The sequence below is a fragment of the Diceros bicornis genome, chromosome 6 (genome assembly GCF_020826845.1).
Source record: "Diceros bicornis minor isolate mBicDic1 chromosome 6, mDicBic1.mat.cur, whole genome shotgun sequence".
Taxonomy (NCBI): Eukaryota; Metazoa; Chordata; class Mammalia; order Perissodactyla; family Rhinocerotidae; genus Diceros; species Diceros bicornis.
Window position 1 is genome coordinate 85,339,309 of NC_080745.1, and position 71,651 is coordinate 85,410,959.

The 71,651-nt window shown below is 45.8% G+C and overlaps 1 protein-coding gene and 1 pseudogene across 1 annotated transcript; both read left to right on the forward strand.

The window, feature by feature from the left end:
* The first annotated feature begins 11,033 nt into the window (after window positions 1-11,033).
* LOC131407633 (serine protease HTRA1-like) lies at window positions 11,034-30,539 on the forward strand (annotated as a pseudogene).
* A 4,101-nt stretch (window positions 30,540-34,640) lies between these two features.
* On the forward strand, window positions 34,641-42,266 carry LOC131407634 (serine protease HTRA1-like). The gene is made up of 2 exons (XM_058544391.1): window positions 34,641-34,768; window positions 42,098-42,266. The coding sequence occupies exons 1-2, from the start codon at window positions 34,641-34,643 to the stop codon at window positions 42,264-42,266; spliced, it is 297 nt and encodes a 98-aa protein (XP_058400374.1).
* The last annotated feature ends 29,385 nt before the right edge of the window (window positions 42,267-71,651 follow it).

Sequence of the window (71,651 nt, forward strand, 5' to 3'; positions counted from 1 at the left end):
CTGCACTGTCCCTCAGCACTCAGGCTCCTCTTCACAGTGTGAGCATTTTCCATCTTCATGCCTCCACCCATCAGTAAATTCCAGCTTTTCATTTGTTTTTCTGTTCTGTTGTCTTTTCAGATATAATTGAAGCACTAACAAAAGTAAGAGGTAAATATGTTCACCTTCTCCTTTTTCTCCCGTAGAGCCTATGGGTCTTGTGGATGGAGTCCAAATGACTCGCCTGGAATCTTAAGTTTCAGGGACATGTTCTTGGCCAAAAGAATTTGGAATTACTGAACCTGACAGTCTGCTTCAAACTTAACCATCCCTAAGCTCCTCTCTCTCCTGACCTCTCGAACTCCATTCCTCTTCTTCCTCCCCACCCCACTACAACTCCTCCACAGCCCAGGGAGCCTCCTTGGCCCTCCTGTCTTCACAGATTCATTGGGCAGGAAAAGGAGCCGTCTCTCCACAGAGCCCAGGTCACAGGAAGGACTGGAGCCTCCTCCAAGTAGCTGGAATCTGGAGAGCTGAGGCCGGCACTGTCTTCAGAGTTAGAAATGAGAGCTTTGAAGGGAGCGGGGCAGACTGCAGCATGAGGGATGTGGCATAGAGGGAAGAAAGGTTTCCTCACTATGCAGTCCACCTGCTGATTGATTTATTTACCTAGCGAATACGAAATGCTAGGTGCAGACTGAGCAGTTTAAACAGAACTCATTGGATCCTAGAACACCCTGAGGAAGGTGCTATGTTGGTCCTCATTTACAGATTCAGAGCCTGAGGCATCACAGAGCAGGCCCCTGGAGTCTCTTCCCACAGGTTTTACAAAGAGATGGATCCTTATTTGTCTGCAGGGTTAGGCCTCTCTGGTGCCAGAGAATTGCATATTATCTATTTCTCAGGCCTGCACCTGGAAAAGATCTTCAGGGAGGCAGAAATGAGGTGTTGTCAACTTTTTGATCTTCAATGTGGCAACACTGTTGACAATAAAGAATGTTTTGGTGAAGAGGTGTGAAATTTCTTCTATTTTACACTTGTCAAAAACAAACTGTACAAATAGATTGTGCCCTTTAAAAATCTCTGAAAAGAGTAAAACAAAAAAAATCCACATTGTTTGTGAGGTCATCAAACTCGGTCATCTGTACTGGATTGTGTCCTTAAGAACCAAGAAGTTAGGACTATTGACAAGGCTGCAGACCCCTGGGATGGCACAGACCCTCAAAACCGTGTGCTAGCCAGGACCCCTCAGCATCCTCTTCTGTTTGCAGGGCCTGGCGACTGTGGGGACCACCTCACAGTACTTCAGACAGGCTTCTCAACTCTTTCGGGCCCAAAGTTGTCTGTGTCTGCAGTGTCCATCTGAAGCCGTCAGAGAAAGTCCTTCAGGCACATCCTGTTCACAAGTGAGTGTGCAGGATTGAAGTTTGTTTTGCTGATGTTGTCATTTTCCAGGAAAGAATCCATGTTTGCCTCTTCCAGGTTACCCTCCACCCAACTCCCAGAGGCATCTAAAACAAAATCTGACTCTTTTTTTTAATTGCATTGAAATATACATAACACATAATTAACAATTTTGAAGTGTGCAATTCACTGGCATTTATGACGCTGACACTGCTCTGCAACCACGTCCACTCTCTAGTTTCAAAATTTTTTCATCACCCCAAAAGAATACCTTGTAACCATTAAGTAATCACTCTTCATCCTCTCTTCTCCTCATTCCCTGGCAACATCAATTCTGCTTTTTCTCTCTATGAATTTTCTATACTGGGTATTTCATAAAAATGGAATCAAAGCATATATGGCCTTTCGTTTCTTATTTCTCTCTCTTAACAATGTTTGCAAGGTTCATCCATGTTATATCATGTGTCAGTACTTCATTCCTTTTATGTCTGAGTGATATTCCATTATGTGTATATGTAATAAAGGATTCCCTTTAGGAATTTTTGTAAGGCAAGTCCGTTAGCAGAAAACTCCTTGGCCTTTTGTTTAACTGGGAATATCATAATTTCTCCTTCATTTTTGTTGGAAAGTTTTGTGAGAGATAGACTTCTTGGTTTACAGTTATACTTTTGACACAATAAATATATCATCCCACTGCCTTCTGGTCTCCATGGTTTATGATGAGAAATCCTCTTTTAATCTTGAAGATATTTTGTCAGGACACATTGCTTCTCTCATGCTGCTTTCAAAATCCTTTCTGCGTTTTGGGTTTATAACAGATTGATTATAATGTGTTTTGGTGGGAATCTCTTTAGGTTAATCCGTTTGGAGTCCATTGAGCTTCTTGGATATGTAGATACATGTCTTTCATCAAATTGAGATGTTTTCCCATGAGGTCTTTGAATATTTGCTCTCTCTTTTCTTCTTCAGAGACTCATAGTGCATATGTTGTTTTCCTCAAAGGAGATTCACAGGTCCCTTGAACTCTGTACACTTTTCTTCATTCTTTTTTCTTCTGTTCCTTATACTGTGTACTTTCAATTGTGTCATCTTCAAGTTTTCTCATTCTTTTTACTACCTGTTCATATTTGTTTTTGATTGTCTCTAGTGACATTTTCATCTGCTATTGTTTTTTCACGTCCAAAATTTCTCTTTCATTTCTTTTATAATTTCTATATAGGTCTTTATTGATATTTCCCACATGTTTATTACATTGTTCTTATGATTTCCTTTAATTCTCTGTACATGGTTTCCTTTAGCTCTTTCAACATTTTTAAGAGTATTATTTTTAAGTGTTTGCTAAGTAACCCCATTGATTGGGCTTCAATGTGGATGGTTTCTGTAAATTTCTTTTTTTGCCTGTGAGTGTGTCCATAATTTCCTCTTTCCTTATGCTTCACAATTTTTTGTTGAGTATTAGACATTTGGAATATTGTAAGGTGGAAACTATGGATATTAGATACTCTCCTCTCCCAGGATTACAATTGTTTCTTGTTGAGGTCTATGGTCTTCCATTGGCTTAGTGACATTTCTGAACTATTTTTGCAAAGACTATATGCCTTGCCATGTGTGGTCACTGAAGCCTCTGTTCCATTTTCTCCACAGTCAGCCAGTGACCTGACAGAGAGTTTCATTAATGCCAGTCTCTTTCCTCATCAAGCACTCCATGGATGTTGCAAGTTTTTAACAGACTCCAGAATTCTGACATAGTTGATTCTATTAGTTCTTACAAATTCAATAGTTTTTTAGCTGGAAGGACCAATTCCAATAGTTTCTTACTCCATCATCTTTATGATGGTGCTCTCCTGACTCACTTCTTCACTCCTGCTGAAAACCCTTCAATGATGCTATGCCTTCAGATAATGTTTACTCTACTTAGAATGATTTTGCATTATCCTTCATGATCTAGCTCATGAATTTCACCTCCCTTCTAATCAATTCTACCCCTCAGACTTCCCTCTCTGTGCTTGAGCCATCGTAGACACAACATTATTTAGCAGGTTCAAACTTTGCTCATATTATGCTCTCTGCCTGAAATGAATCCTTGCACCCCTACTAGTTTCATCTGCCTTATATTTAGGGGCCTCTATTTGTATTTCATGATGTTATTCAAGGGGTAACTCTTCCATGAAGGTTTCCTGATTCCTTCCCCACGTGTTCAGGTCTTTGTGCCCTTTGTGCCTCTTTCCATACTCTATGGAATTCTCTAGGTAGATTTTAAAGCATACATTGCCCTTGCTTATTTATTTGTTTGCCTCTAACGGAATGGTAGATCTATCTTTAGGATTCAAAGAGTATCTCTTACATGAATAAATGAAGGAATGTCTGCAGAAATGAGGCCACAAAAGGTGTTTGTAGGTAGGAATACCTTACAGCTTTTGTATCGCAGGAGAGTCTTCAGGTTATAACATGGAAGCCACTTTTTCATCAACTCAAGATCAAAGTCAAACACAGCCCACAATGGTGGATTGGGCAGACGATGTAATCTGTGTGACTAAGGGCCCCTGCCACGCCAGAACTGCTACAGAGCTGGAACTGCCAATAGTTTCTCTGCTGGATGAACAACCTAGAAAGTGCTGAATCAAAAACAAGGATTGTTTCATTTTCCAAGATCTTGTCCCAATGCTTGTGAAAAAGGGAGTACAGAGGAGAAGACTGGGTTTGGGTACACAATGAAGGAAAAGTGTTATGAGAGGTCAGAGATGAAACAAACAGGCATCTCCTGTATCACCATCTTTCCAAATATCAGAGGGATGGACTATTCTGAAAATGTCTCTAGATTGGCCATTTGTATGGTTTAAAGATTGCTTTTGTGTCTGAATGTCCCTGGCACTAAGGAGACCTTGAGGCTAAGAGCAAAACTCATATAAAGGGGGCCTTATGTCTGTCACTTGGTAGGATGTTTCCTTCCTTTTCTTGTTATAACCCAGAGAGCCCCAGGCCTTGTTCCTGTGACCATGAGAAAGGCTAGAGGCTACGTGAGGATGAGGGGTGGGAGATCAGGTGATGAAGAATAGAGGGGCCATGCAGGAAGGAAAGAGAAGTAGGTTGAGAGCATTCCACATGTACTTCGTCTCACACTAGGTAGAGATGGCAGCCCTCTGCCCTCTGCCCTGAGTCAAGAAGGACAAGCTTGGGCATCTGGGCCAGGCTGGTCACCTCATGCCCAATTTTCCAGGGTAAAAGGAGGCAGAAACCGAAGACTGAGAGACTCATGTCAGGGGCTTCTCACACTGAGACAGTGGCCAGCCAAGGAAACACAACACTGGGTTGGAATGATTTTGATGTTTATGGGGGCCCCAAACACAGCCTGGTCTCTAAGACTAAAATGCCCATTTCAGAATCCCAGAACCATGAGCAGAGCTTCTTGGGAGACTTGGAAACCATAAGACTTGGAAGCCCAGGAGGAGGGAAACCCTTCTGGGGAGGAGCTGATAAGGTTCCAGGGATGACTGTCCTCTTTCAGAAGAACAGACTTTCCTTCCCTTGTCCACATTTGGCCTTTCACTTCTCATGAGTGAATCCGATGTGATCTGGTTTCTATTCATTGCTGGCAGGAGGCTGTCTGCTGGAGGTAGAGTGACACCAAATGCTAATTTCTGACTATTTCTCTGCCCCAACACCCTCACCTGTACCAGTGAGAAGGTGGAAGCCCTGGATGGATCTCTCAGGTTCTATTCCCTTGGGAAATTTTGCCAAGGCATCTCTTTCGTCTACTGGCCAAATGCCAATCATCTTAACTACTTCATATTCCCGAAAATCCATTGATTTTCTCATTGATGCCTATTTCTCTCATTCTTAAAAAGGTAGATGTGGGTGGGGTACATTCTGATGCTTCCCCCTCCACTCAGTCACGGCTATGCGGCATCATGTGCATGGGGTAGTTTTTGTGACTTTTGAAATACATTACAGCAAATGTCCTGGCGCACTACCACAAGGCGAGGGAGTCAGTGTGAACCAGCGACCAGTTCCAGAAACATTCGGAGGTCCTATTTTTACTGGAAAGTTTCTTCCCAGCATTTTAACATAATAGACCTTTAGGTTTGAGTACATGCTTATTAAAAGTATTTTTTGAATTGTATCTTTCATCCAGATGATGGGCATAAAATCCTCCAAATATATTTTTCATATTATTGAAAATTTCATATTCACTTATTACAACCATTTCTGATTTATTTGTGTATAGTCACATGTCACTTAACGATGGGGATACGTTCTGATAAATGTGTCATTAAGCAATTTCATCATTGTGCAAACATCATAGAGTATACTTACACAAAACTGGATGGTATAGGCTACTAACACCTAGGCTACATGGTACTAATCTTATGAGACTACTGTCGTATATGCAGTCCGTTGTTGACCAAAACGTCATTATGAGGCACATGACTGTATTTATATATATTGTTGGCATAGATAGTGTATAGTATGCATAGTACTCTGGTAATCCATTAAGAAATTAAGCAGCAATTTCATTTTGAAATGAAATCTATGTGGTTGGTATTATTCACTTCAATTTACAGACGAGAAAACTGAGGTTTAAAGGGAACAAGTAACTTCTCCAAGGCCACACAATTACTAAGTGCCGACCAGCACTCAACCCAGGGCCTTCTGGATCTTAATCTGTGCTCACACATATTCCCTTAGATCGTGAGGATAAGCCACAGCCACATCTCAACCATGAGTGTCATGCGTTTGCATCGAGCTCTTTGGATCTCAAGTACTTTTCTTCAGTCCTATTAGGGACATAACGTCCATAAGTTAAGATGGTTGATTTTCACCTAAAATTTTATTCAGTCAGTTTACTCCAACATTAGATTGATCACTAATCTCATTACAGAATGTACAACAACAAATGTCAGGTCAGGCTGAGATGATCACTTGTCCTGGTTTGCCTAGGACAGAGAGTTTGCTGGGACGTGGAACTCTCAGGGCTAAAACCAGGAACATTGGTCCCCGGGTCAGAAGTGACCTCTCTGACTGGGCTCCAGAGTGGGAAGATCGTACTTTAACTCAATGGAATTGGAGAAGAAGGAGAAAGCAGCTGAATGAGCCAGTTGTTGAACGTTGAGCTCCAGATCCTCTTTCCGCCCTTCCCACTGTGTGACCAGGATTGTCCCTGGGATGAGAAAAGTGATGCTCTCTCGTCTTCGCGCTCAGCACTGTCCCCTAGCACTCAGGCTTCTCTTGACAGTGTGTGAATTTTCCATCTTCATGCCTTGAACCAGCAGTACCTTCAAGCTTTTCACATTGTTTTTCTGTCTAGGCAACTTTTCAGCAGCAATCCGTGTCCCTGGAAGGAGAAAAGATAAATGTGGGCAGTATTATTTCACCATTCCCTCTCTTCACTCAGATATTCTGCATTTAGGTGAAGCCCAAATGGCTCGCTGGGAATCGCATGCACCTGGGACACATTCTTGATCAGAAAGTGTCATCTGCACTTTCCATCAGCTTCAGCCCTCACAATCCCTAAATCCTCCTTTTTGGGAGAACTTCTCGAGACTTCCTCCCTGCTCCTCCTCAAACCTCCCCCTTCAAATCCTCCACAGTCCAGGGAGCCTCCCCAGAGGTCCAGTCTGCACAGCCTCACTGGGCAGGGAGAGGAGCCGCCTCTCCACAGAGCCTGGGTCAAAGGAGAATGGAGGCTCCTCCAAACCACTGGGGTCTGGAGAGCTGAGGGGTGTGTCCATCTTAATGAGGGCACTGAGGAGAGAGGGGCGACCACAGCATGAGGGATGTGGGTTAGAGGGAAGAGGGAAGAGGGTTTCCTCACGATGCAGGAGACTTCAAATGTTTTAAGTTATCTGTGCTTGTGAGGGGCGATGTGTGGGGTAAGCCCTTTACCTGCCTGAGCACATTTGACCCTAGAACAGCCCTGAGGTAGGACAATCCTTATCCTGACAATGGTGAACATTACCTGAGGCCTGTGACCCAGAAACACAGGGAAGTTAGAAGACCATCCTTCCCCATCTGACTCATAGAAGACTCACAGACGCCCCCTCATTTTCCTAGGACAATCCAGACGTGGTCCCACAGATTCTCGCTCTGTCTCATCAATGATTAGCTAAACTGTTTTTCCCCACTTCTCAACTGGAATAAAATGCTTGTTAAGTTGACTTAACCAAACTCTAGTTAAGCTCTCTCCCCCCCACAGCACCCCATCTCTGACTTACCCCTGAAGGTGCACAAGCATTGCAAATAGAACAGTCTTCCGTGAAGACCCTTCTGGAACCGGCACCATGAGGAGAGACATTTCCTGGTCATCTGTCTGATCACACCTGCTCCTCCGTTCCTTCCCCCTCCCCAGCCTCCTGTCCTCCTCCCTATAGAGGAACGTCCTTTCTCCTGACCTTTGAGATACTTGCCCATCTTGTGGTCGGGGCATTCTACTTATTGCCGTGATCGTGTTGAATAAAGTCTCTCTTTTCCTAAGTCTGCGTTTGGTTTTTCATTTGAAAATCCTCATTTCTCCGTGTTGGAGCCTCAGGCATGACTGAGAGGGATTGAAGTCCCTCCCGACGGGGCTTTAAAATAAGATGGATTCTCATGTGTCCGAGGCCTGTCTTGGGGCAGGGGACGGCCTAGTTGGGCTGGCTTTCTGCTGACCTTTCCAGCAATGCGGTTGACGATCAAGAATATTTTGGGGTAGATGTGTTAAATTTCTTGTTTCCCACCAGTCAACAACAAATTCTGTTACACAAGGGTGTGGGTCTCTACAAAAGCTCTGAGAGAATGAAACAAAAGGCCCACGATGTTCGTGGGGTCACTAAACTCGGGTTTTGATGTTGCATCTTATCTGGACGACTGAAGAATGTAAATTATGTTAAAAATTTAATATGTTAACACCTTAAGGGGCAGTTGGGGCGAGTCTTCTATGAATAGAGTCTATCGATCCCAACTGACTCTGTTCGCGGAAGACTCACCCTAAACTGTTCAGAGAAAATTGAGAACAAGGGAGTGCTACAGAGGGATAAGTTTGGGAGGGTCGGGGTGGAGGGGGGCCAGATGGGGACATGTGTGTGCACCTTGATAGCTGTTTCGCGCCGTAGCAATTCGCGCCATAAAATGTAACTGTCTGAATGTTTTGAATTAACCAATCATGTAAAACCGCGCCAACCTTTTCCCGCTTTATGCTCCCAAATCCTATAAAAGAACTTGCCCCCTAAGGCTCGGGGTCGACCCCTCTGTCTCCTGCGAGAGACACGAGTCGACCCGGAGCTCCGTTCAATAAACCTCTTGCGTTTGCATCAAGTTCGGTCTTCTGTGTCTGTGGGCCCGCGTCATCCCGAGACCTGGTGAGTTGGGATTTCCCTCCCCTTCCCCTTGGGAATCCAACACGACCAGGGAGTGAGGAGGATCAAAAAGGACACGGCCCCCTGAAAGGCACAGCCCCTCACTGGCCTGCAGCCGTCCTCGGCTGCTCCGGGTCCTGTCCCTCTGTCTGTAGAGTCTGGGGCACGTGGGGGCCTCTTCACAGCCCTTCCAGCAGGTTCAGCTCCCTGGGGAGCAACAATCCCTGTGTCTGGACCATCCTCATGAAGCCAAGACATGCTGGGATTCCTTCCTCAACGAGTGCTCAGGATGTGGGTTTCTGTGCTGACGTCGATGTGGATTTTAGGCAGGAGTCCACCTCGGCCTCTTCCAGTTCACCCTCCTCCATCCAGCACAGGCATCTAAACACAATCCGACTCCACTTCCACCCTCGGTGAGAACCCTGCAATGGCTCCCTGCCTCCTGGATAGAGTTTACCCACCTTTCCGTAGTTTACAAAATCCTTCATCATCCGGCCCCTGCATCTCCTCCCCTCTAATCACTTCTCCCCTCTGCCCCTCTCCCCGTGATGAGCCATCACACACTGAGTTTTATGGACACATCAGACCATTTAGCAGCTCCACGCTTTTCTCACTCTATTTCCTCTGCCTGGAATATATTCTTCGATCCCCGCCCCCCAAGATTTATTAGGTTTTTCCATCTGAACCATAGGACGTGGGTTTCTTATTCCCAGGCTTAGCTGTCTATGCAGAGGACTCGACACTCACACAGCGTCCCTCCAGCCTCGCTCACCACATTCTGCACCCAGGCTGCACACAGCCTCCCTCAGCCTGCACACACACAGACGACTAGGCCGCCTCTCCAGGTGCAAACAGGTCGACACCATGTGTCCCAGCCAAACATGGTCAATCAGGAGGAGACTCAGAGGTCGAACCCACGGGCCCCTGGAGATGATGACCATGAGCAGAGGCTGTCCCTGATTAGCTGCAACCCTCCCTGATGCCATCAAACCTGCTGGTGTCTTTGGTGTCCTCCCTCTCCAGGGCTGTGTCTCCTGACCCACCTCCATTTGCCCTGCGCCCTGGGCAGCCGTACCTTCCCCATGGGCCGGAGTATCCTCCAGGACCCCCTACCCTAATATCAACCACCTCCTCGTCCCCTCGGGCACCTCATCTCCACTGATGTTAAAAGGAAAACAACCTAAGAATCCACTAAAAGAGATTTCACTAAGCTATGCTGAGGGTGCATCTCCCAGCTACATCCAGTGGAGAGAGCAGCTCGCGCTGGACTATGTGCGTCTCTAGCGGGAGGATTTCAGGTGATGCGGCAACGAGAAGAGCAAGGAAACTGGCCCACGGGGTTTGGGGCAGAAAGTTTTTGTGGTTAACGGGAGCTGTCACCAGGGCAGCCTGGCTCTGCCCGGAAACGTGACCCAGGGTCCCTCGTTGTCTTCCTTCTGCCTTCAAGAGCTTCCTTCTTCCACACTCAACTCACAATCAAATACAAAGCCTTTGTTCCCCAGCAGTCACTTTAGCAGCAAAGATGGGAGAGAAAGGACCCAGGGCTCCTTTCCCTAATGGGAAAAGACCCATTAGGAGGTGGGACAGTTGTAAGTGAGGCCAGGGGAACTCAGGGGCCGCCGGGCAGTAACTGCATCTCCCATAAAACTACATCAGTCAGGGCAGTCTCTGTAGCCAGAGCTCCGTAACTCTGGCAGCACTCCCAAGTCAGCACAGGAAATTTTTACCCTACAGATATCCGAGGCCCACTGCAGGCCAGATAGAAAGAACGTGCAGGTGGGCCCGGGCATGGCTGTGCTTGAAGCTCCAGGTTACTCTAATGGGCATCTAGTGGTTGAGGCCCAGGTGTAGCTAACCAGTCCCTGTGCTCCAGGAGCAGTGGGGACACATCCATCCCCACGTGCACATCCCCCCTCCCCAGAAAATTGCATTATCTCATGTACATATATACGCCAGAATTGACAAAAAGAATTCTTTAGCAAAGAAGAACTAAAACATTTACTCATTTGTATTAATTTCAAATATTTGACATAAATTTAGAAATCTGCTTGTTACTGTTTGCAAAAAGAGGATCAGAGTAAGCTTCTCCCCCATCTTTGCTGCCAAGGGGCTGCTGTGGATTGAACCAAAAGCATAGAATGTGAAAAAGACAAGCCTCAACACCAATTTATGGAATTGAAACATATTCGAACTGTACCTGGGAACAAATGCTGTTTTTCCTATCTCAGGGAGGTGTGAAATTTACCCTCCAAACAATTCCGGCAGCCCAGGGGCAGGGAGTCCGAGACTAATCGGGCCGCCCCCGAGACCCTGCTGGGGATGGAGCTCCAGCCCCAGCGGCCTCGCTGGCTCATCAGCATTCCGGGCTTCAGCGACCCGCCACTGCCCACAGCCCGGCGGCCCCCTTCCCCACTGCTCTTCTCGCCCTCCCCGGTTCACGCCGGAGCCTGGACTCCTGTTCTCTGAGTCGGCTGCTGGGAAGACCCAAATGAAGGCACCCGTCGAGGGGTGAGGGTGGCCCATTTTCCAACGGCACCCCCAAAAGCGGTGCGCCGAGAAGGAAGCCCCAGAGGAAACGCGGGTGTGGACTGAGCCCTCGACCCCGCTGAGAAGGAGGAGGCCCGTTCTGTCTGGCCGCAGAACGGTGGGCGCTCTCTGCGGCCCACTGTGCCGTCACGGCTCCAAAGCAGTTCTGCTTCCTCGCTGTTGGCCTAAGAGGAGAGGGGAGCTGACCCTGCCGCCCCTCACCCCCCACACCCTGACCTAGCGCTTTCGCTTTTGTGACCAGCTGCCCCCGGGCCACCTTGGGAGGCACAGGATCTCTGGGAGGGGCTCGGGTGGGGGCCCCGAGTGGGCGGGAAGAGTGTGTCTGTTCTCAGCAAAGATCCCCCCCGCCCGGGAGGGGATCCGGGGATCTCGGAGGCCCACCTGAGCAGACGACACCGGCATCCTCGTGGTGACCACAGTTGTGGCTGTTCCAGCCGTTGTGGCTGCAGCTCCACAGGTCGGACTCGTGTCCTGAGCAGCCCATGTTGTCCAGGAGAATCGGCCCTGAGCCCTGACCGAAGCGGGCACTTCCTGGGGCCGACGTGGCCCGGTGCCCCACGAGCCTCGGTAAGGACCTCCACCCGGCCCTGACACCGATCACCTCCGTTCACCAGCTGCAGGGCCAAACTCGGTTCGGTGCTAGCGGGAGCACAAGAACACCTCCTCCGTGTCTCTCCTGAGGTCCCAGGCCCGAGGCGTGTTCCAGACTCAGGGGCCATGGTCATGGCTCAGTTCCCTGGGCAAGCAGTCACCTTGGACTTTCTTCTCTCTTTTTTTCCAATAGTATCAAGGTACCTCCTGTGCTTTTGGCCTGGGACATCCCGGGGGTTGGAATGAATGGTTAAGGTGTGGTGGAAAACTGCTCTGGGGACAGACAGTGGCCTCTGCCAGCTCTGTGGTATCAGTGGGAAAGAGGATCTGCATCTTTGCCTTAATGCTTTTTCATAATAGTCTTTTAAATCTATAATGTCTGATGAGCATCTCGTCAAAAACTACCTCAGCCCCCCTTGATGGTGGTTTGCTGAGAAGGGTTGCTTCTTTGTGGTGCCGTGGGATTCGGGGAAGGAACACTGGTGGAGGATGATGCCATGTCAAGGTGACCCTTGGGCGACCAACTTTTTAGAATAGCTGGTAGGTCGTCCAGGTATTTGTGAGTGTCTCTTGCTCAATATTTTCACGGTGAAACTATTGAGAGGAAAGAAGCTGAGTAAAGGGGTCATGTTTGATAGTTTTTGCTCTCTTATCTGAGTGAGTATTTCCTTGAGAGTGGGAAGGGTCTTTGCAGGTCTGTGGTCTTGTCCTCGCCCCTCTCCCGGTTTCCAAAGACCTCTGAGTGCGTACCTTGGCTCCTTCTCACCTTTGTCCCTCTCTAGGTGGCCACAGCACAAAGCACAGTATCATTACATGTCTTGTCTTTGGTTTTGTTCTCAGGGCAGGAAGATCCCAACAGTTGGGCCACAAATACAACTTTATTGCCGACATGATAGAGAAGATCGCGCCTGCCGTGGTTCACATTGAATTGTTTCGCAAGTAAAGAGGGCATTCTTTTTTCTTACAACCTCTGAAGCTTCCACCAATAAATGCTGCCGTTAGCATGACATCCGAGCTATTTTTGACACACTTGAAAGTGTCAAAGTGTCACTGAATATATTCTTACAGGAAGATATCATTTCTTCCTAACGATGTTTTCCCTTTTGACTATTTAAATTTACATTCTTGACCCCTCTAGATGTTTTAAGAGCCTCTGGCTCTGAAGAGATTCCCTAAGAACATTTTCAAAGTGGAATTTTTTAGTACATGTAAAAGTCAGCCTGATGTTCCATTTTTTAATGTTAAATAAACCCAGTGTGTAAAGTAATAATTGCAAGATGTGTGTTGCTTTTGCAAAACCAACCATTGATGTGTTGAAGAGGTGATTTTAAGGTGTTTCAGGCTGAACGAGGTGCTCCTTTGGGTTCTGTTCTAGGCTTCCTTTTTCTAAGAGGGAGGTGCCCGTGGCCAGTGGGTCTGGGTTTATAGTATCCGAAGATGGACTCATTGTGACAAACGCCCACGTGGTGACCAAGAAGCACCAGGTCAAAGTGGAGCTGAAGAGTGGCGCCACCTACGAAGCCAAAATCAAGGATGTGGATGAGAAGGCGGACATTGCACTTATCAAAACTGACCATGAGGTAAGTGTGTTCCCCACCCGCAGAACCGAGTTCTCAGAGGCCCTGGCTAAATGTGGCAAAACCTGGAGAGGTCACAAGGCACCAGAGCTCCCCGATTCCAAGAGATTCTCAGGGAGAGAGCTGAAGCCGGACTGAACCTGTCAAGTCTGAGCATTTAGGAGATGCTGAGTGTGGCCTGGGGTGGGGAGTGGGGCTCATGGAAGCTTCTTTAATAAGCAGGCTATAAGATCAGAGAGTTGTAAAAACAGTATTTTTCTTTTTTATAAAGGAAAACAACAGGTTTATAAAGAAATTAGTAGGTAAGCAGTGAAAATTCAGTCTCCTTTCCATTCCCGACCCTGAGTCAACTGTTGTTAGAGAGTTTTATTCATTTGTGCATTAACCAGGTTTGAAACCAAGCCTGGTCTCCCAAATTGTTATTGTTTTATTGCAGGGTTACTAAATGTGCTTTAAAACAGTACTCCATACTCAAAAAGTTTTGGAAACCTTGACTTAAGACAAAGCTAATGGATTTCTTCCTTACAAAACATCTCAGAGCTTTTAATATGCTAATGTGCACATGACTCTTCTGCAAACAGGTATATACGCCAAATTATAATGATCTGAGTATAGAACTTTTTTCTTGATTTTTCAAAACTGAGACATAGTGAGCTCAATTTGGGAAATACTGTGTTTGAAAATGGTTTGCTTTCTATTTAAATATTCTCCTTGCAGCCATTTTTGCTCTGTTGATTTCTTTAGCAAAGTCTTCATACCTGAAATAAATCCAGTTCTTACTAGACCATCAAAAATTCCCACTCATTGGTGTGTTGATTTCGGAGGTTTGGTTGGCTGTGTGGCAAGTGCACTGAGATTGCATTTTCTGGTTTCTTCACACCCTTGTAGTTTTCCAGGCTTCATATGGAAGGAAGAATCAGGGTAGGTTGGAATCTCGTTGCTGGCCTGGGAAAAGATCGTAGACTGAGAGCCAGGAGGGATCTTCTCTTCCAGCTCCCTGCGTGACTTTACCTGGATGTGGGCTCTGAGGTCAGACAGTGTGGTGTTGCGCAGGCTATTTTTGTCTGTGCTGCTCAGCGGGGCAGAAACAGGCTCTGTGCCCGGTGTAGGTAACTGCCGTTTGGCGAGGTCGCAATTGCACATTCTTTCTCTTAGGTTACTGTGGAATTTCTGAGCAACAACTAATCTTTCCAAATGTGTTTATTGGTCACAGTATAATCATAATAACTTCTATTTGATAAGCTCCAATGTTGGGCCAGGTTCCGCCTTCGTTTGTAACTTTCACCTAATCTGTAAGATAGCTATATTATCCCCATTTTATAGAGGAGGAAAAAAGGGCTCAGAGAGCTTAATGAACCTGCCCAAGCCACACAGCTACGCTGCGGTGAAATTATAGGCTCCTAAGACAGCCAGGCTGCTGCTCCCCAAGTGCCCAAGGATGGAGCCTGATCTTTTGGTGTGAAGGGAGGGCTCGACTTTAAATAGCCCCCGGGAAGGCTGGTGCATCCCCTTTTAGGAACATGCTGCTAGAAAGGTGTCCAGGATGTGGTAGTCTCACTGGAAGGAGGCCGGCCAGAATAACACATCCTGTGGCCACATGCGGACTGCTCAGCTCCACCGAGCCCTTGGAAGGCGGCCAGCAGTGGGGGCTCTGCAGGCGGGGCGCTGATCAGGGCGCTGATCCGGACACTGCGTGAGCTGCCCCTGCTGAATAATTCTGTGTTTGGAACGCGTGGGCGCATACCGTGTAACTGCTCCTGGCCCCGGGGGTATTCTTTTCAGATTTGGAGCCAAGGTGGAGGGTATGTCCTGGTGGCACCCCTGGCATGTCCAGGCAGGATGTGAAAGATCTCAGCAGACCAGCTTTGCAGAGTGTTTCTGACCTGCGCCCGGGAGCCCAGCCCTTCTGCCCCCAGCACGCTATTTGAGATGTGTTTCTAGCCCAAGAAAAAGGGACTTCAAAATTTAAAGTTGAACTCATGTGGCTTTTGAAAATGGAATCGGAAATGAAGGGATATTAAATTGCAAACACCCACACAAAGACTGGTTTCCACTGACTAAACTGCTTTTTTTGCTGATAGTAGTTGGAAGTGGGGAGAGTAAATGCGTTGCTTCCAGCTCTTTCCTTCTCACTCCCGCAGTTTGATGATGATTTGGAGCGGGGTGGAGACTGGCTTGTAGTGAGGCTTGGTTTGGAAGGAGCATCTGACCCCGGCGAGTGCAGTTCAGCCCAGCACACTATTTAATACACGTGCGGGCAGTGGTGGGGTGTGAGCTGGCCTCGCATTGTGTCGCTCTCGGAAACAACAGAAAAGCAATAGCAGGAAAACTCAGAGGAGGCAGAACAAGACCAACAAAATTGAGCTTGAGGATCGAAAACTCTTCCAAACGGTGCTTGCCATGTGAGGCCATGGCCCAGTCTCTCCAGGGCCATTGTCACATAACCCAGTGAAACTGGTGTGACCGCCCACCACCCACATGGGCCCAATGGCTAAGTTGGTGGCTCATAATCTGGGCCCATTTCCTCCCCCCAGCGTCATGATTTGGCTTGAAGGGTTCTCCGTGACTTCAGCAGCTGCTGTCCTTCCTGAGCATGGTATTCGAGCCACTTCTAATGAATGAAAATTACCACGACTTTAATGACGACATCGGTCGTCGCTGTGCACTTGTCATGCAGCCACCCTTCTTCTGGGAGCAGCAGCCAGCATTTCCTTCAGGTCTACCTCTCCCCCACTGGACAGTCTTGGTGGGACCACCAGTCATGGCGCCCCACTCCCTGGGGCCAAGGGGTGGACACGACCCGTTAGACCAAGCAGATCCTCCCTCTGGAGCTGTAGCTGGATGTCACCCCCAGAAAAGCTACGTGGCTGAAACTGGTGTAGCCGCTGCTGCTGAGACCCTCGTGTCTGAGTTCCTGCCCTTTCTGAGCCTAATTTGTCTACTTTTCCTTCCCTTCTTGGAGCTCCCCTCACATCTCCAGTAAACCCTCCTTGGCTTGAAGTTGCCAGAGACGTTTCTTGTCTTGCAACCAAAACTCTTTTTTTTTTTGTCTTTTTTGCTTCTCACTGCTGAGTAGACAAATGCACTTACTTTCCCTGCTGAGTTTTGAGACAGGGAGAACTTTTGGAAGAAAGTACACAGCAGAGCAGCTGTCTCTGCCTGGTCTGCTGCCCCCCACCAAGCTGGAGGTGGAGGGTCTCCCCCTGCAGGCCCATCCCCTTCAACGGTGGCCAGGCATCCCTTTCTGTGCTTCTCTCCTAGGATTTGCAATTCCCCTTTCCTTGGCTGCTACTGGGGCCCCCACTCGCCGGGAGAGGGAATGGCAGCTGCAGGAAGCAAGGACAGACAGTGTGCATGTGAACATTTCAATAGAAAGCAGCTTTGAGGGCAAACTAGTGCAGCTTCAGAGACAAACTCTTTCCAAACGCGTGTAACGTGACACTGGCCGTGTTTGCAGAGCATTTAAAATTTTTTATCCAAAGGAAGCATTATAGTTTTATAGTATAGTTTTTCCCTGAGTAGTGTAGAAAGACAGAGAGAGAGAGAGAGACAGCGCGGGGGTTGGGGGGGGGCGGTGTAAAAAGAGAGAGATTTGGTTTCTTTAGGCCAGAGTACAGGGCAGAAATACTGGGGATGTATGAAGAAGGTAAGAGGGGAAAATCCCTTTTGTTCCAGCTGTTTTTCCAGCTGAGTTGATTAGGAAACATGCTGGAGAAAAGCATATGCCCCCCTCGATGACTGCAACTTTCAGATCATGTCCTGTCTACCCTGTATGAAAACCGTTTACCCATTTCCCACTGTTCTTACAAAGAGATCTTAACTGCTTGCCAGGGCCTTGAAGTCCAGCCTGATGGGATGCCCCCTCCCTCCCTGTGCCCCTCACTCACTCTGCTTAGCCATCTGCCTCCTCTATTGCCTGCCACAAAACAGGGCTCTTCTCCTGAGGGTCTTGGCCATCCCCTCCCCTCGGGTGTCTCCCTCCAGCTTCCCCACAGCTGACCTTCCCATCCTTCAGGTCTCGGATTAAATTCGGCCTTAGACAGCCTTTCCCTGACCCCCTACCAAAGGTAGCTCCCCATGTCCCAATGCCCCCTCCCCCCATCACTCAGGGGACACATAACCGAGAGATGATCACGTTGTGCTGATCATTTTTCCCTCCTCCTCTCTTTACATAATTGACTGTTGTCTTATTTATTTGTAGATTTAAGTTTATCTTCGCTGCTGGAGTGTGAGGGACACACGTGTCTTGGTCACTTCTCAGGTAGTAGATGCTTGACAACACACCTGAGGATGAATTTCAGGGCCCTCTGCTCTGTGGAATGCTGGAGCGGGGTGGCAACAGGGGCTCACGCTGTGAGCTTCTCTCTCATTTCAGATGAGGAGATGATCCTGTAGCAGGCTGGTTGCAGAACCCTCCTCTTCCCCTGCAGGCTCCGCAGCCAGTGCTCATCTGATCCCAAGGGCTGCCTGGAGTTGGATGGGCCTGTGGCTCTGCAGGGGCTGCAGTAGCTCTGTGGTCTTGGGGACATCAAAGCGCTGGTGGCGATTCCTGTGGGCGCTTTGCTGTGACGCCAGCAGCCAGGGAAATATCTGGAAGCCGCCTTGTGGAGGCTTGTGAGGTGGTTTTCTTTCCTTGCCCCGCCGGGCCTGCACCCGTCCCTGGCCACCTTTGTGCCAGATGCCACCTTCAGGCCTGTTTGAAGTGGCTGGAGAGGGAGACCTCTGGGCTCGGGGCCGCTTTGTTTTCAGAGGGTCCCTTTACTGCTGAGCTGGCTGCCGAGGCCAGAAGAGCTGACACCACTGATCTCAGTGACGTTCAGAACTGGGGTCACTCCAGGAAGGGGGGTGAGGGGCCTGGGGCCTTCCACGCACCGTCCCAGGAGGCCTGTCTTCTCCAGCCTGAATCTGGCCCAGTGTGTGGTGAATCTGCCCCGAGATCCCTGGGTGAGGAGGCTCCAGGCGGCGCCCTGGGACGGTGGCGGGGGCGGGGAGCGGCCAGGCGCTGAGTGTGACTCATGCCCACCGCCGGCAGCCGGTTCTCCTCAGGCAACCCGATTGTCAGAAGGGCTGACTAAGCCGCCCGAGCTTGTCCAAAAGTGAATCAGATAACACGGAGCCCGTTCTGGAGCAGCTTCCCGTCTTCTGGAGTCTGTCACTCAAGCTCATAAAGCTCGGGGAGCCTGGAATGTGGAGCGTGCCACCACAGTTACCCTCTTCATTTGTCTCTGTGTTTCCATTCTGGATTCTTTCTCCCCACTCCCTCTGTACTGGCCTTCTTGTGGTCTCTCTTCTTTCTCTCCCTGAACTTGAGGGCTGCCATCGCATTTGCTAAAGATGCCACAGACCCTGCTGATGTTGCAAGGCTTCTATTAGCATATTGATTTTTACCATTTTTAGGGGGTGGGAATCAATATTTCATTAGGTCATGTACATCCAGACAGCAGAGTGGAAGCCGGCTGTTATTCCCCTGTGCCAGCCTTTGTCCAGAGGCTGATGGGGACGTGGCTCCTTATTGTTCTGGTTGCAGCTCCTTCTGGAATGTGAAAACGTTTCAGTTCCCCAGACCATCAAAATCGGAGCCCTTGTGTGTTCTCTGGCCCAGTTTCAAGAACTTCAGTTGATTGTTAAGGAAATTCTTTGTCTATGTTTTTCTCCGAATATGGTAATGCCTTTTTTCATTTTGGCGCTCTCTCTTCAGGGAACTGGATTAAGACTATCATTTATGGTTCTGACAAAGCAGTTCCCAGGTTGTCGGGGCTGAATTTGTAGGTGCCCCATCGAGAATGTCTCCTGTGCCCTTCACTGATTCCATTTGACAGTTTAGTGAGCGTGTAACAGTGTGTTAGAGTCCACGTTGACCAACTGTGGCCTGCAGTCCAAATCTGGCCCTCCATCTGTTTTTGTAAATAAAGTTTTATTGAAACGCAGCGATGCCCATTCCTTTATGTAGAGTCTATGGCTGCTTTTGCCATGCAACAGCAGAGTTGAGTAGTTGGGATGGAGACCGTATGGCCTGTGAAGCCAAAAGCATTTACCTTTTGGCCTTTCACAGAAAAAGTTTGCCAACCCCAGTGTGAGATGATTAACACCTCATCTTAGAGGAGTTGAATGTGCTGGGAGCTAACTATGAGTATAAAAGCCAAGTGAGGTGACACACTATGTCACCAAAAGGGAAAGGACAGAGACACTGATTTCCTTTGCTCTTTCTCTTGGAGGGAATTGTGCTTCTTTGCTGACAACGATGCTTCGGTCTTGCTGGATTAAGCAGAGAGAGGCCTTATTTTTGCCCATTTCTTGTAATATCAGTAGAGAGGAATTTATATGAAATCCAAGGTGTTTTAAATTATTATCCAGTTTTTTTTTTTTTTTTTTTGTGAGGCGATCAGCCCTGAGCTAACATCCGCCAATCCTCCTCTTTTTTTGCTGAGGAAGACGGCCCTGGGCTAACATCCGTGCCTATCTTCCTCCACTTTATATGGGACGCCGCCACAGCATGGCTTACCAAGCAGTGCGTCTGTGCGCCCCCGGGATCCGAACCAGCGAACTCCGGGCCGCCGCAGCAGAGCGCGCGCACTTAACCGCTTGCGCCACTGGGCCGTCCCCTATTATCCAGTTTTAAATCTTAATCATCTTTTAAGGTCTGGTTTGTTCACTCTTTCAATTCTTCCTTATTCATTGACTGTAAATATTTATTGAGCATCTGTCTTGGCCAGACGCATGTTCAGTGCTGAGGATGTATCAGTAATGGCAAAAGCCATGGTGCTTGTGGTCTAGCGGGGGAAACAGCTAAACTGGAATGAATCTGGTGATAAGTACAAAGAAGGAACAAGTAGGAGGAGAGGTAGAGGCACTGGGGGCTGGGGAGACCTCTGTGCACAGTGTAGGATGAAAGACGGCTGAAAACCAGGCCGCATCCAGAGTCAGTTACCTGGACTGCAATGCCAGGACTTGGCTAACCCCAATTATTGAGCTAACCCCAATTTTAAGATCCTGATGGATCGTTTAGGGTCTGGTATGTTCATTCTTTCATTTACTCACTTTCACATTCATTGATTTTCGTGAATACTTGTTGGCTGAACACTGTTGGCCACACTGGGATAGCGACATTGGCCAAGCTGAAGTCAGTGGACGAAAGTGGGGGGATCAGAGGGGCTGATGTACGGACAAGGCAAGAGTTACGCTTGATGGAGACGATGTTTTTCCTCGTCTGGACCCCGCAGGACATTTACAATCACTGGCTGCTGGGCTCCCATATACAACTGTTGACATTTCGTGGTTTAAACAACAAGAACAAGGGAATATTTGAAATGCCAACGTTTCTTGATATACTTACAGGAGACTGATACTACGGTGGTGTTCATAAACAGTGGGGAGCAAGGCTCTTTCGGTTTTCGTTTGCTCTCTTTTTGTTTCTGCACAGCCGTCTTCTCTCCTTTTTCTCTCTCCCTCCACCTCTCCACTCCTCTTATCTCTCCCATCTGACCTTCTCCCACCCTGCCACCCTCCCATTCATCCCCCCTCTCCCACTTCTGCCGTCCCTGTTCAGCAGCAACGACATGTCAAGTGGGGAAACGGATGGAAGAACCCTGTTCTTCTGAGTTCTGTGTGTGGGTGACCTCAGTGCCATGTAGCAGATCCTGCCTGCCCTGGCCTCTCGGCCCCGTGGTCTCACCCCTGCAGCACCCTCCCTTGGCTGTACCCTTGACCTTGTCATCACTGATAACCTCCACCTTCTCTAATCTGAATCCCAAGCACCTCACTCTCGTCCACCGCTTCCTGCCCTGGCACGGCCGCTTTATGTGCGTGTGACGTGTGCACTCACAGGCCCTGTGCTCAGAAGGGCCCCTGCTTGGGGGTTAATGCTCTGAGGTCGCTGTCTTCATTTTATCTTGCAGTTGCTCTTTTCTAAGTGAGGTCCAATGAGTCAGCGGGGTGTGTGCTGGGGGCTTGGAGCCTTGACTCACCACTGTTCCTCCTCTTGCCACCTCCCTACCTCCCCAGGATGGGTTCTCAGCCTCCCTGCTCCCCTGTCACCTGGGACACCTGGCCCCATGCAGCGATCACTACCACCCTCTGTCCCCCAGGCGGTGTGGGCGTGGGGAGAGTTGGGTTTAGGTGAGCATAACCCGTGGCATCTTGGGGCAGCGAGTGGTGGCAGGGCTTGGGCAGATGACCCCCTGGGGCGTTCCTCCAGTGACTAGGCAGAGCCAGGCCTCTTCCCTCCCATCCAGGTACCTAGTACATCCTGCTTGGAAGGAAGTTGCAATGCCCTTGGGGGTTGTTCATCCTCTGTGGTTTGGGCGATGGGCCCTTCGGTTGGGGAGATGCCTGGCTTGAGTTCACTGCCCCCAGCCAGGCACAGTGTGTGGGTCCATTTGGTAGCTGGTGGGCAGAGCACTGAGACCTGAGGCCCTGGGTGTCCACACTCACCTGGTGAGTATCTTTGTGTCCCAGGGAGCATGACACTAAATAACAAATAGGAAACATCATGACAGGTCAAGGGAGAGAATGTGGAAGAAAAGAAAAAGGGTTATATTTTAGTATCTTGAATGACACTTTTTGTGCACTTTCTGAACAAGGGGTTTGCATTTTTAATTCTCCCTGGGCCCCACAAATTATGTAGTTGGTCCTCCCCCTAGTACCTCAGCTCCAGCAAATCCTTGGTTCATCTGGGTCTACAGTCCACTGATCCGCTCACCTTCCACTGTCCCTCACCCCCTCGTGGGCTCACTTCCCTCCAGACTCAGGCTGGGTCACTGTCTCTTAGGCACGTCTTAGATGCTAACACCCCCTGAACTTCCCTGCGGCCTGGTTTTTTCTTAGGGGGCCTGCAAGCTCTCTAGCACTGGCTCTTGCTGGGTATGGGGGGGGTGATATTCTCCCCGTTGCATATTTTTTAAAGAAAATGAGAGGCTAGCATAACTGTTTCCAGAAGCCACGTTGAATCACTCAGTTGAGTAGCAGCCAGTTGCTGCAACACTAGCCTTTAAGGAAACTTCAGTCAACACACAGGACCAGCCTGGAAGCCCGGTCCCTGGAAAGTGAGTGAGCTGGGCAGCTGGTGGATGCAGTGGCTCCCGCAGATTCAGCAAAACAAACATTTTTGTAACAGGAGCACTTTATACTTTTCCAGGAAGAGAAAGAAGTAGTTGACTTGCCTCATTAACTTAAAAAGAAGCTGTCAATTATCCTTTAGTTTAATTGATTCATTTTCTTGCTCTTTTCTCCAAGCTTCAGGGAGTGAGGTTGCAATGAAATGAGCACAAAGGGGCCGTTCGGCAAAGCCCAGTGCAGCCGGAAGCTGAAGTGCTGATGGGTTATTTCTTTTAGGACCTCTCTAGAGGGTCACTGGCAGAGCCAGCATCTGGAGAATTCCATGAATACCCCTCCCCTTGCAGCTGTAGGAGTTCGCAGGGATTATGACCCCTTAGGGGAGATGTGTGGAAAGAGATTTATTAAGGACCTTGATACCTGTTTTGATCTTACCAATTTAGCCATTATCTGCCAATAGCTTTTTTGGAAGTCAACCAGGTCTTCTGGAAAGAACCCTAATTATCAGAGCTGGGATGGCCTTGGATGTCACCAGCTCAATCCTTTTATTTTAGAAGCGGTAAAACGGAGACCCAGAGACCCAAGGTGATGGAGTTAGTTCAGGACGAAGACCAAACTCGGATGTCCTGCTGCCTGGGACAGGGTGCTCCCAGGGTGTGGCATTGTGCGTGCGTCTGCATATGTGTGTATGCACGTGTGCATGTGTGCACGTGAATGCATGTGTGTGCATGTGTGCATTTTGTCTGAGTCTTCCCTTCTGCACCACCGTTGGTTGATGCTGGAGAGTAAGCCTGAAGCAGCCCTCAGCCAGGGCATTTCTCAGCACAGACCCAGCTTTTCTTCCTGGGGAGGCCGGCCGTTGTGACTCACCTTCAGGAGGAGCCCAGGCCACACTCAGAGCCTGCGAAGCAGGCAGTGCCGCAGAGGCCTGCCTCCACGCCCCACGAGTGGGCTGGAGAGAAGAAGACCTGGAATGGAGGAGGTGGGGACTCCAGTCATGTACCACCACCCTTGCTGTGGGACCGTCAGTCCCCTTGTGAGCAGAAAGGGCACAAGGCCTGTACCCTCTGTCCCAGGGACGACTGGCTGTAAAGGCCAAGGGAATGACAGAGCACGAGGCACTGGCCAGGCTCTGCTTGGACCACTTGTATCTTGCACTGACCATCACTTTCCTTTGAAGCTGACTTCTCCTCTTGCCCCTACGCCCACCCCCCAAAAACCCGGCATGAACGAGCGTATAGTTATTAGAGCGCTTTGCAAACACTGTAGGTGTTAGGATCACCACTCTAAAATGAACCATTTTCCTCTAAGCTTCGTGGACTCTGATGGCCGCCCACCCCTCAGCCTCCTCGCCCTGCTGGCGGAACCCTGGGCTTGTCAGGTCCCCCCGACCCACCCCATTCCTAACTCAGGCAAATCCTGAGGGGCTAAGGCAGTCATGGGGCCACGTTCCCCTCCACAAAGGGTGGTTGAGGGTCACCTGATGACCGGATGCTCGCCAATGACCCATGTGCTGGGCCCTTCTGGATTCTCAGCTGTTCTGAAGAGACACCCGGGAGAAAAGAGCCTCTTAGTTTCCCTGGGCATGTCACATCTTTATGTCATGTCTGGAAGGGCTGTGGCCGTCTCATGACCGTGAGAACAGGCTGAAGTTGATCAGACAGAAAGAAGGAAGGAGCCCTTCTCGATGTTGTCCTTTGAGAATTTGAGGTGATCGGCCCTGGCACCACCCTGCCCATGAACAGGTGGATATTTATTCCATTTCAGGTTGGATTTTGTATTAGTTGTAGCTGAAAAAACCCTAACTGATGCACCGAAATAATTTTTAGTGTTGATCTATATTTAGCCCTTATGGAAGATTCTAGGCTGAGCTGACTATGGGGAAGGAGATGGACTTTCTCTTTCTACGGCTGTGTGTCCTGGTGTGTGTGTCCACCCGTCAGGTGGTGGATGTCATTGCGGGGCATGGTGGATTTCATTGATCTTCTGTGTTCACTGTGCTGGGCACATAGGAGACGCTCCGTGAATCTTGTTGAGAAAGTTGTCTTTCGTGTCGGCTGTTTCCTGGACCCAGTGCTGCCAGGCCTGCTGGTGGTTGTTTGCTTGCTGTGATCTAAATGAATGGTAGAGCCTTCTTTAATCTTGAGATGCACCAGCATCTTCCAAGTTTCAGGATTAAATCCGCCACACACTTAGTATCCCGCCTGTGGCTAGGGGTCAGTGATTTCACACAGACAAGATAAGTCTGGAGTCCACACCCGGGACTCCTCACAGCCTCATCTGGGCTGTGTCTCCATCAGCCTGGGTGGCGTGGGCTGACAAGTCGGGTGTTAGGGGGATTTTCTTAAGGTCCCTCTTGTTGGTTCTGCTGTGAGGACGTCATTCAGCATCAGTGAGTCACTTGCGGTCTGCTGGCAGCTGTGCATGTCAACCAGATGTCCCTTCTTTTCTAGGCCTCCCAGGCTCCTCCCTCTCATGAGCAGGAGCGTGACCCGGAGAACCGGCAGTGCGATGGACTCACTTTGGGATGTCCCTCGTCCTTGAGGGACTTGGGCCACACGTGAGCTACAGGCCCTCCAGGTGGGGCCCAGGGCTCCTTCTCGGCTCTGATATGGAGCCTCGGAGCCTCGGAGTTTTGCTTTTGCCACTTGCGAGCTCTGCCACCTCGCTGCTTTTGTGCGCACGCCCCACTTGCATTTTCATCCCCCCGTGGCTGGAGAACCTGACGTGAGGACGGGAGCTGCACGCCCCGTCCTTCCTCCTCTCCTCCTGCTCTGCCAAGTGGGGGGATGCCTGTGCTTTGACATCGTAGGCGTGCCTCGAGGTCCAGCGAGATGGTGAGATGTGGGAAGTGGCTGTTAGGAGAGGGGCTGGCATCTCTAAGATGGCCTGTGACCGGGGCCACTTCAGAGGGAGACCAGACAGTGTCTGCAGCCGGGATCCCCGAGACGGCTTTGATGTGGGTGGCGCAGGAACCAGCCTGCGGACAGCATCGCAGGGTTACACCGGGAATGGGCGGCCCCCGTGTTCCGCATCTGCAGGTCAAGGCTGAGGCGTGGCTTTGTGCTTCCAGCCACATCTGCATTTCGTCTCCACCAGGTCCCCCCATGGAGCGTGTGTCTAGACAGCTTTGGAATAAGATGCTCAATTACTGAGCAGGAATTTGGCCAGCGGAGGTACAGCTGGGCCAAGCAGACAGGCCTGAGGTGAGGATTCAGGCTGAGAATGAGCTGTATTTGGATCTGGAACTGACCGGAGGGCCTGATGTTCCTGGGGCCAGCCGGCCCCCAAAATGGCTCCCAAAAAGCATTTTGACTTCACGAGGACGGTAAATCTGGCCTGGCCCACATCTCTGTCCCATGTCACTCCCCTGCAAAGATTTCTGCCTGCAGTTAGAATTCTGGGTTAACACGTACTAGGGGCAGGTCTGAGAGTTGAGACTCCTGTTTTCTTCTTAGGCTGCTCATCAGCTGTGAGAAGTCACTCCATCACTGAGCCTCCGTTTCCACATCTGTAAAATGGAGTGAAATATGCCCTAACTCCCAAGGTGGTCATGAAAGTGCTTTGTCATCTGGATTGATTGTCATCACATAAATTCAGGCTTCATACTATAGCCCCCCCAATATGTAATCTATTTGCTTTTTTCTGTGGTATGATCGTCCTTTGTAATCTATGAAATGTTTGAGGGAATAAAAACTTAATGTGGTAATTGGTGTCGCCCATTGGTGCAGGTTTGACTACATGGCTCTTGTGACCTGCGTTTCCTCCTCTTGTGCTCAAGTGAGGACTGGTTCTCAGGGAGATTCCAGGCTCGTATGACTGCTGTCCACTTGTCTGAGCCCATGTGGTCAGCTGAGAGTGGACAACTTCACTGCGCTGGAGCCAGGCTGACCTGGGCTCTCTGGCAGTAGACAGCGTCCTCGGAAGGCCTGGCAGTCCCCAGTGGGCAGGCTGAGCGGCTCGCAGGCCCTTGGTTTCTCCTCCCCTTGGGAGAGTCTCTCCTCTCTGTCGTCACAGCGTCTGCTCCCCCAAAAGCGTTTGCCTCCTTCCCTCGTCCTCTGGGCCTGAGCTCAGACCTGGAAAAGGAGAGTTTGAGGGAGCACTGTCTTTAGGCTCCTCTGCCTTCTAAGCCCCCTGAGACCTGGGCGCCTGGGTCGGGCCCCTTCCCAGGGTGGGGAGGTGGAGTGGCAGGGATGTGGTGAGCAGATGCTGATGAAGACCTCCCAGTGAGTCCTGCCATGTCGCTTCCTGATGTGGTTCCCAGTTGGTGGTTGAGCTGATGGGGCTGGGCCCACCTTTCTCTGTTTGAAGTTGATTTCTTGCCTTGAAGTTGGTGAAAAGCAACTGTTATCTTGGGCAGCCAGGCAGCCTCAGCCCCAGGAGCCTTTGCCACTTTGTCCCCTTGCCCAGCCCTAAGCCCAGCCCTGAGGGCCGTTCCCTGGCCCTTAAGGAACGATACTGTCCCCGGCGTGCCTCCCCCAGAGTGGCCGGGTGCACACCACTGGCCCTGACTCCCGCCCCACTCCCACCCCCACTCGACTGTTGGATGGAGTTGTTCCTGGCAGGGCCGGCTGGCGCAGGCCCAGGGTAAACGGGCCGTGCTGAGCTTGCTGGGGTTCTGCTGCACGCTGATGAGCTCGGGGAGCGTGGGGCTGCAGCCCTGCCCACTTCAGGGCAGCACCATGCTCTCTGGCCGCAGGAGACCCCAAGGGCAAAGGGTCACTGTCAGGGCAGACCTGCACCACCAGCCTTCCTCTGGGTGGAGGGCTGGGTGACACAGACTAGCCTGAGGGAGTTTCGTTGGTGTGGTTTCCTCCATCGGGTCTGCACAGACCCCGATACTAATAACGATAACCCTTAACACTTGTATGATGCTTACATGTCCCACTTACATGATGCTTAACATGAGCCAGGTGCCATTCGAAGAGCTGTTCAGGTCTTAAGTCACGTAATTCTCACAACTAACCAATGAGATAGGTGTGCTACGTCATTCCCTTTTTCCAGACGAGAACACTGAGGACCCAGTGGTCGTAAGCTCAGGCCAGGACCTAATCAGGCAGCCTGGCCCTGGGTCTGAGCTCTTGACCACAGCGCTCTCCTGGGCCTCCCAGTGTCTGTGATCTGAGGGGCGTTCCTTCTCATGTGGTCTCTTCAAGTCAGTTTTAGGTCTTAGATCCTTTCTCCAACATTCCTTCTTCCTCCATGAACTTTCGGCCCAGCAGCACCTTCCTTATTTGGGGTGGGAGGGGTCTTTGTGGCGCCGTGCTGTGAGGTGGATGAGAAGGTCTGGGTTCGGGGCCACAGTCCAGGTTTAAATCCCTGCTCTGTCTCAAGTCTCCCAGTCACTTGGAGCCTCAGTTTCTTCACTTGTTAAATGGGCCCAGTGATCACCCCACCTCACCCACTGGTCTCTGCTCCATCCCTGGCAGAGGAGATGCTGAAGTAACGGCTGGTTTCCACTCACCCCACCCTCCTGGCCCCCTTGCCTCTTTCTTTCTTTTTTGGGGGGGACAAACATGAATTGCAGTTAGCATGAGGCCTGGGCTAGGTCTTTGCCTTCTGGGCGTGGTCCATATTGCTCAGGGCACTGCTTCTTTTGACTCAGGGAACAAAGGTGAAAGGAACTCGGAGGTTTGCTTGGCTCCAGGGGGACATGGGGGCGGGAGGGCCTGAACCCTCTGGGATGGAGGCCCAGCTCCCCTCAGCCCCAGGCACTCGAGCCAGCTTTATTGTGTCTCGTTTTAATGTGAAGAGTGGTTTGGGGCTCCTGGCTCTGCCTGGCCTTCACAGGGCATGAGGATCAGGCTTGTTGGGTTAACCAGCCCGCCCGGCCGGGGAGCAGAGGTGTTGGTTGATGGAAGACCTTTTCAGGCGAGGAGAGAGCCCACCTCTTGGACCTTGGCATCTGTGGGGCCTGGATGCCTTGAGCACCAAGCCCATCCCGGCCCCTCCCCAGAATTGCTGGGGCCTTAGCACAGAGATGCACCGAACTGAGTCAGTGCTGTTTTCCGCATTCAGTGCTCCCGGTTCTCCGGGACTCAGGTGGATGTGTCTATGATAAGGGGGGCAGATCCCTTCTTTCCCTTCCACCACAGGGGTGTGTGATCTCAGGATCCTTCTTTGGGGCTTCGCTCCCTACGAACCCCCAGGTAGTCTTGCCCCAAATCCTAAATTCGTCTCCCTCTGTCTCCTGGCCTCAAGGTTTCAGAGCGAGTCTGTGCCGACAGCTTCAAGGTGTGCTGAGACTCCAGTAACTTCCCCACGTTGTCTTGGCCTTGCCCTGTGACAGCTCAGGACGTGTTGATTGTTGTGGGTGGGAGGGAAGTGTGGCCCTCGGCCAGGGAAGGGATGACAGGCCTGACCTCAGTTTCCCCCAAGGCCCGGTGAACACTGCTGGGCGTTCCGTGACACCTGTGCGTTTATCCATCCTGTGAACTCAACCAAACGCAGCCATGCCAACCTTGTGTTTCCAGGGAAACCTGCCCGTCCTGCTGCTTGGCCGCTCCTCGGAGCTGCGGCCGGGAGAGTTCGTGGTCGCCATCGGAAGCCCGTTTTCCCTTCAGAACACGGTCACTACCGGGATCGTCAGCACCACCCAGCGCGGCGGCAAAGAGCTGGGGCTCCGGAACTCGGACATGGACTACATCCAGACAGACGCCATCATCAACGTGAGCCCCGCCTGCAGGGCCGGGCGGGTTTAGGAAAGCCGGGCTTAGGAACCAGGGGTGAGGCAGGCTCCTCAAGGTGCTGTCCAAGGGGTTCCCTTTGCACCCCTAGAGCAGCTGAGGCGGAGGGCTGGTCCTCCCCCGTAGCCGTCTGCAGGGGCTCCTGTGAAGGGCCTGTAGCTGTGCCCAGGTCTGCCGCCGGGAGGAGCCCCCACCCCCCGAGGGTCAGCGGCCCCTCAGTGGAGCTGCTTCCTGCGGGAGGGACGCTCACCCTGGCACAGGCTCTGTGGCCCCCAGGAGGGGTCTGCTCCGCCTTGGGCCGCAGTCTGAGCGTCACCCCTACACTGTTCAAAGTCTAACGAGGCCAGGGGTTGTGCCACGCAATCTCATAAATGGAATCTTTTTTAAATCACGTTTTTCCACTGCAGCTGTCTCCCTATAGGATTGACGTTTCTCAAAAGCAATGTTTTTTTCTCCCTACATCTGTCTAATAAATAGCAAACACAACATGTTTTGTTCACTCACTGCTCTAACAGGTTTTATTCCCAAACTTTCTTGTGATCTGCAAGAAGTAATGGAAATAGAACAAACTGTGGGTTTCCAGCCCTGGCAGCAAAATCGGGGTCACACGGATGGGGGGCTGTGCAGATTTGAAATACCGTGATGCTGGAGCAAGCGGGCAGCCAGCCTGTTGCCAAGAGAAGGAGGTTCTGCTGGGTGTTTGAGGGATTCAAAGGTGGCCTCTGGAGCAGAAAAACATTCCCATTTATGGCACATCTAAAACTTCCTCAAAATTGTTAAGGTCCTTTTTTTCCAGCAAAGTATTAGGTTGACAGGAACAAATCTCAGGAGAGAACCTACACTTGGGAACCTGCCAGGCAGGGAAGTAGATCGGACTATGTAACGACAAACTCCTAACTTTGTAATTTTTGCTTTGTTTCAGTATGGAAACTCCGGAGGCCCATTAGTAAACCTGGTAAGGCCTTTTAAAAATCTATGTACATGCTTTTTTTTTGCTTTCTTTTCACACATGAACTTTCCAAAGTGCATTATTTAATTCCTTTAAAGTGAAATCTGTGAATGTACTGCATCCTTGCAAATTACCCTTCTTGTCTTTTCTGGAAAGAGCGAGGCATCTGGAGTTGAGCACTGGAAGTGTAATGCCAGCGGAGACACTTGTGTTTCAAAGTTACAAGTAAATGCAGTGGAATTCAGGTCCAACCCAGGAGGAGTTAAAGGAGCAGGCCGTTATTCTGAAGGTGTCAGCAGTTCTGACCTGTCACAGAGCGGCACCTCCTTCAAAGGACGTCTCCAGGCTGCTGAAGGAGCTGGCTTGGCTCGTCTACAGTCTTTGTCTTGGCCAGGAGCCCTCCCTTAAGACCTGCCTGGAATGAGGCGTTATCCCGCTCACAGAGATGTCACTTCAGTCTGTTTAAATACATAAGCATGAAAAAGGAAGCCTTAGAATCAGACTGTCAGAGCGAGGGTGCAGCTCGGGGGTCACCCAGCTCGACTGTTGTTTACAGGAGATGAAATCAGGCCATCTCTAGCAAGGCCCAGGATGGCAGCGCCTCCTGGATGGGCCCTGGGAGTCGGGACTGAATTCTCAGTGCTGCGGGAGTGTGTGAGGAGTGATGTCTACTCTCCTGGCAGTTTTCCTTTCTAAGCCCAAGTGGAACACGCCATATAATAATAGCCTCCGGAATGATGGTGGGAGGGCGTGAGGGGAGCCTGTTGTTCAGGAATTGTTTCCTATGGTGCAGCATTCCCTAAACTGTGAGAGTATCTTGAATTGAAGCACACCCTGTAGACTGCCTTCCTCCATGATTTAAAGCTAGCCTGCAACAAGCAGAGGAAATGAGGCATGGTGGTGCGCCCTCTGCCTCTCCCAGCCCCCCGCAGCGTCCCCCGCTGCTGTCTGAGACGAGACTGCTTTTTCCTGGTAATGAAGCATGGGGGCCCTAGGCACTAAGCTGGTTCCTCCCTGGTATCAGCAGAGGAATCTTAAGATCATTGGAGATGGAGAAGCAGGAAGGTGTGGATGGCCCCCTAAAGGACTCAGAGGTTTTGGAAATGTATTCCCTGTGAATCAAGGTGCAAATGAGCATTTTGAAACAACCTGTTTGATGCCGTGCTTACCGCGTGTTGATCACTGAGTACAGTCTGGAGTGGGTGTCGATTCTTCCATTGCTGAGCGTGGCTTACGCTGCCTAAGTATTGCCTCCCCTCTGTGACCCCAGAACCCCCTCCCCCCGTCTCCCCCCACCCCTCTCGCTCTCTGAAGTAGCTCAGAGATTTCTCCCATACACATTCTCCGTTCTCTTTTGGTGCATGTCTTCAGGTCAAACCTTCGGGGATTCAGTAAGCTGTCTCCATCTTGCTTTTCAAGATGGTGAAGTGATTGGAATTAACACCCTGAAAGTGACAGCTGGAATCTCTTTTGCAATCCCATCGGATAAGATTAAAAAGTTCCTAACGGAGTCCCATGACCGACAAGCCAAAGGTAAAGCAAGGCCCAGATAGCCCAGGGGATTCAGGCCTGAGGCTTCGCTGCTCCTTGGGACCTTGGGGGCAGGAAAAAGACAGACCTGAGGATCAGCCAAGCCTGTCAGATCCGGAAGGCAGAGAGAATGCACGTCACGTCATTAAGGCCCTGGTATCAGCTCAGAGATGTTTGACCATTTTTGACCTATGATCATGAACGTTTCATACGGTTTAATCTAATCTGTACCAGGCACGATCCTGGGTGATTTCTATACATCATTTCACTTCCTTATTTATTTGTATCATTTAATTCCTTTGCGCTCTTGGGTGGGAATTATTAGTCCCATTTTACTCATGAGAAAACTGAGATTCAGGGAGATCATTTATTCCACAAATGTTTCTTGACCTGTCTGCTCGGGGTCAGGTTGGGGGTTCCGTGGCTCAACAGGGTCCCTTGCAGGTGTGATGTTTATGTTCTACCTGGGCGAGGGGGAAGGGTGATGGTCAACAAACATATAAGGTAGTTTCAGATAGCAACAAGTGCTTTCCAGAAAATGAAGCAGGATGGTGGGCTGGGGAGTGACGGGAGGGGTGGCCTGTGGAGACAGCGCGGCCGGGAAATGCCTCCCCGGCCGAGACCTGAAGGAGAAGGAGCCAGCAGGCTGGGATGTGGGGGGAGAGCATGCTGGACAGAGGACAGCAGATTCCAGGCCTCTGCTGTGGGCGTAGCGTAGTGAGCACAGGACCCACAAGTGGGCCGTGCAGCTGGATTGCTGTGAACGTGCGCAGTCACAGATGGGTGTGGAGAGAAGTCAGCCAGGGTCACAGGAGGCCGTGGTGAGGGGCTGGGGTCGCATTTTAACCACATTGAGAACAGGGAAGCTCATGATGTCTTTGAAAGGTCACTCTCGTGGCTGGGAGGAGAGTGGGTGGAAGTTGGGAGGCTAGTTGAGGGGCTCTCTTGGTCATCCAGACCAGGGTGGAGAGAAGGGGAGACATTCCAGATTTGTATAAGGGATGGAACCCTCATCAGATGTCAAGATGAGGCAAAGAAGAATCTAGGCCCACTCCTAGGTGTCTGGCCACTGACTGAAATGACAGGAGTCTCCCAAGGTCCCATGGCAGGTAGGGGTCTGAGCCAGGCTTTGGACCACTTTAGTGCAACCCCCATGGCCCTGACTCTACACTGCAAACTGGGGACTGGACCTCATGGCTCCTGGTGTCCCCGGCACAGCTGCCAACTGGGCTGACCTTCTGTTGTCATTTTGTTGTCCCACCAGGCAAAGCCATCACCAAGAAGAAGTACATTGGCATCCGAATGATGTCGCTCACATCCAAGTGGGTACCAGGACGTCTGTGTCTGTCTTAAATTTAAATACACCTGAACTTCAGGAGGCTCTCACTGGCTCCCCTGAAAGGGAAAACTTACACTGCCTTAAGACATCTCAGTTTCTGGTTAAAATTAAGTAACATTAGGAAAGAGAGGAGGGGCCGTTAGCCTTGGCCTCTTATTTTATCTTTCATTTTTGTTTTTGTGTTCTGAGCAGGTCCTTCCTTCTAGAAGGTTCTGCCCTCCTCTTTAAGGCAGGCCTGAGCAGCAGGTGGTGTTGGTCACTCTCCCTCATGCCTTCCTTTCACCACTTGTTCTGTTGAAACCCACATTCCAGGAGTGCCCCAAGCACCTCCCTTGGCCCCAGAGCGCCCTGCCCTTCATTAGCTCTGCCGCGTGTGGGCTGTGGCTCCCGGAATGCGGGTCAGGCCCAGCATGACTGATGGGCTTGTTTTCCCTGAGCTGATGGAAGTTGTGGCTGCCAGGCTCCTAACACACTGGTGTTTTAACCTTGATGAAAAAATATGGTGTAATCGCACGAGTCCTGGTAACCAAGGGCATGGTTGAAACTGTTGTAGGTAAGGTCGGCAAAGGGCAGAACCTATTAATATAGATATTCGTATATTAATTATCATACTTAATTAACTACTAATTAATTGTGAACACATTACCATAGTTTAGATACATATAAAGAATGGTGGTTCCTTTCTTAGCACTCCAGAATGTGGACTGATTTGCCAAGACTAAAATGTGCATCAGCTCCTTGTCTGAGAACTGTGGAAGACGGGGGTGCAGGGAGGGAATATGGGCCCTGGGGTCCGGCTTCCCGGGTTCTTGTCCTAGCTCTGCTACTTCCTGGCTTGTGACCTTGGGAAGGACTTGACCTCTGGTGCCTCAGTTTCCTCCTCCCTAGGATGAGGATAAGAGTGCAGGCATATTGGTGTGTGGTGAGGACCGAGTGAGTTAACATGTGTCAAGGCTTGGCTCAGTGGGTGGTGACAATGGTCACCAGCCACAGTGACGCTAGCTGCTATTTCTCACCTGCTTCCTCTGTGCCAGGCACTGGCCCAGGTGCCGTACCTGCAGGATCTCATGTAATCCTCACATCAACCCCCGTCATAGAGTCTTGTCATTATCCCTATTTTGCAGGTGAGAAAACTAAGGCACAGAGAGGCTAAGCAACTGCCCAAGATCACACAGTTAGACAGTGGCAGAGCTCGTGCTCCAAACAGGCCATCTGCTATATGGTCATGTGCTGTGTAACAATGTTTCGGTCAATGAGGAACCACGTACATAATGGTGGTCCCAGGAGATTAGTACCATTTAGCCCAGGTGTGTTGTAGGCTGTACCATCTAGGTGTGTGTAAGGATGCTCTATGATGTTCGCACAATGACCAAATAGCCTAACGATGCCTGTCTTAGAATGTATCCCCATCATTAAGCGATGCGTGACTGTACTGTATTGACTCCTTAAGTAGTAGCTACTATCACTTAATTAATAAAATTAATAGTAATAATGATAAAGCACTTCCCTTGCTGCTACTCAGTAAATCTTTGACCCTAGCAGACAGGCAATTTAAAGCAGAATCAAAACTCCTGGAGGAAGTGACATTAGCATCAGGGACAGGAGGAGAAGCTGGGTGAGAGCTGAGTCTCAGCAGAGGAGGCCCGTTGAGACCTCATGCTAACCCGGGTGCTTTTCCTCTCACTCAGCAAAGCCAAAGAGCTGAAGGATCGCCACCGAGACTTCCCAGACGTGCTGTCAGGGGCGTATATCATTGAAGTAATTCCTGATACCCCAGCAGAAGCGTGAGTTGGAATCGTTTTCCCTTCTCCTAATATTTTTGTGGTTCCTGGGGGTGGCAGGGAGGGGCGGTGTGTTTACATTGGCTCAGGTGATTGTGACAATCCTTGTAAACTGGTCGGACGTTGTTGGTCAGTCCTGCCAGTCAGGCCTTCCAACCTGGTTCAGCTCAGGACACATCAACCAAAGGGTGTTTCCTGTCTTCAAAAGTCCTGGCTTCACAGGGGGTCATCCAGATGGAAGGAGCAATATTGGACCTATTATGAGTCTCCGGCACAGGCCTGGCTGGGGAAAGAAGGTTTAAGGAGCAGTGTCCCTGAGACCTCGGGCAGGGGTCCCATCCTAGGCATCAGGACGCATCTCCTCCCGAAGCCTTCTCTAATTATATCTATCAGTTAGGCCACACCCATCCACACCTCTGGAAAAATAACCCAGGTAACATCAAAGGAACATGAAAAGAAGTAGCTCAACCAACAATCAGGGTTTGTTACCTGTATTGACATGATATCCCGAGAGAAGTGTAACACTGGGGGCCAGCTCTGGCTTGCGGCCTGCTTTTGTACGACATGAGCTAAGAATAGATTTTGCATTTTTAAATGTTTGAAAAAATTTAAAATAAGAATAGTATTTTATGACATACGAAAATTATATGAAATTCAAACTTCAGTGTCCATAAATGAAGTTTTACTGGAGCACAGCCAATAAATATTAGATGACATGTTGTCTGTCTGTGGTGGCTTTTGGGCTACAATGGCAGAGTTGAGTAACTGTGACAGAGACAGCGTGGCTTGCAAAGCCTAAAATGTTTCCTATCAGGCCCTTTAGGGGAAAAGTTGGCTGACTTCTTTGCTTGGACCATAGCATCTTTCTTTTTTTTAATTGATGTCTAACATTGTGAGATTTTGGTTATACATTTTTGCTTGTCAATCACCATATACATGTCTCCCTTCACCCCTTGTGCCCACCCCACACCCCCCTTACCCCTGGTAACCACATACAGTTTTCTCTGTCCACATGTTGGTTTATACACCATGTATGAGTGAGATCACGCGGTGTTTGTCTTTCTCTTTCTGGCTTATTTTGCTTAACGTAATACCCTCCAGGTCCATCCATGTTGTTGCAAATGGGACGATTTTGTCTTCTTTTATGGCTGAGTAGTATTCCATGGTATATATATACCACATCTTCTTGATCAAATCATCAGTCGAGGGACACTTAGGTTGCTTCCACTTCTTGGTTATAGTGAATAATGCTGCAATGAACATAGCGGTGCATAAGCCTCTTTGGATTGTTGATTTCGGGTTCGTTGGATAGACTCCCAGTAGTGGGATAGCTGGATCATAGAGTATTTCTATTTTTAATTTTTTGAGGAATCTCCATATTGTTTTCCATAGGGGCTGCACCAGTTTGCATTCCCACCAGCTGTGTATGAGAGTTCCCGTTTCTCCACATCCTCTCCAACATTTGTTGTTTTTTGTCTTGGTGATTATAGCCATTCTAATGGGCGTGAGGTGATATCTTAGTGTTGTTTTAATTTGCATTCCCCTGATGATTAGTGACGTTGAACATCTTTTCATATGCCTAATGGCCATCTGTATATCTTCTTTGGAGAAGTGTCTGTTCATTTCCTCTGCCCATTTTTTGATTTGTTTGTTTGTTTTTTTTGTTGTTCAGTTGTGTCAATTCTTTATATATTATGGAGATTAACCTCTTGTTGGATATATGTTTTGCAAATATTTTCTCCCAGGTGTTAAGTTGTCTATTCACTTTGATCCTGGTTTCATTTGTCTTATAGAAGCTCTTTAATCTGATGAAGTCCCACTTGCTTATTTTTTCTTTAGTCTCCCTAGTCCGAGTAGATACGGCATCCAAAAAGATTCCTTTATAACCAATGTCAAATAGTGTATTGCCTATATTTTCTTCTATGAGTTTTATAGTTTGAGGTCTCACCTTCAGGTCTGTGATCCATTTTGAGTTAATTTTTGTGAATGGCAATACCAGATGGTCCACTTTCATTCTTTTGCATGTGGCTGTCCAGTTTTCCCACCACCATTTATTGAAGAGACTTTCCTTTCTCCATTGTATGTTCTTAGTTCCTTTGTCGAAGATTAGCTGTCCGTATATGTGTGGTTTTATTTCTGGTCTTTCAATTCTGTTCCATTGATCTGTGTGTCTGTTTTTGTACCAATACCATGCTGTTTTGATTACTATTGCCTTGTATTATGTTTTGAAGTCAGGGATTGTGATGCCTCCAGCTTTGTTCTTTTTTCTTAGGATTGCTTTAGCTATTTGGGGTCTTTTGTTGCCCCATATGAATTTTAGTATTCTTTGTTCTATTTCTGTGAAGAACGTCATTAGGATTCTGATTGGGATTGCACTGAATCTGTAATTGCTTTAGGTAATATAGACATTTTAACTATGTTTATTCTTCCAATCCATGTGCATGGGATATCTTTCCATTTCTTTATGTCATCATCGATTTCTTTCAATAATGTCTTGTAGTTCTCATTGTATAGGTCTTTCACGTCCTTAGTAAGATTTATTCCTAGATATTTTATTCTTTTTGATGCAATTGTAAATGGTATTATCTTTTGGAGCTCTCTTTCTGTTAGTTCGTTATTAGCATACAGTTATGCAACTGATTTTTGTAGTTTGATTTTGTACCCTGCAACTTTGCTATAGTTGTCGATTATTTCTAATAGTTTTCCAATGGATTCTTTAAGGTTTTCTATATATAAAATCATATCGTCTGCAAATAGTGAGATTTTCACTTCTTTGTTGCCTATTTGGATTCCTTTTTCTTGCTAATTGCTCTGGCAAAAACCTCCAGGTACTGGAGGTTTTCGTATTCACTCTACGTTGAATAAGAGTGGTGATAGTGGGCACCCTTGTCATGTTCCTGTTTTCAGAGGGGTGGCTTTCAGTTTTTTGTGATTGAGTATGATGTTGGCTATGGGTTTGTCATATAAGGCCTTTATTACGTTAAGGTACTTTCTTTCTATACCCATTTTGTTGAGAGTTTTTATCATAAATGGATGTTGGATCTTGTCAAATGACTTCTCTGCATCTATTGAGATGATCATGTGGTTTTTATTCCTCATTTTGTTGATGTAGTGTATCACATTGATTGATTTGCAGATGTTGAACCATCCCTGTGTGCCTCATATAAATCCCATTTGATCATGGTGTATGATCTTTTTAATGTATTGCTGTATTCAGTTTTCCAATATTTTGTTGAGGATTTTTACATCTATGTTCATCAGCAATATCAGCCTCTAATTTTCCTTCTTTGTATTGTCTTTGTCTGGCTTTGGTATCAGGGTGATGTTGGCGTCATATAATGTGTTAGGAAGTGTTCCATCTTCCTCTATTTTTTGGAATAGTTTGAGAAGGATAGGTATTAAATCTTCTTTGAAAATTTGGTAAAATTCATCAGAGAAGCCATCTGGTCCTGGACTTATATTTTTTGGGAGATTTTTGATTACTATTTCAATCTCTTTACTTGTGATTTGTCTATTCAGATTCTCTATTTCTTCTTGGTTCAGTTTTGGGAGGTTATATGAGTCTAAGAATTTATCAATTTCTTCTAGATTGTACAATTTGTTGGCATATAGTATTCTCTTATAATCCTTTGTATTTCCGTGGTATCCATTTTAATTTCTCCTCTTTCACTTCTAATTATATTTATTTGAGACTTTTCTCTTTTTTTCTTAGTGAGTCTGGTTAAGGCTTTGTCAATTTTGTTTGTATTCTCAAAGAACCAACTCTTTGTTTCATTAATCCTTTCTACAGTTTTTTTGGTCTCAATTTCATTTATTTCTACTTTAATTTTTATTATTTCTCTCCTTCTGCTGACTTTGGGCTTTGTTTGTTCTTTTTCTAGTTCTGTTAGGCATAATTTAAGGTTGCTTATTTGGGATTTTTCTTGTTTGTTAAGATGGGCCTGTATTGCTATGAATTTACCTCTCAGGACCGCTTTTGTTGCATCCCATATGAGTTGGTACAGCATATTTTCATTTTCGTTTATTTCCAGATATTTTTTGATTTCTCCTCTAATTTCATCAATGATCCATTGGTTGTTCAGTGGCATGTTGTTTAATCACCACATCTTTGTCACTTTCCCACTTTTTTTCTTATAGTTGATTTCCAGTTTCATAGCATTGTGGTCAGAAAAGATGCTTGAGATGATTTCAATCTTCTTAAATTTATTGAGGCTTACCTTGTTTCCCAGCATATTGTCTATCTTTGAGAATGTTCCATGCGTGCTTGAGAAGAATGTGTAGTCAGCTGTTTTTAGATGGAGTGCTCTGTATATGTCTACTAGGTCCATCTCGTCCAGTTTTTCATTTAAGTCCACTGTTTCCTTGTTGACTTTTTGTCTGGATGATCTATCCATTGATGTAAGGGGGTACTAAGATCCCCTACTATTATTGTGTTGTTGTTAATATCTCCTTTTAGGTTTGTTAATAGTTACTTTATGTACTTTAGTGCTCCCATGTTGGGTGCATATATGTTTATAATTGATATATCTTCTTGGTGGAGTGTCCCTTTTATCATTATATATTGCCCCTCTTTGTCTCTTATAACCTGTTTCATCTTGAAGTCTACTTTGTGTGATGTGAGTATGGCAACACCTGCTTTCTTTTGTGTGCCATTGGCTTGGATTTGTCTTCCATCCTTTCACTCTGAGCCTGTGCTTACCTTTAGAGCTGAGATGTGTTTCCTGGAGGCAGCATATTGTTGGGTCTTGCTTTTTAATCCATCCTGCCACTCTGTGTCTTTTGATTGGAGAGTTCAATCCATTTACATTTAGAGTAATTATTGATATATGAGGGCTTAATGGTGCTGTTTTATCACTTATTTTATGGTTCGTTTGCATTTCCTTTGTTTCTTGTCCTGTGTGTTTCAGACTGCCAATTCAGTTTGGTTGTTCTGTCTTATGACTCTTTTAGTTTTCTCTTTATTTATCATATGTACTTTTGTTCTGATTATTTGTTTAGTGGTTATCTTGAGGTTTCTATAAAAAATCTTGTGTATAAGATAGTCCATTATCTGATGGCCTCTTATTTCCTTAGATTAAGTCAATTCAATTTCTTTCCTCTTCTCCTTCTAAGTTATTCTTGTCACAACTTATTTCATCTTGTGTTGTGGGTGTGTGTTTAAAGTGATGAGGTTATATTTATTTTTGGTATTTGGTATTTAAGTGGTTGCTAACCTATTCTGAAAGATATACTATTTTTCTGATTTTGTCTACCTAATTTTCTCCTTGCTCCAAGCTCTGTTATTTCCTTTCTCTTCTTTTTTTCAGGCATGAGGGCCTTCTTGAGTATTTCTTGTAGTGGGGGTCTCGTAGCCATGAACTCTCTTAGCTTTTGTTTATCTGGGAAAGTTATTATTTCTCCCTTATATTTGAAAGATATTTTCACTGGATAGAGTATTCTTAGCTGAAAGTTTTTGTCTTTCAGGATTTTGAATATATCATTCCAGTCTCTCCTAGCCTGTAAGTTTCTGTTGAGAAATCCTCTGAGACCCTGATGGGAATTCCATTGTACGTTATTTTTTGTTTTTGTCTAGCTGCCCTTAATATTGTTTCTTTGTCATTGACTTTTCCCAGCTTTACTACTGTATGTCTTGAAGAGGGCGTTTGCCTGTTGACATATTTAGGTGACCTATTGGCATCACTTACTGGTATTTCCTGCTCCTTCCCCAGATTTGGGAGGTTCTCAACTATTATTGCCTTGAATAGGCTCTCTGTTTCTCTTTCCCTCCCTTCTCCCTCAGGAATACCTATAATTCTTATGTTACATTTCCTAATAGAGAAGGATATTTCTTGGAGACTTTCTTCATTTGTTTTTAGTCTTAGTTCTCTCTCCTTCTCCATCTGGAGCATATCTGTATTCCTATCCTCAATAATGCTAATTCTTTCCTCCATATTGTCAGCTTTGTTCTTGAAAGAGTCCAGATTTTCCTTTAACTCCTCCATTGTTTCTCATCTCCATCAATACTGATTGGTTTTTCTTTATAATTTCAATATCCTTTGTGAAGAAATTCCTTATCTTGCTGAATTGTTTGTCTGTGTTTTCTTGTATTTCGTTGAGCTTTTTTATGATAGCTATTTTGAATTCTCTGTCGTTTAGATTATGAATTTCTGTGCCTTCAGGGTTGATTTCTGGGTGCTTGTCATTTTCCTTCTGGTCTGGTGATTTAATGTACTTTTACATCGTGCTTGCTGTATTCACCTTGTTTTTCATCAACCTGGAAATATCTGGTTGCAGTTTCCTGCTGCCACCGGGTGGGGGTCAAGGGCTGTGTAATCTGAGAGGCCTGCACTCTGCAGCTGCCTGTGCTCCGTGGCTGCCTGTGTTCTGCGGCAACTCTGACTGGTCAGCTGAGCTACAGCGTTGGGCATGCAGGGGCAAGGGGCTCTCTCTTTTGCCCGCCCGGTCCCTGCGTGTGCGGACTTCTCACTTGTCCCTCATTATCCTCTCTCCTGGGGTGCTCAAATGTTGATTGCACCCCTGCAGCAGTTCTGTGTCCTCTGTGTGGGAGTTTCCCACTGGCTGAGAGAGGTTAAAGAGCTATGGTTTCCCCACAGAGGGCCACCCCTCTCCCCTCTCTGGGAGCGATGCAGACCCGAATCGCTGATCTGATGAGGAGGGGGAGGATTTCTCCTTACCTCTCCTCACTTCCTCCAGGGGCCCCAGCATGTCCTCTCTCAGATGTGTGGCAGTGTGGGTCTCTCCGATGTCCCTTTGTGCTGTGTGAGTGTCCTTTGTTGTCTGTGAATGTCCCTTTGTTGTATCTTATTGGGGAAAGAGATTATGGGAAAGCTCACCCCACCGTGATGCTCAGGCTGGGATTCTGGACCATAGACTCTTATTTGATGCTGTCATACATCAGAACTAAAGTTACAGAAACAATAACACAAGGAAGTGTCTTGTGATAGAAGCATTCTGCCCACCCCTGTAGGAACTGCTCGCTGAGTTGTGACACCCATTAAAAGCAAGTAGGCCATGGTCATGGTACATGGTGGATGGTATGTGGTACATCCTTGCCTCCATTGGGGTCAGTCTATGCTAAGATCATCCAAGTGCTGGTAGGCATTTCTGTAACGGACATGATTAATGATTTGGCCTAAAAATTTCAAAAGCAAATAATGCAACCCATTGGTGGCTCAAGCCGTTCTCACACAAGTTCATCACCACCCCACCCTCTTTGCTCTGGGCTTTTAGGTTCTAAACTGTGCCTCTGTCAATGTAAAGTTGATCACTTTTCATGGCAGTTAGACCAAGAAGAATGGAAATGTGACAATTCTGTTTTCCTTTGTGTTGCAGTGGTGGACTCAAGGAAAATGATGTCATAATCAGCATCAATGGACTGTCAGTGGTCTCTGCCAATGACATCAGCAACGTCATTAAAAAGGAAAGCACCCTGAACATGGCTGTCCCCAGGGGCAATGAAGACATTATGATTACGGTGATTCCTGAAGAAATCGACCTGTAGGCAGAGGCATGAGCTGGACTTCATGTTTCCCTCAAAGACTCTCCAGTGGATGATGCGTGATGACTCTAGGCCAGTGGCACAGGACACCCAAGACTTTTGACTGCCATGTTGCTTGTTCAGCAAAAACACCCTGGCCAACAGAATCTGGTGTGTGGTACTGGGTGTGTTTAGGCTTTCCTTCGAGTCAGCACCCCGAGGAGGTAGATGCCAGAGACCACAGGAGGGTGAACGTTGGCTTCCAAAATGGCCCACATTCCATCTTTTAGGAATCTCTTCAGAACTGGGAGCACAGTGACTTTGAGTTTGAGCTATTAAAATACTTCTTCCTACTCTGCTTTCTGGCGTGCTGCTTCTCCTTTCCCAGGAACAGCTGGTTGCAGTCTCTCTGACATGAGTATCACGTCAATGGGCTCCTCCTTAAACCATGTCGTCCACGCAGGGTTGAGCTTGACATCTTGACGGTTATTTCAGAACCGTCTTGTGGGACTTACTGGTGTTGTTAACAACCGTGCTTGGCCACCCCGGCTGCATAACATAGGCTTGCAGGAGAGTTGCACACGCATCTGGAGCTTTTCACACTGCAGAGGGTCCGTCGACCCCGTACATCATGCAATCAGTCAGCAAAGATTTTCTGGGCATTGTTCTGGGCCAGGCACGGTGCTAAGTGTAGGAGGGGGGATGCAGGGCAGGGCAGACCCAGCCCATCCCTCTCCAGAGCTTCAGTCGAGAAGCCAGGTGTCTTTGTGAAAGGGAGCCAGTTTAGGAGACCAGGACGTGACTCAAGAACTGTCCTGTCCTAAGTGCCCAGAAAGCACAGGCTGAAGCTGATTCCAACAGTCCTGGTAAGAACTAGACCACAAGTCTTACGGGGTCTAGAGCAGGGCTCCCCTCGATGGAATGGGTCCTCGAACAGGGGCAGCCTTTAGCAGCTCTAGGCCCCTCTATCTCCATGAAAGCTTCCAGGAGTTTGGGAAGCTAGACCCAGGAAGACTGTTGAAAACTAGCTTGGAAGTTAGCACAGGCTGAGTCCCTGTGGGGCACACACCAGAGAGGAGCCTGTTTACGCCAAGAGCAAAGGGTGAAAGGCTTTCTAAGTGTCAGCAGTCAAAAGGGGGCCCTGGACAGGATGGAGGCTCAGTTCTCTAGACTGAGCGCTTAATCCTCCCTCAACCGAGCTCTCTAGGGTCTCTAAGATCAGTTCCTCACTGGAGAGGCCGTGGAGGCCACAGGCCCAAGTGAAGTGTAGGAGCAGCCCAGTTAAGCAAAGACCTCATCAAGAGTGACACTAGGCAGCTGAGTGGCCTGTGGTCCTTGCAACTCTGGTGAGTCCCTGGCTCTCTGCTTAGATGACCTTGTGGCGTCAGGAAGGAGCCAGTAAATCCTTTCACTCCTGGCATGGGTTTTGCCTTCCCTCCCTCTCCGTCAAAGCTGATGACTCAGAGAATGGCCTGTGGCTTCAGGGGTTCATCCTCAGAGCTTTTGCCTGTGTGTCTGCTGCCCTGGGTGGTCCCCGGGGCTGAGGTGCTACCACAGGTGGGGAGGAAGTGCCTGGTGGTGTTGAGGTCAGAGCCAGCCCCGGCCCAAGCCCATCTGTCTTCAGCCTGTCATCCACTTTCCGGAGATCACAGATGGTTCTGCTGGAAGGAATCAGCCTGGCGACCGACACGCTTGAGTCCTTTGTAAACACTCAGCCACACCCCCTGAAGGTCCACAAGACTCTGGGTGGGGTTGGAGTTTTGCCTGCATATGCGGTGACATACAAGGCCATGGAAATGGCAGGTTGGCTCCCTGTTGGCACATTTCGTGTTTGGTTACATGGCTGCATTGAGCTGTGGGACCCTGTGGGGGATGCTCATCCCAGCACCCCAGACCCATCCGTGCAGGCTTCCACAGGACCTCTCTGGACAAATGTTTCTTCTTACTTGGGGCTGTGAGGGAGGTTTTTCAGACACAAATTAGCCTTAAAACCTGGGAAGCAGAGCTGAGTTGAAGAAGCATGACTCTTGGAGCTGGGTGGACTTGGGTTCAACTCTACTGTCTGCATCTTACTGCCTATGTGACCTTTGAGTAAGTTACTTAACCTCTCTGTGCCTGTTTCCTATCTGTAAAATGGGGATAATCATGGTATTCCTATGGCTGTTGTGGGGATTGAATGAACTAATACATGACACATAGTAGGCACTCAATAAATACCAGCAGCATATATGATAACAGATGTCCTTGAGCCTCAGTTTCCCCCTGTGTGAAATGGGGACCACTAACAATGTCCCCCTGCTCTGGAGTTGTGCAGGTTAACCGTGATGGCACCACTAGAAGAATACAGCCACTGTTATTTCTGTCGTTAGCCTGCCATTGTCTGGTCTGTAAGGACAATCACAGTGGCTAACATCTGTTGGGTGCTTGCTGTGTGAGCATTTTACATTTATTACTAGTTCAGTTCTCAGATCAGCCCCGAGGAGGACACTATATTTATCCCCTTTGATAGGTGAAGAAATGGGTGTTCAGAAAATAAGCCTCTTGTTCAAGTCACAGAGCTAGTAAGTGGGGAGATGCCGCTTCAGCCCAGGAGCTCCGAGCCTACGGCCTCTGCATGAGCCGCCGGCCCATCTCTACCTTCTCAGGACCAAGACTCCTGTCCCTCCATCTCTGCGGCAGCCTGGGGCCATCTCCACTTCTAGAAGGTGGTCATGGGGCCTGCTGACTCAGCCCTCTGCTTGGTGCATGGCTCTTCCTGGCCCTTTCAGGTCCCCTAACAGCCCCGCTGGCTGGTGGGTCAGCGGCCGCCCCTCTCTGCTGCCTCCTGCAGCGCTCCCTCCTGGTTGTGAGAGTGACTTTGCAAGGCTGGAAAGCTCACACTCTGTTTCCGGGCGTCGCCACTAGGAGAGGTCATAGGTGCTGTGGGCAGTATGAGAGAGCCTGTGGGACGCCTGTCTCCCACCTGTTCACAGGCTGCCCCGGCTCTGTGAACAACCGGCTGGCCTGTCTGTCTTGTGCCTTTACTATCACGCTGTCTTCTGACAAGTCATTAGATCTGGGACACAAAGTCTGAAACGACACCCAGGGTTAAAAACGTGCTGCATCATCAAGGCCCTTGCACTGATACTGAGCATAAAGAATGAGTTCTAGAAACTCCAAAGAAGAGGAGGTTAATAAATCATATACGTAGGACACAAATTTCCTCAGAAATCCCGACAATCAAGAATCTTCAACTTTTTAAGCTACTTTCAGGCTTATTATCCTTGTCATTTCCCTCATAAATTAATTGCACTGACATTTAATGATGGAAATTGAGAAAGGTGGGGTCGATATGAAAGACTATGAGCTGCTCATGAAACTGGAAAACAGTTAGCCATTGATGATTAAGCAGCTAGTAACTATGAGGGATCGGAATTGGCCACTGCAAAATATGTCTCTGCCTGAAAGACACTTTGACCCCCACCCCCCTAACTAACCAAAAGTGTTTGGGATGGGTCGCCTGCCCCCAGAACAGGCCATTACCATAGACATCTCCAGGCATCTGGGAGGGTCCTTGCTAAGCCCATTCTTGGTTCTGGGTACCCTTTGTAAGAGACATTCACATTTGTAAAGGAAATCTCCATTTGTAAAGGTATCTTCTTCCCTGTCAGGAAGAAGGTCGGGGAAGGCCTTACCTAAAACTTATCCGAATGGAAGGCAAGGACTTAACTCTGCATGATAAACTTACCCATTGTTAACTACTCCGTTTAGGCAATGCGCTATCTGACTCCCACGAGGTTCCTATAAATAACATCTCCCTGGAGCCTGGGTCACAATGGTAACGGGTGTTTGAGCTATTTTTTTCAGGAATTGGAACGCCTTGTCCACTTCAGGCCAGTTGAGACCACTAACCTATCAACTGGGCCCACGCAGACATATGTCGCATAAGTGACCTTTTGACATTAAGAAGTTAAAACTCCACCCTCAGGGCATGCTAATGCTGTCATTCTGTAAACATACCTCCTATGAAGAGGCATGAAGCCTGATTACACTTGTGCAGATCATCAATTACCTCATCTCCCCTCACCTCCAATCATTTCGGACCACCTTGCCCCCTCACCCATCAATATCCTTGAGTCCCTATTTTCGGGGAAGTCGATTTGAGATTCATTCTCCCGTTTCCTCACTTGACTGCTTGTGATTAATAAACCCTCTCTCTCTGCTGCAATCTCGTTGTCTTGGTGTTTGGTTTTCAGTGCTGGGGGGCAAAAACGGACCTGGTGCAGTAACACTCTCTTATATTAAGATCAAAGTGGACGGAAGTTTCAAGAAAATCCTCTCAACATACGGCTGCTGAATTCAAGGCTTGTCACATTAGTTTCTACTTTTAGTCTTGGTCACATACCTGTCCCTGTGCAGCCAGCACTGGTTCTGTGCCCGGCGCTGGGCTAAAGCTTCACAGCATCATCCCAGGGAATTCGGACGGTGCCTTAGTCACCGTTGCTACCCCTCCTTTTAGAGGAAGAAACTGAAGCTCAGAGGGGCAGCTTTCCTTGTTCAGTGACACACAGTGACTAATGTGAGAACAGTGGGTTGAAACTGGGCTGCCCGCCTCCTGAAGCCCTTGTGCTGGTTCCCACCACAGCGGCCACAGTGCATCCTTCTAGTGGCATCAGCAAAGTCTTGTCCTGGCTGGCTAGGTGGTCTGGAGCCCCAAGCCTGGTCCCTATCCTAGATTTGGGTGGCGAAAGGGGTAAACATTTGTCAGCCACAGTTTTCTCATCAATAAAAATTACTTGAAGTGTGTTTAGCTGAAAATCCACAAAGAGTAAAAACACTTAAAATTATCTGGAAAGAAAACTTATGTCCACACATAAAACCTGCAGATGTTTATAGCAGCTTTCTTCATAACTGCCAAAACTTGGAAGCAACCGAGATGTCCTGCAGTAGTTGAATGGATAAATAAACTGTGGTACACTCAGACAATGGAATATTATCCAGTGCTAATAAGAAATGAGCCACCAAGCCACAGAAAGACATGGAGGAACTTTCAATGCATGTTACTAAGTGAAAGAAGGGAATTTGTAAAGGATACGCAACGTATGATTCCAACTACATGACATTTTGGAAAAAGCAAAACTATGGAGATGGTAAAAAAAAATCAGTGGCTGCCTGGAGTTAGGGGGAGAGAGGGATGAAGAGGTGGAGCACAGAGGATTTTTAGGGCAATGAAACTATTCTATGTGGTACTACATGATGGGTACATACATTTGTCCAAACCCACAGAATGTACAACACCAGGAGTGAATTCTAGTGTAAATGATGGATTCTGGTGACAATGATGTGTCGATGTCGGTTCATCAGTTGTAACAAACGTACCACTCTGGTGGTGATGTCGATAACTGGAGAAGGCTATGGGTAGGGGGCAGAGGCATATGGGAACTCTGTACTTGCTGCTTAGTTTGGCTGTGAACCCTAAAACTGCTCTAAAACATAAAGTCTATTAACTAAAATTAAAAAACAAACTTCTGAACAATGGGAGGCTCACAATCAAGCCTAGGGACAAAGGAAGCATCTGTCTGACCCAGAAAAATACGTCAGGTTCCACTCACCCCTAATGCTTCCAGCAGCAGCCCCATTCTGCCTCCCCTGGTCCAGGATGCAGATCTAAGACAGGTGTTCTGGGCAAAGGTGAGAGGAGAGAGTTCTTTTGAGAAGAACTTGCCAAAGGATGGGACTCTCCCAGCAGGTTCAAGCCTGCAGAGTCAACACTGAAATAAAAATCAAAAACCCAATTGCAATTGCTAGGAGTGGCGGCTGGTTCCCTCGTGGCTCCCACGTGGCTCCAAGCCCCGCTCCTTGCAGCCTGCCCTGCCAGTGCTTCCCGACGCATCGTTTTCCCATGATGGAAACACGTGTTCTGATGGAAGACGATCTGCTCTTCACTAGTGAGGCCTGGGGGCAGTGTGCCTTGGGCCCGTGTGGCACCACATGGCAATCCAGGCAGGCCTCCTTCGTGTGTGTTTCTACACCCTGGGAGCAGACCTCTCTCCTGTGGTCATAACCTGTCCTGTGACAAAATCCCTCGGGGCCCAGGTGGGAAGGAGGAGGCTTTTGATGCCCAGAGCTGCCTCTTCTCCACAAAGCCGCCGTCCACCTGCCCCAGGTGCGCCTGCCTGGCTGACGTGCTCTTTTCCCTCCATGTGTTCCCTCCGCCAAGCCTGCTTAGCTGTGTTGCGCTACTAGGTCTGGGGCCTTCTGGTCCCTGGTCCCTGGTCTCTGCTCAGGCAGGGCCCCCTCCTCCCACTGGTTCGTTTTATAACCTCCTCTTTATCCGTGAAGCTGGCATATTGCATCTGAGCTCCAGCACACTTAAACTGTGTACTCCTGGGCTAGGAGAGAAGGAAAGTCCCCTTCAACACTGTGGCTGTGATGATGGTGGTGTCTCCACTAGGGGGTGAACTGACCTCACGAAACTCCGGGAAGGTGTCAGGGGACATGGATGTAAAAGGGTAGGAAGCCTGGAGGAAGCAACGGAGAGAGGACAGAGGATCAACCTGTGAGCCCACGGCAGATGTGGCAGGTGTCAGGCCTGGGGAGTGGCTCTGAGCCCACAGCCTCTGTCTCCCAGGTCCCTTCTATGCTCCGGCCACACCAGCCCCTTCTCTTACAGGAACACACCGACCCCGTTCACTTGCTTCCTTGTTGATTGCTTGTTTGTCCTGCTCAAATATAAGCCCTGTGAGAGCAGAGACCTTACACACAGACTCTCCAGCACCGCGTACAACGCGGGGCAGGTCGCAGGAAACAAACAGTCGAGAAATGGATGAAAAATGAGTGGCTGTAGAGAAATGTCTGTAGTACTCTCAGCTATTTGCAGGGTCCTGCTTGCTCTATGGGAAGCTTCCTGCGGCCTCTGGCTTCCTGCACTTTGAATTTGGGACTATTTTAAGACCTAAGGGGTGAGGCAGCACCACTTAAGACTGGGAGCATGTCTTAGATCTTTAATTTGGATGACTTGTTTCCTCTTCTGCTGTTTTATCTTCTCTGGTCATAGCTCTTGTGGGAGATCAAGATTTGACCATCCTAAACTATATCTCTTTACCTTGATTGTTTTCTCTGAAGGACATTTGACCTCCCCCATTAACTGCCTAAGAATTTGACATGGTGGATCCTTCCTGGAACAGATCTATCATGATGACTGTAAAGATAATGTAGGATAAAAGTTACAGTAGGAAAGGCACCAACAAGCCCATCTTATCGGAAGTTCTGTCTCTCTGGCCACATTCTCTGGATGGCCCTGGGAGGAGTTGCCAGACAATCATTTACATTTATAAGGGAAATCTCCATTTGTAAAGGTATCTCCCTCTCTGTTTTGAGAAGAGGGGGGGATGGCCTCATTTCTAGAGGCTTATCAATGTGGAAGGTGAGGCCTTAAATCTGCATAATAACGTTACTCTTGTTTACTGTGCTTTAGTGGTAATCTCCTGTGACTCCCCCCACCCCCAACATCCTCCTTTGTCGTTGGCTGAATATGGTATTTAAGACGAGAATTTCTGCTATTGTGTTGAGAAACGCATTGTCCCTGCTTTCTGCCATGTATACATGTTATTAAACTTGGTATTATTTTCTCCTGCTAACCTGTTTTGTTAATTATTTGGCCAGCCATAAGAACCTTAAGGAAAAGGGCAGAGGGAGATCCTCCCTCTTCCCCCGACAGTTTTGGTGTAGTCGCCAGGAGCCACATTGGCTAGCAAGTTGCCTTCTCTGGCTGGAAGACCGCCCTTCTCCCTAGACTACTGCAGATAATGAGATACGGGAACGCCTGACAAAAGCCGGTGTCGGGGGAAGAGGGAGAATCTCCCTCTGCCCTTTTCCTTAAGGTTCTTATGGCTGGCCAAATAATCAACAAGACAGGTTAGCAGGAGAAAATAATACCAAGTTTAATAACATGTATACATGGCAGAAAGCAGGGACACTGCGTTTCTCAACACAATAGCAGAAATTCTCATCTTAAATACCATGTTCAGCCAATGACAAAGGAGGATTTTGGGGGTTGGGGGAGTCAGTTACAGGAGATTACCACTAAAGCACAGTAAACAAGAGTAAGGTTTATTATGCAGCCCCAAGGCCTCACCTTCCACATTGATAAGTCTCTAGAAATGAGCTCATCCCCTCTCTTCCCAATACAGAGAGGGAGATACATTTACAAATGGAGACTTCCCTTGTAAATGATTGTCTGGCAACTCCTTGCAGGGCCATCCAAAGAATGTGGCCAGAGAGACAGAACTCTTGATAAGATGGGCTTGTTGGCGCCTTTTCTATTGTAACCTCTATCCTACATTACCTTTACAGCAGTCATGATAGATCTGTTCTAGGAAGGAGCCACCATGTCAAATTCTTTAGGCAGTTAATGGGGGAGGTCAAATGTCCCTAGAGAAAACAACCAAGGTAAAGAGATAGATTTCAGGGTGGCCAAATCTTGATCTCCCACAGTCCCACCTTTGAAACTAAAAGTTTCACAGTCTTTTTGAAACTTAAAGAAGTTTCATAGTCCAGAAGCTGAGTTAGTAGATTGTTTCATCTCACTGAACACATTTCTTAGTCCTGATAATAGATCAGTTCAATTAAGTTCATTTCAGAAGGTGCTGATGTAGGTGGGCTCTCAAGGTTACACCTATATTGTAGAAGCAAGCAATCAAGTATTTAATAGAAGCATTTCTATGGAAACAAAAGGAAAACAAGGTTAATGGTTGGAGCAAATTGTAAACCAGTTTCTGAGGTCAAAGGACAGCCAGTTAAGATGATTTTTAGATGTCAGCATCAAAGTATCTTTTGCAGTTTAAAATGTCTCTGATGGTGTCGTCAGGTCATCTCTTAAGTTTATATCAAGTCCATCAGCTTCAGTTTGTAAGGCTTCAGGAAAAAGGGCAGGTTCAGTTTTCAGTGATTTCAAATGAAAATGATGGAAAAAATCAAAAACGTTAGTTTTGACATCTGTAGCCAGATATTTCAGGAGACTAGAAGAAATCAGGATCCAGTCCAGTCAACAGATATAAAACAAAAACCTTAAAAGACAATTAACAAAACTAGGATCTAATATCCACAAATGTATACTATAGTTTTTACTGAAATATAATTTTTTTCTCTAAAATCACCCTCATTTTTATCAAAGATAGCCAAATTAAAACTAACTAGTTTGCAAAATAAGTCTAGTTCTAATAGAGATGGCCCAATTATTTACATAAGTACAGCAAGAATAGCAGTTGATCACATAGGCTTTTTTAAATCTGCTTTGCTGGAACTTTTTATAAGGAATCTCAGATTGAACTTTAAAGGTCTCTCCAGGCCAGGAAAGCCAAGCCAAGGATTTTGTCATCAGACTTTGCCTGTAATACCTAGAGATTTGGGTGAATTCCTCTCTTCCAAGGTTCCCCCAAAATATTTCAAGGTTCCTTGTACCTGCCAGATAAGTGACATTCTTTACTTATCCTGGTAAGTGCTGTTTGGAACATGAGGTACCAGGCCAATATTTCCACGTGGCTTTATTCCATAAAGTCCAATCTTCATTCTTCAAAAGCTGTATGGTTATATGGCAAATATGGTGTTCTAGTCACAGCCTTGGTAATATAACCAGTGTTTCCAATTGTGTCCTGTTATAAGGAGAACAGATTCTTAGTGAACTTATGCAGATAACTATATTGCCATGAAAACAACAATACTCACTTATTAAGAGTTTTCAAATTCGAGGGATCAGATAGAGAGAAAAAGATAAATATTTCAATTTTACTTACAAAAGTATCATTTACCAAATTGCTATAAGTCATAGCTAGCTCAGGAGAAAAGAGAAAAAGTTTTCCTTAAATCTGAAAAAACAATACATTAAAAATACAGCAATACTTTAAATGAAAAATCATAAAAATTATAATCATCCTTATCAGTTCATTCAGTCCTGTGTAATCCATTCTTGATCCAATCTTTTTGTTAGCAGCTTCATGAAGTTATCAGTCTCTCCATCAGATTTCTGTAATTTCTTACCAAGTTCAGTTTTATGATCAGAAAGTTTGTCAGAAACCTGTATTCCAGTGTAAATATCAGAGTCCTTTCTATGAATTTTTCTGAAGTTGAACCATATTTTGCAAAAGCATTAGAGCAAAGAAATAAGTCTGTAAACAACAAGATCTCAAAATGGCAATTCACAAAGAAATTTGGTTAATTTTGTGACATAGAACACTTTAAAATAATAATAACCAGAATTACGACTAATAACCAGGACAGATCAGAATTTCAGTAATGTTATACAATTTTAAAACGCCTATATCAATAACATTAACCCACATAATACCACCTAAGCAGGCTTATCATCACTTGTCTGACAATGTTTTCTATGTAATTTAACATACTGAATCAGCCTAATACGTTTAGTATCTTTCTCCTTATAGGAAGAGAGCAAATTTTTTTGTCTTCCTCCTTATATGAGGAGACGAAATTTCTTTGAGAAGTTCCAGGACCCTTTGAAAATTCTCAAAGAAAAAAGACTTATTTTAAGATATGAATTTTGGTGGAGCTTGTCAAAAATATAAACAATCAAAGCAAACAGAGCATTAACAGTCTAAAAAGCCTTAATAGAGAGACCTCAGTCTTTTGAATGTAGGAAATTATTTTAACAGTTTTTTTTTTTCTGTCTTTTAGGTAGACTTACTCAAAGGTAAAGAAAAATATTTGTAAACTCTTTATCAAGTTTAAGCAAATTATCGTTTTGAGAGACAGAAGACCAAATTATAATTTTGTACCAGCTTGCTTCTGCTATTAAAACTCATTTACTTAATTAAATTCATTTTAATCTTAGCCAACTTGACCATGCATAAAACTCTTCTTCCAGAATTCCTCTTTCACAAACCTATAACTTTCTTTTTACATTCAGAATTTGTCCCATGTCTTTCTTTTCCCTCCTAGTACTTGAGGACAAATTTATCTTTCTTAATCAACCAAACAAAATATCTCCATTCTTTGCACCTTCTTTATACATCTTACTTTCCTTGTACACAGACATATTTTTCTTAATATTTAGTAGCTTCAATCACATATATTAATTAGAAATTTTAACCCTTATAGACTTTGACTTCTAAGTAAAAACTAAGTAAGCAGTTATAAACTTTTTTTTTTCATTAGCATTTGTGGATTGGAAAATTTATGAACACTTCATAACTTCTAGAAATATGTTACTTTATAGTACAATCTTTTAATAAAACACATGTTTACCAATAGACCCAAAACACTTTTTAGTTTTCCTGTAATGAAAAGCCAAATGTAGACAAACGTAAGTTTAGCAATCAATATCTAATATCTTATGTTATTTGGAAATGATCTACTCAACTGAATTTTTATCATAAAATTTAGCAAAACTCTATAAAGTTTTAAGTCACCAAAAAGAGTTTGGAAGCTGTAACCACCATAACACACAATTATTGTTTAAAGTTCATCCAACATTTATCTTTTTCACAACTATTTAGTTAATTATTCCCAATAACTATTTAGATTGCCTATAAGACTTCATAAGACATTAGATAAAATTAGCCATCATTTAAATTACTATTTTTGTTAACCAGTTCTGTAATAGAAATAACATCAGTTTTTTTCCTACAAAATTTCATGTAAATTTCATCACCTCTAATACCTTTAGACATAGTTATCATTAAGATTTTTACTAGTAGGTCTTGGTCTTCTAATTTTGGACAAGGGAAGCATTCCCAGTCAGACATTTTAAAACATACTCAGGCAAAGTTGATGTAACCTCTTTATATAAGATTAGCTCAAACATTCCAACCTTTATAATCTTATCAACACTTACACTTGTACATGTTCTCAAGTCAATTGTAACCTGAGTCAAGGTCTTAAGGCTAGTCAAATTTTTTCCTTCCTTTTTCTGGCCTTTTCTTAGGTACCAAATAAGTAATTATGTGAGAGCTCTCAAAATATTTTTTTTCCCCCAATTTAGAAGTTTTTCCAATTCAATGGATCCGTCGTCTGGCCATTGACTAGTAGGATCTTCATTTGTATATTTATTCCAATAGTGACTGGAACCAATAAGCCTTTTTAAGGAAAGACCCGGAGGTAACTTTCCAAGCTTAGAATAAATCTACCATGGACGCAAGAGACGTCCCTGGTGAGGGCGCAGATGATGTAGCCCCCATGATCCACAGAATTCACTCCCAAAGATATTCAGAGAAAGTAAAGACCTTCGTTGCACAGGCAGTAAGGATGATGTCTCCCGTCTCCCACAATAGTGTGGGACGCCTCCAGTCACAGACCCGCTAATCTGTGACACCGGGAAGGCGATACTGGAGTGGGATTTTTCCAGCACTGATAAGCAACGAAGGTTAAGACGACAAAAGCCCATATGGACTGGGACCTTTATGACAAACTCCCCTGAGAGCTTGGCACAGCTGGACAAAGAGACAGTTTGGAACCCCAGTCTACTCGACTGGCCACCAAGGGGCACCCCGGTAAATGCACCTTCCGTATGGTGGAGACCAAGGAGAATATTCTCACTGGTCACAAAGCCAAGTTTTCTCAGGACACAGAACAAGACAGAGACTACTCTGGGAGGAAAAGGGATCAAGATCAAAACCAAGAGTACTCTACCAAATTTAAACCAAGAGTGACTAAAAGCACAAGAAACTAGTTTCCCAAATATTTTCTCCCGCCAATCTAAATTTAGAAAGAGAAAAAATTCTCACCATTTCCTTCCGCCGGACTCTGCAGATAGAGATTCTGGGAGGCTGACGTGGTAAGAAGTCTTGTCTTTTGCCGGCTTTTGTCAGGCGTTCCTGTAGCTCATCATCTGCAGTAGTCCAGGGAGAAGGCAGGTCTTCCAGCCAGAGAAGGCAACTTGCCAGCCAGTGTGGCTCCTGGCGACTACACCAAAACTGTCGGGGGAAGAGGGAGGATCTCCCTCTGCCCTTTTCCTTAAGGTTCTTATGGCTGGCCAAATAATCAACAAGACAGGTTAGCAGGAGAAAATAATACCAAGTTTAATAACATGTATGCATGGGAGAAAGCAGGGACACTGCGTTTCTCAACACAATAGCAGAAATTCTCGTCTTAAATACCATATTCAGCCAATGACAAAGGAGGATTTTGGGGGTTGGGGGAGTCAGTTACAGGAGATTACCACTGAAGCACAGTAAACAAGAGTAAGGTTTATTATGCAGCCCCAAGGCCTCACCTTCCACATTGATAAGTCTCTAGAAATGAGCTCATCCCCTCTCTTCCCAATACAGAGAGGGAGATACCTTTACAAATGGAGACTTCCCTTGTAAATGATTGTCTGGCAACTCCTCGCAGGGCCATTCAAAGAATGTGGCCAGAGAGACAGAAATCCCGATAAGATGGGCTTGTTGGTGCCTTTTCTATTGTAACCTCTATCCCACATTATCTTTATAGCAGTCATGATAGATCTGTTCTAGGAAGGAGCCACCATGTCAAATTCTTTAGGCAGTTAATGGGGGAGGTCAAATGTCCCTAGAGAAAACAACCAAGGTAAAGAGATAAATTTCAAGATGGCCAAATCTTGATCTCCCACACCGGCAAAAACGGTAAGACTTCTTACCACGTCAGGCTCCCGGAATCTCTATCTGCAGGGTCTGGCGGAAGGAAGTGGTGAGAATTTTTTTCTCTTTCTAAATTTAGATTGGCGGGAGAAAATATTTGGGAAACTAGTTTCTTGTGCTTTTAGTCACTCTTGGTTTAAATTTGGTAGAGTACTCTTGGTTTTGATCTTGATCCCTTTTCCTCCCAGAGTAGTCTCTGTCTTGTTCTGTGTCCTGAGAAAACTTGGCTTTGTGACCAGTGAGAATATTCTCCTTGGTCTCCACCATACGGAAGGTACATTTACCGGAATGCCCCTTGGTGGCCAGTTGAGTCGACTGGGGTTCCGAACTGTCTCTTTGTCTGGCTGTGCCAAGCTCTCAGGGGAGTTTGTCCTGAATATCTTTGGGAGTGAATTCTGTGGATCATGGGGGCTACATCATCTGCGCCCTCACCAGGGACGCCTCTTGCATCCATGGGCAAGATTTATTCTAAGCGTGGAAAGTTACCTCCGGGTCTTTCCTTAAAAAGGCTTATTGGATTGAGTCACTATTGGAATAAATATACAAATGAAGATCCTACTCGTCAATGGCCAGACGACGGATCCTTTGAATTGGAAAAACTTCTAAATTGGGGGAAAAAAATGTTTTGAGAGCTCTCACATAATTGTTTATTTGGTACCTAAGAATTAAGGCCAGAAAAAGGAAGGGAAAAATTTGACTAGCCTTACGACCTTGACTCAGATTACAACTGAATTGAGAACATGTACAAGTGTAAGTGTTGATAAGATTATAAAGGTTGAAATGTTTGAGCTAATTTTATGTAAAGAGGATACATCAACTTTGCCTGAGTATTTTTTAAAATGTCTGACTGGGAATGCTTCCCTTGTCCAAAATTAGAAGACCAAGACCTATTGATAAAACTCTTAATAATAACTATGTTTAAAGATATGAGGTGATAAAATTTACATAAAATGTTGTAAAAAATGATGTTATTTCTATTACAGAACTGATTAACAAAAATAGTAACTACATGATGGCTAATTTTATCTAATGTCTTATAAAGTCTTGAAGGCAATCTAAATAATTATTGGGAATAAGTAACTAAATAGTTGTAAAAAAAGATAAATGTTGGATAAACTTTAAACAATAATTATGTGTTATGGTGGTTAGAGCTTCAAAACTCTTTTTGGTGACTTAAAACTTTATAGAGTTTTGTTAAATTTTATGATAAAAATTCAGTTGAGTAGATCATTTCCAAATAACATAAGATATTAGACATTGATTGCTAAATGTACATTTGTCTACTTTTGGCTTTTCATTACAGGAAAACTAAAAAGTGTTTTGGGTCTATTGGTAAACATGTCTTGTGTTTTATTAAAAGACTGTACTATAAAGTAACATATGTCTAGAAATTATGAAGTGTTTATAAATTTTCCAAGCCACAAGATACTAATGTAAAAGAAAGTTTATAATTGTTTACTTAGTTTTTACTTACAAATTAAGATTTCTAAGGGTTAAAATTTCTAATTAGTATATGTGATTGAAGCTACTAAAAATTAAGAAAAATATGTCTGTGTACAAGAAAAGTAAGATATATAAAAAAATACAAAGAATAAAAATATTTTGTTTGATTAAGAAAGATAAATTTGTCTTCAAGTACTAGGAGGGAAAAGAAAGACATGGGACAAATTCTGAATGTAAAAAGAAACTTATAGAAAGTTTGTGGAAGGAATTCTAAAAAAGGAGTTTTATGCATGGTCAACTTGGCTAAGATTAAAATAAATTTAATTAAGTAAATGAGTTTTAATATCAGAAGTAAGCTAGTACAAAATTATAATTTGGTCTTCTGTCTCTTAAAAGGATAATTTGCTTAAACTTGATAAAGAGGTTACAAAAGATTTTTCTTTACCTTTGAGTAAGTCTACTGTGGGAGATCAAGATTTGGCCACCCTGAAAAATATCTCTTTACCTTGATTGTTTTCTCTGAAGGACATTTGACCTCCCCCACTAACTGCCTAAAGAATTTGACATGGTGGCTCCTTCCTGGAACAGATCTTCTATCATGATGGCTGTAAAGATAATGTAAAATAGATGTTACAATGGGAGGGGCACCAAGCCCCTTTTATCAAAAACTCTGTCTCTCCCTGACCACATTATCTATAGATGACCCCGAAAAGAATTGTCCTCCTGCCCTCTGAAGTCCCAGGCCACTACCCACCCCTAACACGCTCCTCGCCTTTAGCTGCAATACTTAAGCAAGCAGCTTAGACAGAGGGACGAGTTGCTCATTTCTGAGTTTCTCCCATGTATACATGTTATTAAACTTGGTATTATTTTCTCCTGCTAACCTGTCTTGTTGATTATTTGGCCAGCCAGAAGAACCTTAAGGGGAAGGGCAGAGGGAGATTCTCCCTCTTTCCCCCGACACTACCTAAAAGACAGGAAAAAAAAAAAAAAACGTTAAAATAATTTCCTACGTTCAAAAGACTGAGGTCTCTATATTAAGGCTTTTTGGACTGTTAGTGCTCTGTTTGCCTTGACTTTTTATATTTTTGACAAGCTCCCCAAAATTCATAGAAAAGTCTTTATTTTACTTTTTTTCTTTGAGAATTTTCAAAGGGCCCTGAAACTTCTCAAAGAAATTTGCTCTCTTCCTATAAGGAGAAAGATACTAAACGTATTAGGCTGATTCAGTATGTTAAATTACATAGAAAACATTGTCAGACAAGTGATGATAAGCCTGCTTAGGTGGTATTTTGTGGGTAAATGTTATTGATATAGGCGTTTTAAAATTGTATAACATTACTGAAATTCTGATCTGTCCTGGTTATCAGTCATAATTCTGGTTATTATTATTTTAAAGTGTTGTATGTCACAAAATTAACCAAATTTCTTTGTGAATTGCCATTTTGAGATCTTGTTGTTTACAGACTTATTTCTTTGCTCTAATGCTTTTGCAAAAAATGTTTCAACTTCAGAAAAATGCATAGAAAAGACTCTGACATTTACACTAGAACACAGGTTTCTGACAAACTTTCTGATCATAAAACTGAACTTGGTAAGAAATTACAGAAATCTGATGGAGAGACTGATGACTTCATGTAGCTGCTAACAAAAAGATCGAGATCAAGAATGGATTACACAAGACTGAATAAACTGATAAACTGATAAGGATGATTATAATCTTTACGATTTTTCATTTAAAGTATTGCTAAATTTTTAATGTTTTTTTTTTTTCAGATTTAAGGAAAACTTTTTCTCTTTTCTCCTGAGCTAGCTATGACTTATAGCAATTTGGTGAATGATACTTTTGTAAGTAAAATTGAAATATTTATCTTTTTCTCTCTATCTGATCTCTGGAATTTAAAAACTCTTAGTAAGTGAGTATTGTTGTTTTCATGGCAATATAGTTATTTGCATAAATTCAATAAGAATCTGTTCTCCTTATAACAGGACACAATTGGAAACACTGGTTATATTACCAAGGTTGTGACTGGAACATATTTGCGATATAACCATACAGCTTTTGAGAAATAAAGATTAGACTTTATGGAATAAAGCCACGTGAAAATATTGGCCTGGTACCTTATGTTCCAAGCAGCACTTACCAGGATAAGTAAAGAATGTCACTTATCTGGCAGGTACAAGAAACCTCAAAATATTTGGGGGGAACCCCGAAAGAGAGGAATTCACCCAAATCTGTAGGTATTGCAGGCGAAGTCTGATGACAAAATCCTTGGCTTAGCTTTCCTGGCCTCGAGAGGCCTTTAAAGTTCAATCTGAGATTCCTTATAAAAAGTTCCAGCAAAGCAGATTTAAAAGAGCTTATATGATTAATTGCTATTCTTGCTGTACTTATGTAAATAATTGGGCCAACTCTATTAGAATTAGACTTATTTTACAAACTAGTTAGTTTTAATTTGGCTATCTTTGATAAAAATGAGGGTGATTTTAGTGAAAAAAATTATATTTCAGTAAAAACTATAATATACATTTGCGGATATTAGATCCTAGTTTTGTTAATTGTCTTTTGAGGTTTTTGTTTTATATCTGTTGACTAGACTAGATCCTGATTTCTTCTAGTCTCCTGAAATATCTGGCTACAGATATCCAAAGTAACGTTTTTGATTTTTTCCATCATTTTCATTTGGAATCACTAAAAACTAAACCTGCCCTTTTTCCTGAAGCCTTACAAACTGAAGCCAATGGACTTGATATAAACCGGAGAGATTACCTGATGACATCATCAGGGACATTTAAACTGCAAAAGATGCTTTGATGCTGACATCTAAAACCTTAACTGGCTGTCCTCTGAACTCAGAGACTGGTTTACAATTTGCTCCAACCATTAACCTTGTTTTTCTTTTGTTTCCATAGAAATGCTTCTATTAAATACGTGATTGCTTGCTTCCACAACATAGGCGTAACCTTGAGAGTCCACCTGCATCACCACCTTCTAAAATAAACTTAATTAAACTGATCTATTATCAGGACTAAAAAATGTGTTCAGTGTGATGAAACAGCCTACCAACTCAGCTTCTGGACTATGAAACTTCTTTAAGTTTCAAAAGGACTGTGAAACTTCTAGTTTCAAACGCGGGACTGTGGGAGATCAAGATTTGACCATCCTAAGATATATCTCTTTACCTTGATTGTTTTCTCTGAGGGACATTTGACCTCCCCCACTAACTGCCTACAGAATTTGACATGGTGGATCCTTCCTGGAACAGATCTATCATGATGACTGTAAAGATAATGTAGGATAAATGTTACAATAGGAAAGGCACCAACAAGCCCATCTTATCGGAAGTTCTGTCTCTCTGGCCACATTCTCTGGATGGCCCTGGGAGGAGTTGCCAGACAATCATTTACATTTATAAGGGAAATCTCCATTTGTAAAGGTACCTCCCTCTCTGTTTTGAGAAGGGGGGGGATGGCCTCATTTCTAGAGGCTTATCAATGTGGAAGGTGAGGCCTTAAATCTGCGTAATAACCTTACTCTGGTTTACTGTGCTTTAGTGGTAATCTCCTGTAAGTAACTCCCCCCACCCCCAACATCCTCCTTTGTCATTGGCTGAATATGGTATTTAAGACGAGAATTTCTGCTATTGTGTTGAGAAACACATTGTCCCTGCTTTCTGCCATGTATACATGTTATTAAACTTGGTATTATTTTCTCCTGCTAACCTGTTTTGTTAATTATTTGGCCAGCCATAAGAACTTTAAGAAAAAGGGCAGAGGGAGATCCTCCCTCTTCCCCAGACACTCTCTTTACTTGCTAAGCATTTCTCCCATTTTTGGAGATTCACAGGATTTAGTCTCCCCTGTGGCACTGGGCTGGGATCTGGTTTAAACCACTGTGTATTTGTTCAGGGGACACATCTGGTCTGATCCCCTTCACTGGGGATTCCTGACCCCACAGATCCACCTGGAGCAGAGCCTGGGAACCTGCCTGCTAACAGGCACGCTAGCTGAGCGCCCCGGCCTGGGGAGATCAGATCTGCTTCCCTCTCACGCTGGGCCCATTCCTCCCAGCAAGAAATGCTGGGAACCAAGGCGATAAGTCAGGTTTATCCAGGGTGGCAAATTGTCAGGCTGAGAACGTTCATTTACAGCCACTATTTCTGCCTTCCTCTGTTCCCATACCCCCTCCAGGCCCAGGACTCTCCCATCACTGAGCTTTTCTCAGGCTCGGATGCGAGTCACTGACTCCTTTCAGGGCTTGTGAGCAGGCGATTCACCCTCCCTGGACCCCTTGAGCTCCCCCTGTTATTTATTTAATTTTTTTATAATTTTATTTATTTATTTATTTTTCCCCCCAAAGCCCCAGTAGATAGTTGTATGTCACAGCTGCACATCCTTCTAGTTGCTGTATGTGGGACGCGGCCTCGGCATGGCCGGAGAAGCGTCGGTGTGTGCCCAGGGTCCGAACCCGGGCCGCCAGCAGCGGAGCGAACGCACTTAACCGCTAAGCCACAGGGCCCGCCCAAGCTCTCCCTGTTATTAAAGGTTGAGGCTGCTGGGGTTCCAGACAATGGACTGGGGGAGAGAGAGGGTGAGTGAGGAGGAGGGGCTGTCAAGCATGAAGGTTCCAGGCCAGAGTGAGGCAGAGGGGGGCGCTGAGCCAAACTGGGTCAGAATCCACTTGCTGCTGGGTACACAGCCTGGAGAGTGCATTTTAGCCAATATCCTTGGTGATCCTGGAAAAGTTATTCAATCAGCTGGGGCCTTAATTTGTTCCTGTCTCTTCCTCTTAGTAGAGCAAACATCCATCTTCCAACTAACCAGATTTAACAGTTGTTCACACTTTGCTATATTTGCAAAATTTTTTATAAATAAAAAATAAATGTTCTACAAATATATCTGAACTTCTCTTTGACCACTTTTACTCAATCTCATTCTTCCTGTCTCCTCACCCCAGTTGTTATGAATTTGATGTGTTATTTTTTCATATATTTGTATATTACATATATATCTGGGGCAATATCTGTTGGTTTATGTGGGCTTTAAGAATTTCATTAATGATATCTTAGTGTGTGTTATTCTACAACTTTGTTTTCTTACTCAACTTTGTTTTTTGAGATCTATCCTGTTGATATATATATGTATACATATGTATTTATATTTTGCTCCATTTTAGTAACCCTTCGTATCAAAATGCCACGGTTAATTTTCCTATTTCCTGAATGATGGACCTTTTTTTTGCTTTGGGGTTCAGTGTCTTGATCCGTCAAGTGGGAATCAGCCTTCTCACACGTTGTGGAGCTGTGTAAGGGCCACAGGTGAAGGTACCCCACATGGCAATTGACCACAGAACCTTCTCGAGACCTACCACGGGGAGTGGCTTTCCAGCACCAGGATGAGTGCTGTTGCAGGACACGCTGTGTCCAGTGTCTTCCCCAACATCCAACGATGGCTGCCTTTCATGTTGGCAGCATAAAAGGAGGGCTTTTGACCCAGTGAATAGGGTCAGCCCTGGGGATTCCACTTTCATATGGAGGAAATTTTAGGAGTCATCTAACCCATTTCCTCCACAAGGTACCACCGTGGGCTGTCCACTCCTGCGTGCACATCTCCAGGAGTGGGGAACCTCCTTCTCCAAAGGCAACACAGTCTTATATTGGGTCAAATATCTGTGTCCTGGTAACTTCCCCTTTTTCTCCAGTTCTGCTGCGGGGGTCGTGCAGAAGCCGTCCCACCCGTCTGGCACACAGCATGGTGCATATTTAGGGGCAGGAGGTATGCCCAACCCGACCCTGCCTTTCATTCTCTAGGCTAAGCTTCCACAATTTAAAAAGGAACCGCAGTCTTCCTGGGATGCGTCCTCCCTCCTTCGCCATCCTGGTCATCCTCTGAGTGGGCTCTTGTTCCAGTCGTACGTGATCAATTCCTGGGTGGGTTGAGTTCCTGCTGAAAGGCTGGGACTGCAGCAGACACCAGAGACGAGTATGAGGTACCCCCGTGGACGCCTTTTGCCTTAAGCACAAACGGAGTTGTACTGAGCATGTACTGGCTTTTCTGCCCCCTGCCCTCACCCTGTCACAACTTTTCTTGGAACTCTCCCTTCATCCAATTCACATGGAAACTGCAAGGGGCATCCAGGCAGCCATTTTACCCGTGTGGCCCTGTCTCCTGGCACAGTGAGAGGACCAGGATGCTGCAGCTCTGAGAGGTGGCTAAGGCCTCCACACCCCTCCTTCCCCAGTCCTCTAATCTCCATGACTGTGGGCCCCATTCTTTGATGGAGACAAGTGGCTCTCGGCCTTAGGTGAACTGCAGTGTCAAACACGGCGTTATCACTTGTTGGCCTCTGAGGTTGGAACTAAGAGATTCTAGCTCAAGGTTGTGGGTCTCTATAAAGCAACAGATGCACATTAGAGAGCTGCTGGCAGCCTGAGGTTTTCTTGAGAAGCAAAGAAAACTCCGCAAGAGAGAACAGAAGAGGGATTGAGAGCAAGAGGAGAGCGAGAGGGCACTGACGGAGCAGAGGGGAGGGGAACAGAAAGTCCCGAGGAATCCAAGCCCCTGGTTCCCATCCACCCCTGTGCACCAGCACTGTCCTGGCCCTGGGAGTTGTAGAGGATCAGAATTTTCCACCCCAAAAGGTGTCTCTTTGCCTTGGTTATTATTATTATTACTTGTTTTAAAGGAAACCCTGAAGTACAGAGACATAACAACCAGGCTTTTTTTTTTTTTTTTTTTTGCTGGGAAAGATTCATCCTGAGCTACCATCTGTTGCCAATCTTCCTCTCTCTCTCTTTTTTCTTCTTTCTCCCCAAAGCCCCTGTACATAGTTGTATATTCTAGTTGTAGGTCCTTCTAATTCTCTGTGTGAGCCGCTGCCACAACATGGCTACCAACAGACGAGTGGTGTGGTGCTGGCCTGGGAACCAAACCTGGGCCGCCGAAGTGGAGCGTGCTGAACTTTAACCACTAGGCTATCAGGGCTGGCTGGGCTTGATTATTTTTAGGAACAGAAGACTCGAGAAGAAACTTGGATCTTCCCTTCCACTGCCTGAAAGAATTTAAAACAGAAGCCTATTCCAGGAAGGAGCTGTCCTACGATGACCACAGTGTAAGATGAGCTAGGTGGGGTGGACAGGGAGGAAGCTAGCAAGGCCCATTTGATCCACGTCCTCTCCACGCCTCATCGTCTTTGCACGTTTTGGCAATATTTGCTTACCAAGCACTTGTTTTTCCACCTCCATGTGAATTTCCTGCCTCCCCTTTGAAGTCTCAAACCACTACCCCCAACACCCTCCTTTGTCTTTAGCTGAAGCAGGTATTTACATGGTGGCTTTGGCCATTTTGGCGAGTTACTCGGTTTTCCTGGGTTTCTCTCATGTATACACATTATTAAATTTGTTGGATTTTCTCTTGTTATTCTGTCTCAAGTCAATCTAATTTTTAGACCAACCAGAAGGACCTAGAAGAGTAGAGGAATATTTCTTCCTCCTCTACAGAGATCACGACAGCCTGGATGTTCACGATGAATCTTGCTCTTTGCATGAGCTGGTTCCAGTTAAGTTTGTTTCTTGCAACCACAAGAGTCTTTTTTTTTTTTTTAATTTTTTGTTTATTGCAGTAACATTGGTTTATAACATTGTAAAAATTTCAGGTGTACATCATTGTACTTCTATTTCTGCATAGATTACATCATGTTCACCACCAAAATACTAATTAAAACCCATCACCACACACATGTACCGAATTATCCCTTTCACCCTCCTCCGTCCCCCCTTCCCCTCTGGTAACCACCAATCCAATCTCTGTCCCTATGTGTTTGTTTATTGTTGTTATTATCTACTACTTAATGAAGGAAATCATGCGGTATTTGACCTTCTCCCTCTGACTTATTTCACTTTGCATTATACCCTCAATGTCCATCCATGATGTCACAAATGGCTGGATTTCATCATTTCTTATGGCTGAGTAGTATTCCATTGTGTATATATACCACAGCTTCTTTATCCATTCGTCCCTTGATGGGCACTTAGGTTGCTTCCAAGTCTTGGCTATTGTGAATAACGCTGCAATGAACACATGGGTGCATGTACCTCTGCAAATTGGTGTTTTCAAGTTCTTTGGATAAATACCCAGCAGTGGGATGGCTGGATCATATGGTAGTTCTATCCTTGATTTTTTGAGGAATCTCCATACTGTTTTCCATAGTGGCTGCACCAGTTTGCACTCCCACCAGCAGTGTATGAGAGTTCCCTTCTCTCCACATCCTCTGCAACACATGTTGTTTCCTGTCTTGTTAATTATAGCCATTCTGACGGGCGTGAGGTGATATCTCATTGTAGTTTTGATTTGCATTTCCCTGATAGTTAATGATTTTGAACATCTTTTCATGTGTCTGTTGGCCATCTGTATATCTTCTTTGGAGAAATGTCTGTTCAGGTCCTTTGCCCATTTTTTAATTGGGTTGGTAGTTTTTTTGTTGGTAAGATGCATGAGTTCTTTATATATTTTGGAGATTAAGCCCTTATCAGAAGTATGGTTTGCAAATATCTTCTCCGAATTGTTAGGTTGTCTTTTCGTTTTGTTGATGGTTTCCTTTGCTGTGCAGAAGCTTTTTAGTTTGATGTAGTCCCATTTGTTTATTTTTTCTATTGTTTCTCTTGCCCCGTCAGACATGGTGTTTGAGAAGATGTTGCTAAGACTGATGTCGAAGAGCGTACTGCCTATGTTTTCTTCTAGAAGTTTCACAGTTTCAGGTCTTACATTCAAGTCTTTAATCCATTTGGAGTTAATTTTTGTGTATGGTGTAAGGTAAGGGTCTACTTTCATTTTTTTGCATGTGGCTATCCAGTTTTCCCAACACCATTTGTTGAAGAGACTTTCTTTTTCCCATTGTATGTTCTTGGCTCCTTTGTCAAAGATTAGCTGTCCATAGATGTGTGGGTTTATTTCTGGGCTTTCGATTCTATTCCATTGATCTGTGTGTCTGTTTTTGTGCCAGTACCATGCTGTTTTGGTTACTACAGCTTTGTAGTATATTTTGAAATCAGGGAGTGTGATACCTCCAGCTTTGTTCTTTTTTCTCAGGATTCCTTTAGCTATTCGGGGTCTTTTGTTGTTCCATATAAATTTTAGGATTCTTTGTTCTATTTCTGTGAAAAATGTTGTTGGAACTTTGATAGGGATTGCATTGAATCTATAGATGGCTTTAGGAAGTATGGACATCTTAACTATGTTAATTCTTCCAATCCAAGAGCACGGAATATCTTTCCATTTCTTTGTGTCTTCTTCAATTTCTTTCAGAAATGTTTTATAATTTTCAGTGTACAGATCTTTCACCTCTTTGGTTAAGTTTATTCCTAGGTATTTTATTCTTTTTGTTGCAATTGCAAATGGGATGGTATTCTTAATTTCTCTTTCTGCTACTTCGTTGTTAGTGTACAGAAATGCAACTGATTTTTGTATGTTGATTTTGTATCCTGCAACTTTACCATAGTCGTTTATTACTTCTAAAAGTTTTCTGGTGGATTCTTTAGGGTTTTCTATATATAAAATCATGTCATCTGCAAATAGTGACAGTTTCACTTCTTCCTTTCCAATTTGGATCCCTTTTATTTCTTTCTCTTGCCTGATTGCTCTGGCTAGGACTTCCAGTACTATGTTAAATAGGAGTGGTAACAGTGGGCATCCTTGTCTGGTTCCTGTTCTTAGAGGGATGGCTTTCAGTTTTTCACCATTGAGGATGATATTAGCTGTGGGTATCTCATATATGGTCTTTATTATGTTAAGGTACTTTCCTTCTATACCCATTTTATTCAGAGTTTTTATCATAAATGGATGCTGTATCTTGTCAAATGCTTTCTCTGCATCTATTGAGATGATCATGTGATTTTTATTCTTCATTTTATTAATGTGGTGTATTACGTTGATTGATTTGCGAATGTTAAACCATCCCTGTATCCCTGGAATAAATCCCACTTGATCATGGTGTATAATCTTTTTAACGTATTGTTGTATGTGATTTGCTAGTATTTTGTTGAGGATTTTCGCATCGATGTTCATCAGTGATATTGGCCTGTAATTTTCTTTTTTTGTGTTGTCCTTGTCTGGTTTTGGTATCAGGGTAATGTCAGCTTCGTAGAATGAGTTAGGGAGCTTCCCCCCCTCCTCAATTTTTTGGAAGAGTTTGAGAAGGATAGGTATTAAGTCTTCTTTGAATGTTTGGTAGAATTCACCAGGGAAGCCGTCTGGTCCTGGACTTTTATTTTTGGGGAGGTTTGTGATTATTGTTTCGATCTCCTTACTGGTGATTGGTCTATTCAAATTCTCTACTTCTTCTTGATCCAGTTTTGGAAGGTTGTAGGATTCTAAGAATTTATCCATTTCTTCCAGATTGTCGAATTGGTTGGCATATAGCTTTTCATAGTATTCTCTTATAATCTTTTGTATTTCTGAGGTGTCTGTTGTAACCTCTCCTCTTTCATTTCTGATTTTACTTATTTGTGCCTTCTCTCTTTTTTTCTTGGTGAGTCTAGCTAAAGGTTTGTCAATTTTGTTGATCTTTTCAAAGAACCAGCTCTTGGTTTTATTAATTTTTTCTATTGTTTTTTTGGTCTCTATTTCATTTATTTCTGCTCTGATTTTTATTATTTCCCTTCTTCTACTGATTTTGGACTTTGTTTGTTCTTCTTTTTTCCAGTTCCTTCAGGTGCATTGTTAGATTGTTTATTTGAGATTTTTCTTGTTTGTTGAGATAGGCCTGTATCGCTATAAACTTCCCTCTTAGAACTGTTTTTGCTGTATCCCATAAATTCTGGCATGTCGTATTTTCATTTTCATTTGTCTCCAGGTATTTTTTGATTTCTTCTTTGATTTCTTCGTTAACCCAGTCGTTGTTCAGCAGCATTTTGTTTAATCTCCACGTATTTGTGGCTTTTCTGATTTTCTTCCTATAGTTGATTTCTAGTTTCATACCGTTGTGGTCAGAAAAGATGCTTGGTATTATTTCAATCTTCTTAAATTTATGGAGACTTGTTTTGTGGCCTAATATGTGATCAATCCTGGAGAATGTTCCATGTGCCTTTGAAAAGAACGTGTATTCTTCAGTTTTTGGATGGAATGCTCTGTATATATCTACTAGGTCCATCTGTTCTAGTGTGTCATTTAAGGCCAATGTTTCCTTATTGATCTTCTGTTTGGATGATCTATCCATTGGTGTAAGTGGAGTGTTAAAGTCCCCTACTATTATTGTGTTACTGTCTATTTCTTTTTTTATGTCCGTTAATAATTGCTTTATATATTTAGGTGCACCTACATTGGGTGCGTAGATATTGACAAGTGTTATATCCTCTCCACAAGAGTCTTGATTCATGCAAACATGAAGCCAAGCCAACGCCATTGCCCAACCGGCCATGTGACCCACTCCAGAGCCACACCTGCTCCTTCATCGCCCCACTCCCTGTGGCCTCTAGTCTGGGGTCCTCAAATGTCCACTTTTGTAATGGGTTTTTTTCCTAAACCACCTCTGTTGCCTTGGAAGGCAGTAGGGTACGGCACTGAAATCAGTAAAACGTAGGGGCCAAAGAGGAAACTCCCTGTTAGAAGGGTCCACCTGGACTTTGTTAGGGACCCCACTCCACCACTTCATCTCGTCCAGAGGGAAGAAAAGCCGATCACAGATGGGAAACACTTGTGCTTGTAACTGATCTTGCAGTTTATGCAATGAGGAGAACTGTCCAGCCTGAGGCTTCAGGAAATGCACTGATGTCTGGGTGGGCTTCCACATCAGCCATGCCCAGTTGCTGGAAAAATTGCATTACCTGAGAAGGAAGCCCACTCCCCTCCCTGCCCCACTTCCAGCCGCCCAGGGTGATTTTAGACACCGTGCACAAGTAGCTCTGCCAGGAGGAGGTGGGGCACCTTGGTTCTGGTCTGAGCTCAGCCACTTATGAGCTGGGTCACGTTGGCCAGGGAACCTTTAATTCTCTATGTGTGTTTTTGTCTGTCTAATGAATCCTGGGCCTACCTATCTCAGAGTTTTGAGAGGCTGAAATAAAAAAGAAATAGGAGAAAAGAGTTTTTGCCAAGTAGTAATTATAATGACAAGCATGGCTACCATTTGCTGAACATGGAAGTGTGTCAACCCTCATATCTAGTCCTCTAACACCATGCAGTGTATGTGCTATCATCTCTGTTTTAAAGATGAGCAAAGTGAGACTCAGATATGCTACCTAGCTTGTCCTGGGATGCTCAGCTAGTAAGAGTGGCGAGTTGACTCCAGGTGTCTTCAGACTCCAAGGTTGGTGAGGCACACCAACACACCTTCCTCCAGAAGGCAATGTTCAACTGGAAGGCAGCATCAAGCTGGCTCACAAGTGCAGGTGCATGCTCTTTAAAATGACACCAGTGACTCAGAGCAAGTGGGGTTTTTATAGCTCTGGCGGGAAGAGAGGACACTGCTGTTGAATCTAGAGCTGTCTGCAGCTGCTATGCACCCTGATGAATGGCCTTACACCTCAGCAGATAGTTCTTTGTTTTGGGGGAGGCTTTGGATGCTTTTGGGTTTGAAAAGGTGAAGACTCCAACTCAGGCCAAACTCCTGGTCTAGAAGGAGAAGGCAGAAGGAGGAGATGGCTGAACTGCTTTATGGAAGAAGACAAGAGAATTTGGATTTTTCTAGAGCAACTGTGGAAGAGAGGTTAACAGGCCCAGAAAAAATGAGAGCAGAGGCGTGAAGAGGCAGAGAACGTGACAGGAAGCCAATGGGAGATTCGTGATGGCTGGAAGAACTGAGGGACGTGTTTATACTTAACTTGAAGTTCTTGCTCTTCTATAAACTCCCTTCATTGCTCCCAAACTTGGGTAAAGATCTGCTGATGAAACTTCAGACCAATGCTTGGCAGAGAGGAACAAATGGAAGAAGTGGTGAGACCAGCCACAGGGCTCAGTGGGCGCAGGAAGCTGGAGCCAATCGTGATTTTGAGTCAAGTTACAGAAATCATGGGGACTGTGCTGATGCCCTCCGTAGGAGGCTTGGGAGTGTGAACTTTTTATATTTAAATAGTAGAGACCTCGGTGACTATAAAGCTGAAGGACTGGAGGATGCACAGGCCCCTGCCATCTGGTTTCTCAGCCCGTCCTGAGCTGTCACCTCTGCTTTCCAATTTCCCTCCCTTGTTCTGACGTCACCTGCATAGCACATCCCGAGGGCGGTGGGTGTCTATCTGTGACTTTCCTGTTCCTGTGTCTTATTCCCTCCCGGAGCAGGGTTCTGGCTGCAGACAGGGAGAATGGGAGCTTCCCTGCTCTTCCTGGTTAGCGCCAAACCCCGAACTCACTGGCTCTGCACATTCAGAAGGCAGCCGCCCACCGTTAGGATCACCCCCTCATAGTCCGCATCAGACTTACTTTTCTCACAAATCCAACCCAATGTTTTAAAAGAAAATCTTGTCTGAGGATACCCAAGAAAGGAGCATTTCCTTCGCGATGGGTGAGGACAAGAGCTAGCACCTCAGGCACAGGCAAAGATGGTGGCTGCGCGGTGCTGGGTTGCCATGGAAACAGTTTCCATTGGAGCCCTGGGCATCTCCTTCATCTCGACCTTACTCCCAACTTCTTTTTATTCTGGACGGAAGTAGCCAAGTAATTTGTCATGAAACCTTGACCACTGGATGTGGAACTTTTAACTTCTGGGAAGGACAGTGGCACCGTAAGATGTTTTCTTGGTCGCTCTTAGGACGTTACATTTTTCACTGACAATTTCTCTGTTGCTCTGTCCTTTCAGCCTGGAGGGCAATAGTCCGTAAGGGCAGTTGAGTTGGATGTCATTTCTGATGTTTCCGAAGTCCTCTTTCTTTCTATGTCCTACATATTAATCACATGGCATGCTCACCAGGGGCCAGGCACTTTGCATACATTATCTTGTTTATCTTCCCATAACCCTATGAAATAGATATTATATGAACATACATGTAAGGAAACTGAGGCTTCAGGTGAGCCTGACTCTAAAACTTGGGCTCTTACCCACCATGTTGACCTATCCTTCATGGCTCAGCTGGAAAACCTTTTCTTCTAGAAAGCCAACCCGTACCACTCCCATCTGAGGGGCTCCCCTCCCACAACCCTGTTTCCTGGATTCCTAGATCTGTGCTTGTCTGAGGTAGGCAGAATAATGCTCCTCCCCACCGAATGTGCTCATCCTAATCCCTGAAACCTGTGAATATGTTACCTTATGTGGCTAAAGGGACTTTGCAGATGTGACTAAATTAAGGATCTTGAAGTGTGGAGATAATTCTGGACTATCTGGGTGGGCCCAGTGTAATCACAAGGGTCCGTATAAGAGGGAGGCAGGAGAGTAAGAAGGAGAGAAACGAGA

Coding starts and splice junctions, on each gene's coding strand:
- LOC131407634 (XM_058544391.1), top strand. CDS start 34,641: ATGCTAACCCGGGTGCTTTTCCTCTCACTCAGCAAAGCCAAAGAGCTG. Junction 34,769..42,097: donor CCTGATACCCCAGCAGAAGC/GTGAGTTGGAAT, acceptor TTTGTGTTGCAG/TGGTGGACTCAAGGAAAATG.